Consider the following 72,089-nt stretch of genomic DNA (forward strand, 5'->3'; position numbering starts at 1 on the left):
CTGGATGTGGTATGCCATGTGCACAGATATACAATCCCCTGCACTGATCACACCTGGGCCTACAGGACAGGATGTAACATATTCTATATGTAATATGGGCCATATAGTGTAATGTGTGCTGCAGGCTCAGATGTGATCACTGCAGGATTCTGTGTAGTGATGTTTGTGCTGGAGATCAGTGTGAGTTATTGCAGGGGAGGGATGAGGCCGATGACCCGGCACTGACAGCCCGACCTGATCTGCAGCAGCTCACACTCCTGCAATATCTCACACTGATAGCAGAGTGGCCGCTGACACTATGGAACCGGTCTGGTGTTATCAGCGGCGTCTGCTCCCTCCTCACTGCAGTCTCCTGCCCGGCCGGCACCATGATTAATGACCTCATACTTACCGGGATAAACTGAGACCTCCGGTCCTCCCACAAGCTCCTCTACGGCAGGAAGAAACAGCAGCGCGGTGACGTCATCCTGGCAGACGCAGCCCACACAGCGTGCAGTGGGCGTGTCTGCAGTATAGTGATGGCCGGGATTGAAATACCTTAAAGGTACAGAGCGATCTTGAACCACTGTGGCATTCATAAAATGGCGGACACACAGATGGTGGTGGGGGCCCCCTTAGAGGCTCTTGTGGTGGGGGCCCCTGGGCTGAAGCCCCGTCTGCCCCGCCTATAATCCGGCCCTGCCTGGCGGTCAATACAATAACACAGGTATGCAAAATTTGGGTTTATGAAAATACCCCATGACTGATTTTTATGTTTTCTTATGCCCTGAAATAAAAACACTTTTATTTTTAACCATCAAGTATAAATGTTGCACAAAATGTACGTGAAATTACATACAAGAGAGATGAATAAAAAAAATCTATACAATAGTCTATACAAATAAAAAATTCTATAAAAAATCTATACAGTATCCAGCAGTAGTCCCCCATCATGTTCACATTCCATCTACCTTGGTATCGTTGTTCTGTAGCGCCCCACGGGGCCTGAGATTACTTGTCACCGGACCAGTGGTTTCTTGGGGTTGCTGTGACTGGCCTGACCCGGCTCTGTGGCCTCGTCAGCTACATAAAAAGACAAACAAGTGTGAGGGGGGTTGGAAGGAGGGCAAAGGGTCCCTGGGAAGCATGTCGCCGGTTGCAGTGGCGACTGGGTCTCAGCCTCCTCCGCCTCAGACCCTTCCTGCGACTGTTCCTCTCCCAGGATCGGTGTTGGATGGGAATGGAGGATGCTTTTCAGCGCCACCTGTGGTGTGCGGCCAGGAATTAGCTGCCGCTGCAGAGTCTCTCTCCGGGGAAGATGTTGGGTGCAGCCAGGATGGTATCACTCCCCACAGGCAGAGCGGGATTACCCCAGGAGGTTGGTGAGAACAGGGCGGCAGTTCTCTGCCGAAGGAGTACAGAGAGAACTTTCAGATCACTCCATATTGACCATCCTTGATCCTTGCACTTAAGTTTCTTGAGAGTAAAGTCTAAAGAATCATAGCAATTTAACAGAATGTCCTACAGGCACTGAAGCCTTCTTGCTGCCATTATGCATAGCTTTCAGACTTTTTTTGGATGAATCAATAAAGAGCCTCCACTTGGTCATATTATACTCAATATTACATTTTTCCAGCAGGTCAGGAACATCACTGGAGTACACTAGAGCACCATCCAGAGAAAAGTATGGAAGGAATTCCTTTTGGAATTCTATGGAATTCTATTCTTTTGGTAGCCAATGGAATCAGGGTTTGCGGAAAAAAAAACTGTATCTGATGGAATTTTTTTGATGTTTAATGAGTTCAGTGATCGAAAGTTTATAAAAGTCATCTCTTGTTTTTCCAACAATTTTAGCCTTGCAGACCCATGTAATGAGCGTCTGCAGTCAACAGTGAAGCATGGTGAAGGTTGCCTGTTTGTTGCTGCAATTCAGCCATTAGAATTAGAGATTTGGTCAGGAATAATAGTGTCCCCACTGTTGAGAAATGCAGGCAGATATCCATTATATAATATCATCAGTGAGGCTTTAATTGATTCAAAATTTATTCTGTAGGAAGAACAGCAACTATACAAAATATACAATCAATATCATTCAGAACTGTCTTCTGTGTAAAGAAGAACAAGGAGTCCTACAAGTAATGATATGGCCTCCACAGAGCCCAGATCTACTATATTCGCTAATGTTATTAGTATTGCACCTACTACATATTGGGTAAAGGCCCTGTCACACACAGAGATAAATCTGCGGCAGATCTGTGGTTGCAGTGAAATTGTGGACAATCAGTGCCAGGTTTGTGGCTGTGTACAAATGGAACAATATGTCCATGATTTCACTGCAACCACAGATCTGCCAAAGATTTATCTCTGTGTGTGACGGGGCCTTAAGAGTATTGAAGATGAATACCTCTTGAAGAAGGCAAAAATTAAATAATAATTAAAGCAACAATAAATAGAAAGTCACTATTAGAACCTCTTATGTCCCGTCAATTCCGGGCTCTCAAACTAGACGGGTACATCAGAGGATGCTGGCGCCACTCACAGTGATTGACAGGACTGTGGGCGGTGACTACGCACGTCACAGCCCAGCATCGAGGGGAGGATCCGGAGGATGGCACAGTGTGGAGCGGTGGCGTCCGGCAGATGGTGAGGCACGGGGCGCCTGTGTGCAGTACAAGGGGGGTTCTTCAGCTGAAATCCTCCCCCTGTCACGTAAGTATCTGATCTCACTCTCCACCCGCCCGCTCTGCTGCAATGTCAGGAGAGCGGGCGGTGTCGTCCTGTGTGATCATGTGCTCCTCCCACCAGCACTACAGGACGCAGCAAGACACTGACAAGCTGGTCCCATGCAGCACCGCATGTGTCAGAGCAGAGCATGTCACCGTTCTGCTCTGTCACCTGTCCTGCTGCATGGGACCAACTGTTTCCACTCTGTCACCTGCACAACAAGTCACAGAGTGGAGCAAGTTGGTGACAGAGCACCTCTCCCCCCCCTCTCTTCTTTCCCCACTCTCTTCTCCCACCCTCTTTTCTCCCCCTCCCCTCTTCCCTCTCTTCTCTGCCCCCTCTTATCCCTCTCACCTCGCCCCTCTCTTATCCCTCTCTCTCTCTTTTCCCTCCCTCTCTCTCTCTTTTCCCTCCCTCTCCCTCTTTTCCCTCCCCCTCTCTCTCCCTGTTTTCCCTCCCCCCTCTCTCTCTTTTCCCTTCCCCTCTCTCTCTCTTTTCCCTCTCGCTCTCTCTCTTTTCCCTCTCGCTCTCTTTTTCCCTCTCGCGCTCTCTCTCTTTTCCCTCTCGCTCACGCTCTCTTTTCCCTCTCGCTCTCTCTCTTTTCCCTCTTGCTCTCTCTTTTCCCTCTCGCTCTCTCTCTTTTTCCTCTCGCTCTCTCTCTTTTCCCTCTCGCTCTCTCTCTCTTTTCCCTCTCGCTCTCTCTCTCTTTTCCCTCTCTCTCTCTTTTCCCTCTTGCTCTCTCTTTTCTCTCTCGCGCTCTCTCTTTTCCCTCTCGCTCTCTCTCTCTTTTCCCTCTCGCTCTCTCTCTCTCTTTTCCCTCTCACTCTCTCTCTTTTCCCTCTCTCTTCTCTCACCCCTCTCTCTTCTCCTCCTCCCCTGTTCCCCCCCTCTCCCCCTCTTTTCCCTCGCTCTCTCTTTTTCCTCTCTCTCGCTTTTCCCTCTCGCTCTCTCTCTTTTTTCCCTCTCGCACTCTCTCTCTTTTCCCTCTCACGCTCTCTCTCTTTTCCCTCTCAATCTCTCTCTTTTCCCTCTCGCTCTCTCTCTTTTCCCTCTTGCTCTCTCTCTTTTCCCTCTCGCGCTCTCTCTCTCTTTTCCCTCTCAATCTCTCTCTTTTCCCTCTCTTCTCCCCCTCCCCTGTTCCCCCCCTTCCCACCCCTCTTTTCCCTCACTCTCTCTCTTTTCCATCGCGCTCTCTCTTTTCCCTCGCTCTCTCTCTCTTTTCCCTCGCTCTCTCTCTCTTTTCCCTCGCACTCTCTCTATTTTCCCTCGCTCTCTCTTTTCCCTCACTCTCTCCTGGCATGGTCAGTACAGAAATCTCTCGCTCATGGAGGGGCGAGAGGGAGCAATAAATATGGAGTCCCTACTGTGTCGGTGTATTTATTTCTAATAAAGTATTTTTCTCTGTGTGATGTCTTTTTTTTTTTAACCCTTTATTGGAGATTCTCAATGGCCGGGTCAAACTTGGCCTGACATTAAGGCTATGTGCGCACAATGCGTTTTTCGCTGCGTTTTTGCACGTTTTTCGGGTGCGTTTTTGGCCTCAAAACTGCAGGACTTTGCTTCCCCAGCAAAGTCTATGAGTTTTCGTTTTTGCTGTCCGCACACATCTGTTTTTTTTACCTGCGTTTTTGAGTTAAAAAAAAATGGACATGTCAGTTCTTTCCTGCGTTTTTCTGCGTTTTCCGCCCATGCAATGCATTTGAAAAACGCAGCAAAACGCAGAGATCAAAAAAGCAAAACGCAGCCATAAACGCACCAAATCACGGCAAAAAAGCATGCGTTTTTTCGACGCAGGTGTGTTTTTGTGCGTTTTTAGCGGCCAAAAACGCACAAAAACGCAGCGTCAAAAAAACGCAGTGTGCGCACATAGCCTAAGAATCTCGGGCTTTATACCAGCTGGTAAAACATAGCTGCTATTAACCCCTTATTACCCAGCGTGCCACCTGCCACTAGGGTCACTGGAAGAGTTGGATACAGCGCCAGAAGATGGTGCTTCTATGAAAGCGCCATTTTCTGGGGCGGCTGCGGATTGTAATTCGCAGCAGAGGCACCCAGAAACCTCGGGCTAACCTGTGCTGCGGATTACAATCCCCAGCTGACTAGTTGTACCTGGCTGGACACAAAAATATGGCAAAGCCCACGTCATTTGTTTTTTAATTATTTCATGAAATAAGTGAAATAATTAAAAACTACGGGCTTCCCTATATTTTTGGTTCCCAGCCGGGTACAAATAGGCAGCTGGGGGTTGGGGGCAGCCGTACCTGCCTGCTGTACCTAGCTAGCATACAAAAACATGGCGAAGCCCACGTCATTTTTTTAAAACAGTTTTTAGGCAAAAACCTCAGCCAGTAGCTGCTTGGGTTACCCTTAGCAATAGAAAATGCAGCGGGAGCCCACACTTTTTTTTTACCCCTAACCCTAGGGTTAGGGTTATGTGATTGTTTTTTATTTTTTTTATTTTTAATGAATTTAAAAAAAAAATCGACATGGGCTTTGCCCATCGAGCACCAGAGCATTTTACTGCTCATTCATCCCTACTCCTGACCACACAGCCAGCAGAACAAGTAATCAGATGACTCCAGTGTCGGCCGATTACTTGTTCTGTGTCCTCCTGCATCCATCGCAGCGTGTATGGGCTGTGAGGTCACCTGAGTTCAGTCCAGCACTGGAGTCAGCTGATCTGAACTCAGCTGAACTCCACCCCGCACACGCTGCGATGGATGCAGGGGGACACAGAACAAGTAAGGTCTAAGCCACACGGCGAGAAAAACAGTGCGAGTGGAGTGCGATGAAACATCACATTCCATTCGGACCAATATTAGCCTGTGTGTCAGCACACATGAGCAATTATTTTCTCAGCCCTAATTGGACCGAGAAAACAATCGCAGCATGCTGCAATTGTAATGCAAAACTCTTTCTCTTTTACCCATTGAAGTGTATGGGGTGAGAGAAAAATCGCACTGCACTTGCGGTACATCGGTGTACCGCAAGTGGAGAACGAGAATCGCAATAGCCAACTACGGATGAGAGAGGGAGAGAAATCCCTCCCACCCCTCCTCAGAGCTGGCCTGCCCTTCCTGAGTGCCGGACCGCCCCCTGCAGCTGAGATCTGCTCGCACAGTCGGACCTCAGTCGCAGGGACACATGCATGACACTTGACTCTGCTGTACTGAGCATGAGCCGAGTGTAATGCGAGGGGATCGCAGTAATCCCCGTGTGGCCCCAGCCTAATCAGCTGACACTTGAGTCAGCTGATCTGAACTCAGCTGAACTCCTGTACACACAGCCCGCACATGGTCACATGTGATCGGCAGCAGGCAGTGACTGCTGTTAAGGCTACATTCACATGACCGTTCCGTTTTTGCGGGCCGCAAAAAACGTTCCTTTTTTTTCACAGACAGATGCATCTGTGTGGCATCCGTGTGACATCCGTGTGCCTTCCGTTTTTTTTACGTACCGCAAAAAAACGGAAGAAGCAAGAAAGATAAATAGATGAGTAGATATAGAGATGGATAGATAGATATATAGAGAGAGATAGAGGGATGAATGAATGAATAGAGGGATAGATAGATAGATAGATAGATAGATAAGAAAGACATATATAATGTCCCACCTCCCTGCATATTCTAAGCTGGCACCCTTTTGTGACTTTCATGTGGCACTAAGGTGCTTAGCCTTGTATTTAGCCAAAAAATAAATAAATAATAAAAAAATGACATGTGGTCCCCCTATCTTTTGTAGCCAGCTAGGGTAAAGCAAACGGCTGCAGCCTGCAAACCACAGCTGGCAACTTCACCTTGGCTGGTAATCCAAAACAGAGGGCACCCCATGCTATTATTTTAAATTAAATAAATAATGTAAAACAAAAAACACGGGGTCCCATTCAAATTGGATCACCAGCCAAGGTAAAGTGGACAGCTGTGGTCTGGTATTCTCAGACTAGGGGGGTCCACCATTATTGGACAATCCCCAGCCTTAAAATAGCAGGCTGCAGCCGCCCCAGAAGTGGCGCATCCATTAGATGCGCCAATCCTGGTGCTTCGGCCCAGCTAATCCCATTGCCCTGCTGCGGTGGCAAACGGGGTAATATATGGGGTTGATACCAGATGTGTAATGTCACCTGGCATCAAGCCCTGGGGTTAGTGATGTCAGGCGTGTATCAGATACCCGACATCACCAACCCAGTCAGTAATAAAAAAAATAGACAACAAACACATTTTTATTTGAAAAAACACTCTCCAACACATTCCCTCTTTCACCAATTTATTAAAAAGAAAAACAAATCCAGGTCTGGTGCAATCCAAGGGGGTCCCACGACGATCCATACCATAGTCAATGTCCCAGTCAATGAAGAACAGAATGTTCCCTATTGGCTGGGAGAGCCGTGCAGTGACCTGAGCTAACATCAATAGGTCAACCCAGGTCACTGCAGGGCACGACGAGTGCTGCTGTCAGGAGGTTAGCGAGGTACATTACCTGTGATGATCGCTGAACTCCTGACAGCAGAGCTGTCACTGAGTTCAATGACCGCCGCCTTCACAAACCAAGTATCGCGAGCGGCCCGTGATGTCACCACTAGTCACAGTCTTGGGTCGACAGCGAGAGGTGATGTAATAAGCGGCGGGCATAGAAGGCAGTGACGACCGCTGACGTCAGGAGTGCAGGACTTCATCTACGCAGGTAATGAACTTACTAACCTCCTGACGGTAATGCTTGTCATCCCCGCGGCTGCTGACACTGCAGTGCAGGCAGCTGCTGACACTGCTGTGCGGGCAGCCACGGGGCTGGGGCTGGAGCGGGACACAGACTGCACGGGCACCCAACGGAAGTCACACGGAAGTGCTTCCGTGTTGCTTCCGGGAATTTTGCGGACCCATTGACTTGTATTGAGTCATGGTTCATTATTACGGAACAGAATAGGACATGTTTCATAAAAACGGAGCGGACATACGGCATCCGATGTGTTTTTTTTTGTAGGATCGGATGCACATGGAAGTGCTACCGTGTGCCATCCGATCCTACACAAAAGACATTGAAAAGATGCTCCTGTCCGTGGGTCCGCAAAAAAAACAGGAACTGACCAAGACAAACGGAACGGTCATGTGAATGAGACCACCTGCAGCCATTGCAGCGTGTGCGGGCTGTGAGATCAGGAGTCAGCTGACTCCAGTGCCGGCCGATAAATTCTGTGTCCCGCTGAAGAAGGATCCGGTAAAATAGCGGTTGCATGCGCTGCACATTTAATCCACAGGATCCAATCATATGCGGTTTGCGGTTGTTTGCCTACAGGCAAAAAAACACTGATGTGAAAGTAGCCTGCAAAATGCATGCCACATGGATGATACAGACGACACACAAACTAGGCAAGAGGGAAAAAAAGCAATCTCATCACCCCTTAATTTTTTTTTCCCAATTATTTTTTTCACATGTTGCGCCGGCTAATAATCATAATTTCTGTACACACGCACACGCACACAGGCACACACACACACCCACACACACCACACACAGACTATGAACTATATGAGAACTAGCAGGAGATAGACGCTTTCTTCCCCTGGCTGTGCAGAGCTGCTGCTGTCTCTGTGTGATTGCTCTCAGTGCATCCACAGGAAAAAGGCAGGGAGGAGACTTTGGGTGGAGAGCAGAGTGGGTGTGTTAGACACAGTGGGTGTGTTAGATAAGTTAGGCACAGCCCTAGAGCCACAAAGAATTATGGGAGTTGTAGGAACTGAACCCAGGAAGTCAGAAGAGAGATTAACCCCATCAGAGCTGGAGCCAGCAATGAGGATGTGCTGCTAGTGCACAATAAAAGGTAATATTTCTGAAAAAAACATGACAGATGTGTGGAGAGGCGAATATTAGCAAGATTTATCAGAAAAAAAAACAGTTTTGGTAACTGGACAACTTCTTTAAGCTATATCATTACTATTACAGCGTTGATATGAAATTTAAGATTACAGTGGATTTTATCAAACTTTATAACTTGGAGGGTTAGTCCTATCTCTGGCTCTGCCCCTCATTTTTATAGGTCACGTCCACTGGATGCAGAATTATGAAAACAGCTAAGAGTAGCTGTGCTATGGTGTACGTGTAACCCTATAGAAATTAATGGGCGTTATGGAACATTGCATTAATGTGAGCCATGCTTTTCCATAACTCCCAGTAGTTTGTGATGGAGATATTAAAACATTTGCACTTACCTATGAAAGGCAGAGATGGGAATATTAAACATACACAACACATTCAAAAATATCCCAGCAATTCCTACAATCCAACATTCCTTTTTATTTCACTATAAACATAGTGAGCTATATAACATAAATGTTCTTCCTGTGCCTCAATCACTCAGCCACGTCCCCCTTCTCCTCCTCCTCACTGTCTTGTGTCTGGCTGAAGGACAACTGACTGCAGTAACCTTCCTGCTATGCCTTGTTCTGTGGATGGGTAAATGCTAAAATGATGAGGCTTGAGTTGGTCACCAGCTGAAGATGTAACTGATCAGCAGAAGTTAACCCTTTTATACTCCGCACGAATTCTGCAAAACCTGTTGCAGACAAACAATAAAGGCAACTATATTGTTTGTGGGATTTAAATATTGATTTTTAGGTTTGATGTTCCTCTACACTGTGTATAATGAAGTACATAGCAGTTTCCTTTAATATTCTGCAATGGAATAAAAAGGAACATAGGAATTCTAAGGCTGCTTTCACACATCAGTTTTTTTGCCATCAGGCACAATCCGGCAAAAACCTGAAAAAACGGATCCGGCATCTGTTGCAGCCGGATCCGTTTTTTCCACCATAGATTTCCATTAGCGCCGGGTTGTGCCGGATAGCCTTTCGGCAAAATTTGCTTGTCTGGCAGCCGGATGGAACGCTGAGGGGAACGTTTTTTGTCTCCGGCAAAAAAACGTATTGCGCTGTACGGCGTGTTTTATAATGGAAGCCTATGGACGCTGGATCTGGCATAATGCGGCAAAAACTGGATAAGGCCGCCGGATCCGTTTTTTTTAACTGAGCATGCTCAGTATCACAACAGATCCGTCAAAACACTGAAGGTACTGATGGAAAAAACTGATACAACTGATCTGTTTTTTCGCCGGATCCGTCGCATCAGTTTTTTTGCCGGATCGTACCTGATGCCAAAAAACTGATGTGTGAAAGCAGCTTAAGGCAAGTTTCACACATCCAGCTTTTTGCCAGTTTGCCGGATTCGGCGCACGCTAGTACAGTAACAATGGCAGCGCTGTCACGTCCGGGTCACATGCTCCGGTCACATGACAGCATGTGACCGGCGCTTGACGTACTGCCATTGTACTGTACACACTGTACTGGCGTGCGCCGAATCCGGCAAACCGATGTGTGAAACTAGCCTAACTGAACATAGCCATGAAAAGTCAAGTTTGGAAAATAACCTACAGTAAACTTGTAGAAAGTTTTTTCTGTTATTCTCATTACTTTTTGTCTCCATGAGATGTCATTCAGACATCAGTGATTTTTTTTATTGGTACGCAAAAAATGTTTTTATGTGATTTTCATCAGTGTTTACTTAGTTTTACCATGTTTTACCATGTTTCATCAGTTATTTTCTCTTATGAAAAAGATAAATAAGTACAGTACAGACCAAAAGTTTGGACACACCTTCTCATTCAAAGAGTTTTCTTTATTTTCATGACTCTAAAAATTGTAGATTCACATTGAAGACATCAAAACTATGAATTAAAACATGTGGAATGAAATACTTAAAAAAGTGTGAAACAACTGAAAATATGTCTTATATTCCAGGTTCTTCAAAGTAGCCACCTTTTGCTTTGATTACTGCTTTGCACACTCTTGGCGAGCTTCAAGAGGTAGTCACCAGAAATGGTCTTCCAACAGTCTTGAAGGAGTTCCCAGAGATGCTTAGCACTTGTTGGCTCTTTTGCCTTCACTCTGTGGTCCAGTTCACACCCAAACCATCTCAATTGGGTTCAGGTCTGGTGACTGTGGATGCCAGGTCAGCTGGTGTAGCACCCCATCACTCTTCTTCTTAGTCAAATAGCCCTCATTGTCCTGTTGAAAAATTAATGATGGTACAACTAAACGCAAACCGGATGGAATAGCATGCTGCTGCAAGATGCTGTGGTAGCCATGCTGGTTCTGTATGTCTTCAATTTTGAATAAATCCCCAACAGTGTCACCAGCAAAGCACCCCCACACCATCACCTCCTCATCCATGCTTCACGGTGGTAACCAGCCATGTATAGTTCATCCGTTCACCTTTTCTACAAAGACACGGTGGTTGGATCCAAAGATCTCAAATTTGGACTCATCAGACCAAAGCACAGATTTCCACTGGTCTAATGTCCATTCCTTGTGTTCCTTAGCCCAAACAAGTCTCTTCTGCTTGTTGCCTGTTCTTAGCAGTGGTTTCCTAGCAGCTATTTTACCATGAAGGCCTGCTGCACAAAGTCTCCTCTTAATAGTTATTCTGGAGATGAGAAGGTGTGTCCAAACTTTTGGTCTGTACTGTATATGAATTGCAAAATGTCTACTACCTATTGCAACTTGTGCTGTCATTGATTTTTCATGGACCATAAACTTGTATGGGTAATTTTGATCAGTGAATCAAACACGTGAATAGCTAAATAGACTATAATGGGTAATATGTTCTATTCATGAAAAACAGAGAGTAAAAATAAAATTTACAACAAAAACTGAAAAGGTATTTCAGAAAGGGAATTTAACCCCTTCAAAACCTATGATGTACTGGTACATCATAGGTCATGTACTTCCCTTTTGATGCGGACTCGCGCAGCGAGCCTGCATATTTCCCTGCATGTTTCTGATCAGCTGACATGTGCAACAACGGGCAGATTGGAGATCTGCCCGCTGCTAATAACTAGTTAAATCCCACTGTCAATCTCTGACAGCAAGACTAAGGGGTACTTTGCACACTACGACATTGCAGCTGCGATGTTGGTGGGGTCAAATCGAAAGTGATGCACATCCGGCGTCGTTGTCGATATCGTAGTGTGTAAAGCCTTTTTGATATGATTAACGAGCGCAAAAGCGTCGTAATCGTATCATCGGTGTAGTGTCCGTCATTTTCATAATTGCGCGGCAGCGACGGTACTATGTTGTTTCTCGTTCTTTCGGCAGCACACATCGCTGTGTGAGAAGCCGCAGGAGCGAGGAACATCTCCTACCTGCATCACCGCGATTCACGCTGGCTATGCGGAAGGATGGAGGTGGGCGGGATGTTTACGTCCCACTCATCTCCGCCCCTATAGGCTGCCTGCCGTGTGACGTCGCTGTGACACCGCCCAACCCGCCCCCTTAGGAGGGAGGCGGGTCGCCGTCCAGAGCAACGTCGCACGGCAGGTGAGTGCATTTGAAGCTGCCGTAGCGATAATGTTCGCTATGGCAGCTATCACAAGATATCACTGCTGCGACGGGGGCGGGTACTATCGCGCTCGGCATCGCAAGCATCGGCTTGCAATTTCATAGTGTGCAAAGTACCCCTTAGGCTGGAATCACACTTGCGAGTGTAAAATCGGTCCGATTCTTTTTTTTTTTTTTTTTTACAAAGTTTCAGATTTTTTCTTCCAATTAAATAAAAAAAATAAACCTCTGCATGTTTGGTATCTATCAACACGTAATGACCTTGAGGATCATACTGCCAGGTCAGTTTTACCATATAGTGAACATAGTAAATAAAAAAACAAAAAGCAATTTTGGATTTGCACTTTTTTTTTTTTTTTTTTTTAAATTTAAGCGCACTTGGAATTTTTTTTTCCCTGTTTTCCAATGCACTGTAAGGTAAAATAAGCATAAAACAAAAACAAAACAAAAAAACAACAAGCCCTCGTACTGCTATATTAAAAAGGTTATGACTCTTGGAAGAAGGGGAGTAAAAAACAAAAATGGAAAATCGCCCCAAGTGGTGAAACAGTTAAGCGAATGAAGAACTACATATTTTATAGGTATGACAACATATCTATATTGGATGTATTGTTATTTCAGGGAAAATTCAGCTGCCGTAAAATCTTGCTGTTTTTGGTCAACACTTTGCTGTGATATCATGTAGTGCATGATATACTGTACATACAATGTTGTAATGCCCCCTGCTGGCTCAAATAAGAATACCTTTACTCACGCTTTCACTAAGATGCTAAAAATACGGATAAGGACCAATATTCCCATTTCATAAATGTGGATAGATTTAATGTAAGGAAACTAGATTGTAAATTTCTCATACTTTATTTATTACTGTTCCTTAGTCAGCTGCGTTGAAATTTAGTGCATAAAGAAAAGGTAATAAAGACCTTAAGAAATCTAGATTACCTGTGTTATTAAAATATTAAACATTAGGAGTCTGCAGTGGTTGATATGTTTTAATGGCTATACAAAATCTGAAGAGTAACATACACAACAGGACGTAGAATAGTGAACCAAAGACACTTCTGAAAAAATATACACACTTGGACACAGTTCTGTCACATTTGGTGTTATAATCCTGATGCAGAGACCTGAGTAGTCTCAAAAGATGGTATTATTACCATCTTTTCCATTAGCTATTATAAAGAACCATATAACCATGAAAAACCTCTAAAAAACAATTTTATTAAATCATTAAAATACTCCCAATCTAAAAACTATGGGGTCATACCCAGTAGTTCAACACTAGACAAAAAGTCGTGATTGTGAATAGTGTATAAGGTCCTAAAAATAGGGCAGAAGGCCAAGGGCGTGCGCCCCCCATTCGTGATTTTTAGGGGGTATCGCAATATGGGATGGAGGGACCTAGTATTCCCTAATGTTTATCCCTACCTGGCAATGGAGGTGAATACACCTTAAAGTTTTTGGGTGCCCCCGTTCCTCGGTGGCTAGCCCTAAATGCCCCTGTCACTATTCCTGGCCTATAACCACCACCAGTGCATTGTGTTGGGGTGATTAAGTGGTCATGCGTCAAAAGTCCTATGTCAAGACCTTATATAAATCAAACACAGATATTGTACATCACCAGTATTCCAGTTATATAGTTTCAAACACTATCCGCCCTCAATCATTAATTCAGCTAGTACATCATATTGTTGAGGGAGATATCAAAGGAATTTCTGGGGAGATGAAAAAAGGTCTTGACAGAAGGTATGAAAGGCCCAACTGTCCTAGTACTTATCTTGCCAGGACTGTTATTACTCCCATTGCTCCCAACGCGTTTCTCCCCAATATAGCGGGGTTCATCAGGGGAGATGTGAATTGCAAGTTGTCACTATCCAAATTAGGCCATCAATCTCATGCTTCCATATGTCCTTCCTATAATTAGGTCGTTTTCAGTTACCCTGTGGGGGTCCGGCTGCTGTCCTGATTACCCCGTCACGTGCTGATTGTAATGGTGAAAATCTCCTCCCAGATCAACAATGCATCATAAGGGAGGGTCTGAAAACAGTGAGTGCTTGGAATAGCAGCGTTTCACTGTGGCACTGACTACTTAATAGTAGTGTGTATTAAAAAGAATCAACCACCGAGGACTCTCAATTTTTAATATTTTTCTATCTATTGGCTAAAACCAGGGGCAGACATATTAATGGTGCAACCTATGCAGCCGCACAAGGGCTCAAGTGTTAAGGGGGCCCATTTCTAATAGATGCGACAATCCTGGGTGGCTGCAGGCTGATATTTTTAGGCTGGGGGGCACAATAATCATGGGTTTCCCCAGCCTGAAAATACCAGCCCCCAGCTGTATGGCTCTATATTGGCTGGATATCAAAATTGGGGGGACCGCACACCATTTCTTTAAATTGTTTATTATGGGCGTGCACTAAAATGCTCTTGTGAGTGTTGCTATAGTCAAGCAACTTGCAATGCTCAAGTGCTCATCTCGAGTAATGCGTATAATGAGTCAATGGGAAGCTAAAGCATTTTACGGGCAGATCCCCGACTCCCCCCCCCCTCCCGAAGTTCGTGCGGGGGAATGGAATGGAAACAGCATGGGGAAGACACCTGGACACATCTTTGACTCCCAGGTCGCTGCTGAAAACAATGTTGTCATAGTATTATTCCACTTTTACAGCCTGACAGTAAAACACAATACCAAAGATGAAATGGATTAATCATTCTTTCCTGTATAATGACATGTACATAAGGTGAATTAAAAAAGATTAAAAAAAAAACGCCTCCTCTACCTTTTAGGCTATGTTCATACTTGGCGTTTTTTCAAATATGCAGTTTTTCATTTCAGTCAGGAAAAAAAGCAATTTTGTGCATCAGATTGATGAAATCTTCATAAGAGAAGACAGAATCGTGGCACACTCTGTCATGAAAAAAGTCCTTGCTTTATTATAAATACATAAAAGGCGACCTCCGGAGTGCCAGAATCTGGTCTCAGACCCGCTCACCTTTTACACCTTACATAGTTACATAGGTTGAAAAGAGACCTAGGTCCATCTAGTTCAACCTTCCTCCACCAATTATACATGTTGTAATTAAATTTATAACTTATTACAATTTATTATGTTGTGTGTACTGAGGAAATCATCCAGCCCTTTTTAAAAGCTGTTATAGTATCTGCCATTACTACCTCTTGTGGTAGGGCATTCCACAGTCTGACAGCTCTAACTGTAAAGAACCCCTTCCTATTTAGCTGTCAGAATTTCTTTTCTTCCACTTGCAGTAAATGCACCCTGGTCCTTAGTATTGTCTTTGGAATGAATAGGTTATGTGCCAGTCCTTTATATTGACCACAGATGCGGAGTCGTCCCACAGAAGAGACAACACAGAGTGCAGGAGGAAGGGACACCTGTTTACTACACCCGGGTGTGGCACCCGAATACACCCCCCAATGGCGACCGGTCACTGGCAACTTGGTTTACCACTGGACTTGTGTGTGATTACTGAAGTGTGAGTACACCATTGATCCCCGGTCCAACCCGACACGCCACTTCCAGTAGCCATTACTCCCGTGTACTGACACCGGGCCCCGGGACTACACCTCCCCTACCCGTGGAGGGGATCCCACCTTGCTGCCCTGCTCTATCAGCACCGGGCGCCCCATCACCAGGCAGCGGCAGTGTCACCATCCCTCACCGCAACCCACGGGTGGCGTCCCAGACACATCGAATCCCTTGTAAATATTCCCCCTTCCGACGGTTGTGAGGACGGACAGCCGTGCGAGCCCCGGTCCAGTCACTACTCGAGCCGCAGCAGCAAACCCGGATCAGAGCAGCTCCAGCAGCGGCAGCGGCCCCCGCCCGCAACACTTGAAAGACATGTGCCTGAGTATACTGTTGGTATTTAGGCTGGTAGTTGTCTGGACCCTGCTGAGCATAGTACGGCACAGTTTGCAAATGACCGGTTTGGGTTTTTTTGTCATTTGCACTTTCTGTAAACAGTGTTAGACTGGGGAACACTTAACTCTTGTCCTGGGATCTGGTTGCATGTGGGTGCTCTGGGGAACAGTTAGCCTTCTCCCTCTGGGCAGCCCACTGCCTCTCCTTGTATGTTGTGGTGTTGTGGATCCATCCCCCTCTGCACTGCTCTGCTCTGCTTGCTTGGTATGCCACCTTCCCATGTTGAGTCAGTGATTTCATCATCCACGACCTCATCTTCCATTTCCACACTTCTCCTATTGACTTGTTGACTTAACATGACTTGATGGCAACTGTGTCTCATCATCATCCACCTCTTGAGACAGTAATTGCAATTACCCAGCTTATGCTCCTACTCACCATCGCTGCACAAATATTTGGGCTTCATTCATTGCACATGATCTCCTCATATGTCATATCCCTTTTGAAACGTATATGGTAAGAGGCCAGATGAAACAATAAATGGAAAGGTAAAGAGCGCCTCAAAGTGTCCCAGTGTGGGATCACTTGTTTCCTGGGACTCGTTATGGTGGAAGGTTGAAGGATCACGATGAGGATTATGTGGTCTAGACCCTTGGTTAGTGAGACTGGACCGTGTGGAAGACAGGAGGGTGCTGGGAAACAGACTGGAAGCATTATCTGCCATCTATCCCACAACCTGCTTGCACTGTTTTGGCTTCAAAAGTGGTGTCTCGTGCTCCCCTGCAAAGTGAGACAGGATGTAAGGTCTAGATGATGCATGTCTTTGGTGTGCTCCTGCAGCAGGCCCAGTTTGCACTGGTTCACGACCTCTGCGGGACATCTGTGACGCCCTGGACCCCAGGAGTCACAGGTAATTACATCAGCCACATACACACACACCCCTGCCCCCTGTGAGGTCACACACATGTCACCCGAAAAGGAGACCTGATGCCTCCCCCAGGGCAAGTAGAGCACACCAGGTGGGCAGAGTCAGGCGGAAAGACACGCCCACCGAGGAGACTACTGTCCTGGTGCAGAAAGTTCAAGCAGATTAGTTTGTACAGTGACAGTGAGTGGTAGTGAAGCAGCTGTCAGGGACCCGGGTAGGAGCCTGGGCCCCGTGGAGAACGTCAGGCAGGCAGACGGTGGTGGCCGTCTGCAGGAGTACCGGTACAGCAACCGGTGGAACCGTACGGACCGGGCCTTCCCGTTTTAACAAGAGTGACGTGGCCCCCGGTCCGGCGCTCGTGCCACCGACAACCCGAGCCCGGACCTCGAGCTGCTCGGCCCGAGCAAGCAGAGGAAGCGGCCGGGCCCTTCTCAAGGCGGTACACGTATACTCTTTCTGGCATCACGAACAGGATCCGGACAGTCCACTTACCTGTGGAAAGTGCGCCTTAGAAGTTTTAGTCCGCGGCGTCCTGTCGAAAAAGTTGAAGTCCCGCCATCTTGGCGCGAAAGTTTCCCGCTCGAGTCGTCTTCCCCGAGCAGTGAGGGTGCGAAAAGAGAAGCCCCGCCCCCGGAGGAGTGCTAAGAGAAAACCAAGGGGGAAGCGGGCGAGAAGGCTGCCCGATGTGACCGAGAAGATAAAAAGGCAGGGACTCCAGGACCCTGCATCCGTTCTGTTCCTGGACACAGACTGTGTAGCATGGCGACTCCCGTCCAGAATCCCGAGACCCCGGAACCCGCGCAAGTAACGGCGACGTGGGTGAAGGCCCGGACGGAGGAGATGTGTCGCCGCCTCCAGCACCAGGTGAGCTTCCTGGTAGAGCACTGGGCGGCGGAGATGGGGGAAATAGTGGCTGCTGTGCGGGCCCGTGAGAGAATGACGGTGTTGGCAGGGTGGGGAGGCGACCCACATCCCTATGCCCTTGAGGGGTCGATGATCGCGGCTGAGGGGCTCGGTCTGCTGCTGCCCGCCATACCGCCTCCTCCATTGCCCGCAACAGTGGTTGCTGCTCCTCCGCCCGTATCCCCACCCCCAACATCGGTGGCGGAGTATGTCCCGGGTGCTCATGGGAAGCTACTGGAAGAGGTAGGCCTGGACCTGCAATGGAACCTGGCCGCGCAGAGCCCGTTGCCGGAAGGGACCCGTTACCTGACGGCACCTGAACCAGAGGCGGTGCCGAAGGCCCCGGAAGTGGCCGCGCCCAGAGGTACCCAGGCTCCAGCAACTCGCTCGGCCAGGAAGGCCCCAAAGGCAAAACAAGCCGCTCCAGGGTTGCGTGCCTCGGCTGAGGTTCCGCGGGGAGGCAGCTGCAGGGCAGCAGAGCCGGCCGCGACACAGCGGCGCTCCCCTCCGAGAGTGTCAATAGTGGTCGACACTCGAGAGCGCCGGCTGGGCCAGACCCCCACTGAAGCACACCCCGGGCATGTAAACCCCCGTACTGGGAGCGGCAGCCCAGCCAGTTGAGTCGGGAGATTGCGGCCCGTGAAAGAAAGAGAGAGGAGGTGCTAGCCCGTACCATCGAGGGGAAGGAGCACCTGAGGAGCGCTGGCTACTGGGTACGGGGCCCCACTCACCAGGGCCAGGTCCGGCACTTCAAAAAGAACAAGGGCTGGGGATTCTTGTACGACCCCGGTCTAGAGACGGAGGTGTTCTTCTCCCGGCGGGATGTAAATAGCCATCTCCCGTTCGGGCACCCGGACCGTGACCTCCTGCCCGGCGATTTGGCATACTACACCCGGCACCGAGGGGAGAGGGCTGGTTTGCCCTGGATGTCCGGAGTGGCAGACAGCCGCCTCCTCCATCGTCCTGTCCCGAAGTGGAGGTTGAGGAAGAGGAACCTCCCCCTGAGTAACGTGGAAATCTGAGTAGCTAAAAAGGACCCGTCCCCGTTGGGAATTGTGTGTTGTTGAAACCCCTGTTGCGTGAGTGACTGCTCATGGACAAGGCCGTGGACTTGCCGGCCACCCAAAAACGTTTGGGCTTGTAAATATTGCCCTATCCTGCCCCCTTTATCATGCCTTCCCGTTCCGTTGGCATCCGGAGAGGCAGATTGGAGGAAGGACCCGTAGCAGAGCAGGCTGGGGTCCGGTCACCTCCGGGACCGGTTACCATCCTCCGGGGAGCCCTTTGACAACTGCCGGGTACGCTGCACTGTACCCGTTCTCGCCTGGGTGACCTGCCACATTCCCGTTTCCGGACTGGGGAAAAGGGGTGCTGCCCAGTTCTTAGGGGCAGCATCAGAGCTAGGTTGCTTGGGTGGGGAAGGCGGAAGGACATGGACCCGTTCCCATTTAATAAAGTTTGAAACGTTAAAGTAAAATGCCTCCCGTTAAGGGAAGACCTTCAGTAACCATAGTGTGTATTAATGTTATTATAATTGTAGTGTTTTCCCATTTTTCCTGTTTTACAGTTTGAAAAATAAAAATAAACCGGAGTTGGTCGGGCAGCCCGCGGACGGACTGCATTAAACCCAGGGGGTATGTGACGCCCTGAACCCCAGAGGTCACAGGTAATTACATCAGCCACATACACACACACACCCGCCCCCTGTGAGGTCACACACATGTCACCCGAAAAGGAGACCTGATGCCTCCCCCAGGGCAAGTAGAGCACACCAGGTGGGCAGAGTCAGGCGGAAAGACACGCCCACCGAGGAGACTACTGTCCTGGTGCAGAAAGTTCAAGCAGATTAGTTTGTACAGTGACAGTGACAGTGAGTGGTAGTGGAGCAGCTGTCAGGGACCCGGGTAGGAGCCTGGGCCCCTTGGAGAATGTCAGGCAGGCAGACGGTGGTGGCCGTCTACAGGAGCACCGGTACAGCAACCGGCGGAACCGTACGGACCGGGCCTGGGTTGGAGCCCGCCGGTCCCGAACCGGGGAGTCAAACGTGTACCGGAGCACCAAAAGAAGGGTACTCAGACCCCGTCCTAGCTTAGAAGCCACTGGCAAATTGACTGATTGCTGGCCGGACCTCAGGGGTTCATCCACAACCAAAGTACCGAAAGAAGGCAAAATCCCACTGAGACCGGATGAGTGCCACCGCCAAGGGCCAAACACCTGACGGGCCAGCGCCTGCGGGCAACCGAGGGCTCCTCCGGCAGCTCAACGCTGGGGAGCAGGCTACCACTGCTCAGGCAGGGGGGAGCCGAAACACAACATCTAGAGGTGCACGGGAAGAAAAAGGGGCCACCATCAACCCTGCAGGGGGACATCAGCAGCCGGCCGCGGGAACCGACCAGACCCGAACTTTGGTTTACCAGTGACTCAGTGGGAATTAATTGTGAGTACACCAGTGCCATCCGGGCACGACACACTACACCGCGGCACGGCGCCCTGCACCCCGACGACAGCATCAAATAACCCTTACAGTCCCCTACCGGACCCCGGGACACATCGCCCCTACCCACGGAGGGGCTAACATCTCGGCTGCGTCCGCAACACCGATCCCGGACGAGCCCACCATCACTTCAGCCGCAGTGGTGGTGCGTCTCCCGTCACCACGACCCATGGGTGGCATCACGACCCGTTACATGACCACCAACCCCCCCCCCCCACACCGCCTTCCTGTTTTAACAAGAGCGACGTGGCCCCCGGTCCGGAGGCGCTCGTGCCACCAACAACCCGAGCCCGGACCTCGAGCGGCTCGGCCCGAGCAAGCGGAGGAAGCAGTCGGGCCCCTCTCAGGGGGGTACACATCCACTTCCCCAGCCGCACTCCACGCGTTGCACATTGTAAATTTAGTTAATAACAGTGTTATTATAGACTACTATGTATTTAAATTAGCCCTGAAAAGGACTGTTGGTTGTACATGGCATCAGCAAGGACTGTAATGCAATGAACTCTGCCTGCCTAAATGCCTCTAATACCTGTAGACTATCCTTACTTCAGAATCTATCCGTACGCTACTGACAGACTCAGAGCGGTAATATTACAGACTAGAATCTATTTAAATTAACCCTGAAAGGACTTTTTTGCTTGTGTGGGGCAGCACCAAGGACTGTAAAGCAATGAACTCAGTCTAAGTGCTTCTAACACACTATCCCTTCTCCAGAAACAAATCCTACACTACTTGCAGACTCATAGCAGTATTATTAAAGGCTAGAATGCATCTTGTCATGGATGTTATGGAGAATGCTAGGAACAAGGGCTCCTAGATTCGCCCTCAGCCTAGGGGGGCCCTAGCTATCCCTGATCTTAGAGTTACCTCTGAAGATGAGGATGCCTTCCTGGCCCTGCTCCTGACCAGCCCTGATCTCATACCCCCTCTCTCCCTACCCCAGAGGAGGGCCAGGAAAGGAATGTGATAACAGCAACAGAGATAGACAAATAGGGGAACCAAAACTCTATCTTATAGCACTCTCACACAGAGGTATAAGACAATAAGAGGTAAGGAGGAAAATAAGAGCAGGGAGGAAACAGCAAGACAATTGGAGAACTCCACAACAACTCCAAGCACCACGCAATATAAACACAAGCAGAACTGAAACGCAACAGCACACACACTAACACAGCAGTAATCTATAGTCGATGTGGGATGACAGATTCCACCATCTTAAAAAGGCGGGGAGCAAATGTGATAGGTTTTCAACAACATGTGATCCCAAAGGTAACCAGGACGCTAGCAGAGGTTAACTCTTGCTAGCCTAACTATGAATCAGAACACAGATAGTCAACGCCCAAACCTGCCTGTGTAACTCAGAAACACCAGAGAAACCATTGGGTGGAATGTCAGAATCTGAAGTGGGACCAGTGACTGATGCCGCCATGACAATCATCGTGTTTTGAGCAAAACGTTGTGTGACATATGTAACTTAGCCCTGTAAGGACTTTTGATTGTACATGGCAGCACCATGGATTGTAATGCAATGAATCCTGCCTTAATGCCTATAATACACTATCCCTACTAGAGAAACTAACCCTATGCTAATCGCAGACTAAAGGGGGCTTTACACGCTGCGATATCGCTAGTGATTTATCGTCGGGGTCATGTCGTTAGTGACGCACATCCGGCGTCCTTAGCGACATCGCAGCATGTGACACGTACGAGCGATCCTAAACGATCGCAAAACAGGCAAAAATCGTTGGTTTTGGAGAGGTCATCCTAAAACTAAATATCGTTGCCTGTTTATTAGTGATGTTGTTCCTCGGTCCTGCAGCATCACACATCGCTGTGTGTGACACCGCAGGAGCGACAAACATCTCCTTACCTCCGTCCACCGGCAATGAGGAAGGAAGTAGGTGGGCGGCATGTTACGGCCGCTCATCTCCGCCTCTCCTCTGCTATTGGACGGCTGCCGTGTGACGTCGCTTTGACGCCATATGACCCGTCCCCTTAGAAAGGAGGCGGATCAGCGGCCAGAGCGACGTCACAGGGCAGGTAAGTGTGTGTGACGCTGCCATAGTGATAATGTTCACTACGGCAGCGATCACACAATATCTCACGTACGACGGGGACAGGTGCTATCGCGCTCAACATCGCTAGCCGATGCTAGCGATGTCGCAGCGTGTAAAGCCCGCTTAAGAGCAGTATTATTAGAGAATTGAATGTATGTAATTAGCCCTGAAAAGGACTTTTGTTTGTACGTGGCAACATCAGCAGGTCCTGTAAGGCAATAAGCCCTGCCTAAATGCCTATAATACAATATACCTACTCCAGAGACTAACCCTACACTTATTACAACTGTTGGCTTATTATTGCACCAGCAGGTACTTTAACACTATAGCACACAGTCCCTTCTCCAGCAGAAACTCTACCTACACTATTTTCAGGTAAAGTGCACCAACAATGGCGTCACCAAGTTTTATATAGACCCCATGATACAATGCGGCTGGCCAATCACATAACTGCCAGTAGCCAACACGGCTATGGCATTACCGTGATTGTCAGGCAATCCCTGCATGTTTAGTGGCTGAAAATTAGCCGCAAAACATGAAGGGCGGGGGCTCAAGCATGGAGCCCATACACCAAGATAATCAAGTATCAAGAGTCCCGAGCACCCGGATGTTTAGTTGAGTACCGAACAGTGCCGAGCACGCTCGCTTATCACTAGACATAGTGAATTTTTTTTGTATGTTATCTTGCTTTTTTGCAAGTTGGGGGCGCAGCCCTCCTAATACTGAGACTGAACAACTAATTGCGTCTCACTTCACTGTGTATTTAATCTGGGACACAGCTGACCACTTGCCACCATTCATATTGGAGTTTGACATGACACAAGTCAGGTATTGATAATGTTTTTAACTTCAGTAGGTTAGGGACTGTCTCAGATGGGTACACCTTGACGAGGTGAGACAGCTTTTTACCTTTTTGCAAAAATGTATACACTAAGTACCCTGTTATTAAGCACTTGCAATTTATTTATTTATAGTCAGGGTATTTTTCATGCAATTTTCTCTTTCTTTTTTTCTAGTCTTAAGGCTGCAATTCACATGCTTAATGTTGCATGTTTACTGAACATTGTTTCAGCTCAGGTTTTTTGTGTTTTTTATAGTGAATGAAGAAGTTTGTAGATGACATGTAATTATAATGAATTGGTGGTGGGAGAAGGGGAGAAGACATTACATCATTATGAATTGGGTGCTAAAGGACATTACACTCTAATGAATTGGGGGAGAGGACATTAAATTAGAGTTAGGGAGAACATGACAGAATGAATTGAGAGGTATGCAATTTTAATAAATTGGGTAAAGGACGGGTTATTATAATGAATTGGAGGAGCTGGAAGAGCATGGGGGGTTGAGGACACAGGAGAGTGACTGGTAATGAATTTGAGGAATGATTACAGTGGATAATTAATTTATATGTTTACTAGCTGTATTACCCGGCTTCGCCCGGGTTAATAACTGTTGTTAACAAAATAGAATGTATTAACATTCCCGGGATAGAATGTATAAATAGAATGTATTAATGCCCGGGATAGTAACTGTTTCTCTGTTTCTTTCCCATTCTCTGTCTGTCTCCCCCTCTGTATATATCTCTCTGTCTCTCTCTCTTTGTCTGTCTCAATCTCTTTCCCTGTCTGTCTATGTATTTCTTTCCCTGTCTGTCTATCTATCTCTTTCCCTGTCTGTCTATCTATCTCTCTCTTTCCCTGTCTGTCTCTTTCCCTGTCTGTCTCTTTCCCTCTCTTTCCCTGTATGTCTCTTTCCCTCTCTTTCCCTGTCTGTCTCTTTCCCTCTTTCCCTCTGTCTCTTTCCCTGTGTCTGCCTCATTGTCTGTCTCTTTACCTGTCTTTGTCTGTCTCTTACCCTGTCTGTCTCTTTCCCTTTCTTTCCCTGTCTGTCTGTTTCCCTGTGTCTGTCTCTGTCTCTTAGTCTGTGTCTGTCTCTTTCCCTGTCAGTCTGTCTCTTTGTCTGTGTCTTTCTCTTTGTGTCTGTCTCTTACCCTGTCTACGTCTGTTTCTTACCCTGCCTGTGTCTGCCTCTTTCCCTGTCTGTGTCTGTCTCTTTCCCTGGCTGCATTGTGACATGCCAACATTCCATATAAGGGTGTGGCTGCGCATTCTTCTGAAGTTCTGCCTGCACTGTGGCTCCCAGCACCATTCGCTTTAACGGAGGCAGGTTTTTTGGCAAATAACTGTAAAGCGCGGGGTTCAAATTTCCCCTCAAAACATAGCCTATGACGCTCTCGGGGTCCAGACGTGTGAGTGTGCAAAAGTTTGTGGCTGTAGCTGCGACGGTGCAGATGCCAATCCCGGACATTCACACATACATACATACATACACACACACACACACACACACATATTCAGCTTTATATATTAGATTAAGCAATTGGAAAAGTGACTAATTATAGTTAGTGGTGCACAGTGGTGGAATATCAATTTATATTGTAAGCAGTGGGTTATACAATGGCTAATTATACTGTATATTAATGGTGTGGTACAAGTCTATATTCAGTGCTTCTCTGTGGAGGATTTTTTTATTCGGCAAACCTTATACACATATGTGATCATTTTATTCTCAGGGCATGATGATCAGTGCGGCAAACTCTGCAGTGTCAGCGCCATGGCTTTACGACATTGACTTGAAGGTTTGACATGAATGAGAAGAAACAAAAAATTGGCTGTAATCCGATGAGCCATCAATTACAGGATGCAAATATTTATTTTGTTTCTTATATCTACAGATGTGCACCAGAGCACCAGTGTGTTCATCACCTGACCTATTATATGACCTCCCAAAAACATGAGATGACTCTAAAATGGCCAGGGCCATGGCTTCCCCTAAATCCTTCCCTACATAGCCTCTTCATGAATCAGGCGCATCTGAAAAGTGGTGTGTGTGTGTCTACTTGACAAGAGCCAGTGGAGTAAGATTTCTGAAATAAGGTATATCACAGCTTGTTATGAATTATATGAGCTGAGGCACTGTTGTAGACTAACCTGCAACAATACAAAAGACTTTGTGACTTTTTACTCTAAAAGGTGCAAAAGAGGTAAAAGACAGGGAAAAAAGCAGTTTTGATTTTGTGTAAAATTCATCACCAAATGCCATTTCAAAGAATTTGGTGCAAAAAGTGGCAATGAATACAACTTAACAAAAAATAAGGGCCTGATTCATTATTGCGTATGCGCCTTCTTTTTTCCTAGTTTTTGTTATTTTACCTGTTTTTCACGTGTCTAATTCTTTTAGTTTGAGCTTTTTTAATATCTATTTCATATATACTTGCCTGATTATTTTTTTTTTTTGTTATATTCTCCCTTGTTAGTGGAGTTTGGAGTTTCCAAATGTTTTTAGCCGATTCATCATTTGCGTCTTTTTAAAAAGTCCCAAAATATGATAAAAATGTACTTTGGTGTCCAACCGCCCCAACCCCCAACACCTGTAGTGATTATATATATGTGAAATAATTTTTCTGTAAAAAGTCACAAAACAGGTTATAGACAAAATAAAGACCTTTTTGACCTTATGCAAAAATCATGAACCACATACACCATAATCATGAATTTTGAGCAAAAAACTTCAATGAATAATATAAGACAAAAAAGAAAAGTGACTTAAAAAAACACAAATGATGAATGGGGACCACAAAATCATTAAAAAAGGGTAAATGATGATTAAAAAAAAAAGCCACTTGACTTTGCTGCCTGCAGAAACCTAGCAGAACCCAGATATTTCTTAAACTCTTCAGTAAAATAAGACCCGGCACTGTGATTGGTTGCTACAGGCAGTTTTTATAAATCCTGTTATCGTATGAATATGTACACTATATTATTTCTCATATTATTATCAGTAAACATTTCAGCGTTACCAAATCATTTTTTAGTTTTATATGAAGATAAAGTTGTTTCCCAATGCAAAAAGTAGAAATAATCAGTGATAACAAGCTTTATGTATTTGGCAATTCTTTGCTGGCTCTGTGTAGGGACTTATCTAGTGAGTATGAAGGTGGAGCTAGTTATACTGTGTTATGGCTGTGACCTTTGGGACAAATGATCCCTGAGATAATGCAGTTGCTGCCGACAAGAGCAAAGTCTATGTACCTGCCTGCGTAAAGCAATTCAGCGTGTGACAATGAAAATCTCCCCATGCGGATGATCGACTTCTCCTCTCCTGCACTAAACAACATGTCTACAAGAATCTGTTCTCCACAAGTGATCTGGTGACCTCTACTTTTATACAATGGGGAAACGGCTTATAGTAACTTTTGGCCTTTGGGCTATAGGTGGTCCACTTGGTTTACATCATATCTACTTGGGCCGGGACAGTCATGCCTTGCTTCTGATGCTTACTTTGGGAGGTTTTGGAATGGGTTGGATGTGGGACTTTTGGAAGATTCCAGGACTTGTGTCCCAAGTAAATAAACAAGCCAAAAAAGCAAGCGAGGTGAAAGATGGCCCACCACCCGCAAGCTCTATTCGTTTCATGGCGCAGATCACTACGGGCATTTATTTCGGTCTAGTGGCAGCTATTGGATTATCTTCCCTTACGAGTTATTATGTGATTGCTCTGCCACTTGCTGTTAGTTTGGGAGTACATCTTGTGGCAAGTGTAGGGGAGCAAACCTCAAACTTGAAGAACACACTGGTCGCTGCTTTCTTAACATCACCAATATTTTATGGACGTGCTGTCTCCATGATCCCAATAAGTCTCACTGCAAGCATCACCTCTCAACAACATCGGCAGTATCGACGACAGCAAAAGAAGGATGAAAATCTCAGCTTACGTTTATACCGCCTTGGGCTAGCCTACTTGGCCTTTACTGGCCCACTGGGTTACAGTGCTCTTATTAATACAAGCCGCACTGTTAGCTACGTGGCTGGATGTATTGGGTCACTGCTTGATTGGTTGAGCTTTTTCCCCAGCCTGAGTGCATTGATGGAAAGAATTCTCTTACTGCCATACAGAGTCTGGGGGCTTTTTACAGGAGGAGGTTTCCATGACCATTACTTTAAAGAATGGGAAAAAATCTATGAGTTTGTAGCCAGTTTCCAGAATGAAAAGGTAGAGATGGCCTGTAAGGTAAGAAATGACTATATTCTGCCTCTGTTTTACCATTATTCAATATCATTTATGTTTTTAGTATTATTACCTATAAATGTCATTCTCTTAACACAATATGTTAACTTATTCTAAATATAAATCCAATATAGAGTGTGGCAAAAGGTGTTGGTTGTTATCAATCAGCGGCATACAAAATTCTGTACAAAATTTGGAAAACATAAAGATAAATCAAGGAAAACATCAAAGAAAGAGAGAAAAATCAAAGCAATATTCATAGAAAAAAAAAATGCGCACAAAAAAAGAGGAAGATAAAGATGTGTGGAAACACAGAACTCTAGAAACTATCACTTACAACTACAGAAAAAAAGTGTCCAATATAGAAACATATCCATCGGTCTGCAGTCCGAGATGTATGAAAACCTTCTTTTATTGCAACATTTTTTAAAATTCAGTGGTACAGGCGTCCACAGAAAGACAAAGTTAGTGATCCAAAGCGTTTCGACAGATAACAAGTCGTTAAATCTTGAGTAAGATTTAACGACTTGTTATCTGTCGAAACGAGTTGGATCGCTAACCTTGTGTTTCTCTGGACGCCTGTACCACTGAATTTTAAAAACATTTGCAAGAAGAGCAGGTTTTTATCCATCTCAGACTGCAGACCACTGGATTTGTTTCTATAGTTAGATTTCGTTATACCCGAACCAGGCATATCCTGTGCGGACATCGTGAGACACCCCAAATTCTGAAAGTGGTGAGCTGGCTAATTTGTGTATGTGATTCTATAAAGTAAATAAGTGGTTATAACACGCTTGCGAGAACCTGTCAGCATGATTTTGTAATGTAAAGTACAGATTTGTCCGTAATGGTGCTGTAACATAAATTACATTGAAGAATTCCGCTTTATGCTTCTTCTTTAATCACCGTTTGAATTTTTCTCCTAATTAGATTTCCTGCACAGTACACTGGGTCTTCTCCTCCCTATCTGTGATTCCCTGGCACCTCTACCTGCCACCATCCTTTCAATGATCTGCCTCCTCTGTTTGAAATCAAAGAAGCATACTGTCATTCAAAGGCCAGAGACATGCAGAGGGGTCAGTGAATCACAGAAAGGGGGAAGACCTAATTAGAGGAAAACTTCAAATACTCAATACAGTAAAATCACAACGCATATTTCTTCACAAAAGGTATAAAAATAATCAGTATTACAGCACCATTACAACAATGTCTTTACTTTACTTTTCTTTTTAAGACGATAATGAATCTTGTCAAATAGTAAAGACTTACTGCTTTTTTTAAGGGAGGCATATAAACTAAATTGCATAGATAGTCTAGATCATAAGCCACATGAAACTTTATGTGTAACAGGCAAACCTCCATCTTTCAGAGCTGATATATCAACCCCTCTTAAATGATAATTTTATATATGTACAGTACAGACCAAAAGTTTGGACATATCTTCTCATCTCTAGAACAACTGTTAAGAGGAGACTTTGTGCAGCAGGCCTTCATGGTAAAATAGCTGCTAGGAAGCCACTGCTAAGGACAGGCAACAAGCAGAAGAGACTTGTTTGGGCTAAAGAACACAAGGAATGGACATTAGACCAGTGGAAATCTGTGCTTTGGTCTGATGAGTCCAAATTTGAGATCTTTGGATCCAACCACCGTGTCTTTGTAGAAAAGGTGAACGGATGGAATCTACATGGCTGGTTCCCACTGTGAAGCATGGAGGAGGAGGTGTGATGGTGTGGGGGTGCTTTGCTGGTGACATTGTTGGTGATTTATTCAAAATTGAAGGCATACAGAACCAGCATGCATCTTGCAGCAGCATGCTATTCCATCCGGTTTGCGTTTAGTTGGACCATCATTTACTTTTCAACAGGACAATGACCCCAAACACACCTCCAGGCTGTGTAAGGGCTATTTGACTAAGAAGGAGAGTGATGGGGTGGTATGCCAGATGACCTGGCCTCCACAGTCACCAGACCTGAACCCAATCGAGATGGTTTGGGGTGAGCTGGACTGCAGAGTGAAGGCAAAAGGGTCAACAAGTGCTAAGCATCTCTGGGAACTCCTTCAAGACTGTTGGAAAAACCATATCCGGTGACTACTTCTTGAAGCTCATCAAGAGATTGCCAAGAGTGTGCGAAGTAGTAATGAAAGCAAAAGGTGGCTACTTTGAAGAACCTAGAATATAAGACATATTTTCAGTTGTTTCACACTTTTTTAAGTATTTCATTCCACATGTTTTAATTTATAGTTTTGATGCCTTCAATGTGAATCTACAATGTTCAGAGTCCTGAAAATAAAGAAAACTCTTTGAATGAGAAGGTGTGTATATAGTGTGTATATAAATATATCCCAATGGCACACTAGTGTCAGAGTTGTCATGATACACCTTTATACACCTCTACGGGCTATACAGTCTAGTAATGACATTATAAGTGCAGAGCCCAGGGGGTGGTTAATAAATAGAACCCAACCACCCACTTTCCCAAATAATTAACAGTCAGACAACACAATTCATCAGTTGGAAGGTGACTGGTCACAGCTTTTATTGAAGAACACATATAACCTGTAAAATATAAAGCGCAGATTCATAACATAACATTATAATATATGCATAATGTGTAAAACAAGTCCTTGACAACGTTGGTTCCCACATCAACTAATCAAAGAATTATGTATATGTCTCCACGTATACGCCACTGGGCGCAGATACGTGCCGCATCAGAACCCACCACTAGCTGCTAAAACCTCTGACCAGCTACAGTGGTGTAAAGGCTTTCGCTACCATGGCCAATAAATCATCAAACCTCACTCCCCAGGGTCCGCCCCTTAGAATAAATTATCATTTATTAATTCAACATCTGAAATGCTAAGTGCCAATAGATATGCAATGGAGCCCCCTTCTTGTTCCCAAGGACCCGCCACAGTACATAGCTCTAAACAGCCCTAATCTAAATTAACCCTTTGCTAGCATGAAAACCTAACTTTGCACAAACATATAGCTACTCATAAAGCAGTATATATGTTTACCGAAAATAGAAAGGGAGGGTGGGACACCAAAGGTCCTGACTGTAAAATGGTGTCTCAAACCCCCCAAAACATGTATATCAACCCCTTATCTTTAAACCACACCCACAAAGGTTCTCTCCCACCCCCCATTCCTCTTCACTCTTTTTCTGCTCAAATCAAAGCCCCCCCCCCCTCACTAACATCAGAAGTTAACCCATTCCTGCCCTACCATGTCATGAGTGCACTGCGCTTATCCTGTGCCAGCTCCGGGCTGTCATGACTTTATTCAGGTGTGCCAGAACTTTCATATCGGGAGCAGCCAAAACAGTTCCTATTTATAGTTTTTTTAAAAGAGCAAAAGAACAAATGTCAACCAATATGTAGGATCAAAAGTCAGGATTTACAAACTTAAAGGGAACCTGTCATCAGAAATTTTGCTTGAAACCTAAAAGTTTCCCCCTCTGCAGCTCCTGGGCTGCATTCTACCAAGGTTCCTGTACTTTTTGTGGCCCCTTTTAAACCAAATTAAATACTTTATAAACTTGTACCTTTTGCTATGTAAATTTTGTAAATCGTCCATGGGGGCGGGCTCTCTGGTGACCGTTGCTGTTCCTCCAGCAGATTTACGCCACCCCCCCACCCTCCATTTCATCCATCAGGACGCCGCCCACTGTGCCCGAGGTGCCGCCCACGCCAGGATCGCTGGTGACGTGTCACAAGCACGAGATTATGGGCGGCGCTGTGATGGTATCGCAAGTGCCCGCCCATACTCTCGTGGACGCGCTTTCCCCCACTGCCTCCAGCGTTCTGCGCAAGCACTCGCCGGCCAAATGACCTGACGTCACCTCCTTCCCATCTTACCCTGCAGCAGGGCAAGATGGGAAAGAGGTGACGTCGGGTCATCTGGCCAGCAAGCGCTTGCGCAGAACGCTGGAGGAAGAGGGGAAAGTGTGGTCACGAGGTTATGGGCGGCACTTGCTGATGACACTCACAGCGCCGCCCATAACCTCGTGCCTGCGCAAAACGTCACCAGCGGTCACACGTGCACACAGTGCACAGTCCCGCTACAGTCGCACAGCGCATGCGCGGGACCACGGGCGCCCAGGGGCGGCATCCTGAGATATGAAATTCAGCATTGGGGGCGGCGTAAATCTGCTGGAGGAACAGCAACGGTCAGCAGAGAGCCCACCCCATGGACGATTTACAAAATTTAGCAAAAGGTACAAGTTTATAAAGTATTTAATTTGGTTTAAAAGGGGCCACAAAAAGTACAGGAACCTTGCTAGAATGCAGCCCACGAGCTGCAGAAGGGGAAACTTTTAGGTTTAAAGCAAAATTTCTGATGACAGGTTCCCTTTAAAAGAAGTATGGAATAATTGCACTGTGAGAAGAGTTCTACTGACACAATAAAATTATTAAATAAAAATAGTGGCTAGAATATTTCCTAAGACCCTTAAAATGTCTAGAAGGCTAAATTTTTTGGTCTAGTGCCTACTCTACCAAAATATTCTACTAGCCAATTGTAATAGGGTGAAAGATTAAAGTCCTGGAGGGAACCCAAAAGTCTTAAAGGGAACCTGTCACCAGATTTGGTGACTATAAGCTGCGGCCACTACCAGTGGACTCTTATATACAGCATTCTTACATGCTGTATACAGTGCCTTGCAAAAGTATTCAGCCCCTTTGAATTTTTTCAACCTTTTCCCATATTTCAGGCTTCAAACAAAAAGATAAAAAAATTACATTTTATGGTGAAGAATCAACAACAAGTGGGACACAATTGTGAAGTTGAACGAAATTTATTGCTTATTTTAAACTTTGGGAAAATTGCTGAAAATTGGGACGTGTAATATTATTCAGCCCCTTTAAGTTAATACTACCTTTTGCTGCGAGTACAGCTGCAAGTCGCTTGGGGTTTGTCGCTATCAGTTTTGCACATCGAGAGACTGAAATTCTTGCCCATTCTTCCTTTGCAAATAGCTGGAGCTCAGTGAGGTTGGATGGAGAGCGTTTGTGAACAGCAGTTTTCAGCTCTTTCCACAGATTCTCGATTAGATTCAGGTTTGGACTTTGACTTAGCCATTCTAACACCTGGATACGTTTATTTGTGAACCATTCCATTGTAGATTTTGCTTTATGTTTTGGATCATTGTCTTGTAGACAGACAAATCTCCGTCCCAGTCTCACGTCTTTTGCACACTCCAACAGGTTTTCTTCAAGAATGGTTCAGTATTTGGCTCCATCCATCTTCCCATCAATTTTAGCCATCTTCCCTGTCCCTGCTGAAGAAAAGCAGGCCCAAACCATGATGCTGTCACCACCATGTTTGACAGTAGGGATGGTGTGTTCAGGCTGATGAGCTGTGTTGATTTTACACCAAATGTATCGTTTGGCATTGTGCCCAAACAGTTCGATTTTGGTTTCATCTGACCAGAGGACCTTCTTCCACATGTTTGGTGTGTCTCCCAGGTGGCTTTTGGCAAAATTTAAATAACACTTTGTATGGATATCTTTGAGAAATGACTTTCTCCTTGCCACTCTTCCATAAAGGCCAGATTTGTGCAATGTACGACTGATTGTTGTCCTATGGACAGACTCTCCCACCTCAGCTGTAGATCTCTTCAGTTCATCCAGAGTGATCATGGGCCTCTTGGCTGCATCTCTGATCAGTCTTCTCCTTGTTTGAGATGAAATTTTTGAGGGACTGCCGGGTCTTGATAGATTTGCAGTGGTATGATTCTCCTTTCATTTCAACAGTGCTTCTTAGGATGTTTAAAGTTGTGGAAATCTTTTTGTAACCAAATCTGGCTTTAAACATCTCCACAACAGTATCACGGACCTGCCTGTTGTGTTCCTTGGTCTTCTTGATGCTCTCTGTGCTTTACACAGAACACTGAGACTACCACAGAGCAGGTGCATTTATACGGAGACTTGATTACACACAGGTGGCTTATATTTATCATCATCAGTCATTTAGAACAACATTGGATCATTCAGGGATCCTCAATGAACTTCTGGAGTGAGTTTGCTGCACTGAAAGTAAAGGGGACGAATAATATTGCACACCCCACTTTTCAGTTTATTGTTTTTTACAAAAGTTTAAAATAAGCAATAAATTTCATTCAACTTCACAATTGTGTCCCACTTCTTGTTGATTCTTCACCATAACATTAAAATTTTTATCTTTATGTTTGAAGCCTGAAATGTGGGAAAAGGTTGAAAAATTCAAGGGTGCCAAATACTTTCGCAAGGCACTGTATAAGAGCCCAGGCCACTGTGTAGAACATAAAAATGACTTTATAATACTTACCTTAATGGTCAGTACGGTGCAGACGGCTCAGATGAGTGTCTCCATCCTCGGGCTGCAGCGTCTACTCTTTCGATCATCTTTGTCTTCCTTCTTCTGAAGCTGGGGTACATGACGCGTCCTACGTCATGCACACGCGCCGGCATTGAGGTCCTGCGCTGGCGCACTAGAATACTTTGATCTACCCTGTTCAGGGCAGATCAAAGTGTGAATCAAAGTGCAAATTTGGGGGGGCGTGGCCTGCTTGCTAATGGCACCGGTCACCTAGCTGCTGAGCTCCAGCCACCTCGACTCCTAACCGGCTCACTGCGGCTCACCAGTGGCACCAATCTCTCTGCACACGGCGGGAAAGTGCTGCGGAGGTACCCAGGAACGTGGCATGCCAAGGGGAAAGTCCCAGAAGAAGTCGTCCCCGGCGAAAGTTACAGACTTCTTCTCCAGCACGGGAAGAGGGAAAATGGCAGCAGCATCCTCCTCCACAGCTTCCTCACGCTCCTCCAGGAGGGGATCCACAGCAGGCCCAGACTTGGACACAGACGCTGCAGATATACCGCTTACCAAAGGTACCATGCAGAAACTGCTCAGTGCCCTCCGCTCATCACTGCAGCAGGATTGGAAAGATATGGTGGCTGAGCTGAGGGGAGATACCACTGCCATAGGCAGTCGCACAGCACACATTGAAACTAAAATGCAGGAGCTGACAAAGTCACACAATAGCCTCATTGATGCCAATGCAGCACTGGAGGAACAAGTGCAAAAGCTCCATACCAAGGTCTTGGATTTAGAGGACAGGTCCCGCAGAAACAACATAAGAATCAGAGGAATTCCAGAGGCCATACCAGACAAGGGGCTGCAGAGCTTTCTAGGCTCCTTGCTGCAGGAGCTGCTCCCAGACCTGTCTGCAACTGATTTCCTGGTGGACAATACACAGAGTCCCTAAGCCTAAATCCCTCAGTGCTGATGCCCCCCGGGACACTTTGGCTCGCCTGCACTTTTACAAGACCAAAGAAGCCCTGCTGCAAGCCCTGAGAAGGAGGCCGCCTCTGTCTGAGCAATTCCGGCACCTGTCCATTTTTCCGGATCTGTCTGCAGGAACCCTGGCAAAAAGGAGGGAATTTGCCCCTTATACCAAAATTCTCAGGGATGAAGCTATATCCTATAGATGGGGTTTCCCTGTAAAGATCCTGCTTTTCCGTGCAGGAAACACCCACGTCTGCCATTCCCCACAACAGTTGGCAAAGCTCCTATCCTCATGGAACATGGCAAATCTCCCGGCCAGATCTCCAAGAGCCACAGGATCATCCCAAAGGGATAAAGTGAATGAAGATTGGTCCGTCGCGTGAGTTATGTGATATGTCTGAGTCGCGGCTGAGACTTAGTTGCTACTTTTAAGGTCCGCTGGTTCTGTTCAACCAGGACCCTGAGCCCCCATGGCGGTACATTTCCACCATACCGCAGGCCCCCTTTTTGGGCTTTTTTCTATGTGGACTGATGCTCCCTACATCAGTAATGTTAGTGATGTTAATGTTGTCAGTGTTACCTCTTTCCTGCCTAACCTTCCTTTCTCCCCCCGCAGCTCTAGGCAAGAGACTTTTTTTCATGTACAATGGTATTGAACTGTATGTCTATAAATGTTAGGGGCCTGAACTCGCCGGCCAAGAGATCCATGTTTTGGCGGGAAGTGGTTAAATCCAAATGTGACGTGATTTGTGGTCAAGAGTCTCATCTCCTCCAGGGGGACTCGCACAGGTTAAATAATGCTAAATTTCCTTTCATACTGCTGGCTTGTGGGAAAAAAAAAAAGGCTGGAGTATTCATTTGTGTAAAAAATACTGTTGCGTTCACACTACATTCCCAACATTTAGACCCTGAAGGTAGATACGCCATTATTAATTGCTCCATAAATGGCTCTAAGTATACTATTGCAACCCTTTACGCCCCCAACTCTGGTCAGATCAGCTTTCTGCGGAGGTTTCTTTCCAAGCTTTCATCTGTTACAGAGGGTAAGCAAATAATCTGCGGGGATTTTAACATGTTAATGTCCAGCACTCTGGATTGCTCCAATACTGCTGTAAAGAGGAAGGAAATGAGCACAATAATTTCAGAAAGGCATCTCCATGATATATGGAGATACCAACATGCAAATGAGAGGGACTACACATTCTTCTCACCTCGGTTCACCTCATACAGCAGATTGGACTACTTTCTGGTTGAAAGCTCACTTATTTTGGATTGCTCAGATTCAAAAATTGGACTTATAGCTTGGTCGGACCATGCCCCCATATACCTGACAGTCCAGGAGCAAAGCCGCACGCCCGTTTTTACCCGGTGGCGCATGAATGACTCCCTCCTAGCCTGTAGACAAATCTCTGAGGCGTTGCAGGCCGACCTCGCAGAGTTTTTTAAATTTAATGACAACAAGGAGGTGACAGAGGAAACGCTATGGTCTGCACACAAGGCCTTTATTAGGGGGTCATTCATCAAAATTGCCACTAGGGAGAAAAGGAGGCGTCAGGCAACTTCCAAAGCTCTACTGTCCCACATAGCGCTTTTAGAAGCCCACAATAAATCTGCCCCAAACATGTCAACATCTGACGAACTCAGGAAACTAAGAACACAGCTCCGCCAATTGCTGATGGTAGACTATGAGAAAAATTTAAGATCCCTCAAACAGCGGTACTATATGATGGGTGACAGGGCGGGTGCCTTACTAGCCAGGAGGGTTAAAAAACGAGAAATGCAAAACAAAATTGAATACCTCGTGACGGGTTCTAATGCCACAATACGCAACCCAACGGAAATAGCCAATGCATTCGCTGATTTTTATCAGTCTCTCTACAACCTTAAAAATGACCCCAATGCCCCAAAGCCTACCCAATCGGCAATTAATTCCTTCTTAAACAATATTAATCTTCCTCGGTTATCTACAGTACATCTAGAGCAACTAAATTCCCCTTTCTCCCTGGAAGAGGTTCGCCAGGCGGTGATCACAGCCAAAAGAAATTCAGCTCCAGGCCCAGACGGCCTCACTAACTCCTATTATAGGCAATTCACTGAAACCCTGTCTCCTTTCCTCCTGAGACTTTTCTCCTCTTGGCGAGCCACAGCAGATATTTCACCAAATAATCTAGAGGCCATTATAACTACCCTGCCAAAGCCAGGAAAACCCCCTACATCACCAGGAAACTTCAGGCAAATATCCCTCCTAAACTGCGACTTAAAATTGTACGCCAAAATAATCTCAGCTAGAATACATAAAGTCCTTCCATCACTGATTTCCCCGGATCAAGTGGGGTTTGTGGCGGGGAGGCAGGCGAAAGATGGGACGAGACGTATGCTGGACCTGATTGCGGTGGCTGAGGGGAGGAAAATCCCCAGTGTATTCCTGTCCTTGGACGCAGAGAAGGCGTTTGACAGGGTGCACTGGGGATATCTGAAATCTGTACTGGCCAAGTTTGGATTTGAAGGCCCCATACTTACCGCCATAATGGCACTATACTCTAACCCTAACGCCAAAGTTCTGGCATCCGGATTTATATCTCGGAGTTTTGAATTATCCAATGGGACACGCCAGGGGTGTCCGCTCTCCCCTATCATCTATGCCCTTGCTATAGAGCCTCTGGCACAGACTATCCGTGAATGCCCTCGGATCTCGGGGATTCGAGTGGGGAGTACAAACCATGTGATTAGTCTATATGCGGATGATGTGATTTTATCCTGCACTAATGTAGAGGTGTCCCTAAAACACGTAATGGAGATCCTGTCCTCCTTCGCTCAAGTCTCGTATTACAAGCTTAATATTACCAAGTCCTTAATTTTTCCGCTCTTCCTGCCCGCCTCAACTAGAGCCACTCTTTCTCATCTTTACCCTTTCAAATGGGAAGACGAGGGTATCCCCTACCTGGGTATTATACTGGCTCCGCTACACTCCGTGATCCGGAAAAATCTGCTGACCCTGCACACCTCACTGGATAGAGAACTTACTCGCCTTTCTCTTCTCCCGCTCTCTTGGGTGGCGAGAATGCAGACCTTTAAAATGATCTGCCTCCCAAAAATTATCTACTTACTTCGGTGCCTGCCCCTAACAATTCCGCAACGGTATCTCACCAAAATTCATTCGCTAATGAGTAAATTTATATGGGCTGGGAAAAAACCTAGAATAGCCCTGAGATGCATGCATGCCCCGTTAAGTGGTGGAGGAATGGGTATTCCTAATATTCTAACATACCACAGAGCCGCTATCCTGGAACCGGCTCGTGATTGGTGGAGGAATGATTCAGACTTAAGATGGTTACAGATTGAGTACACCTGGGCACAGGTCCACTCCCCTAAACAATTCATAGACTCCCTGCTCCTAACCCCTTCGCCCCCCGGCGATCTTCTACCCACCACAGCAGCTCTAAAGAAAGCTTGGTCCTTGTGGAGCAAGCCAGTGTCACATGCTTTAGGTCCCAGCATTCCCCTTAGATCGCTAGAAGCCTTCATTTCGAACTTGAATCTTGCCGCCTGGACACGTGGAGGTCCAATCACCCTAGCAGATCTCTATAGAGAAGGCGTCCTACTCCCGTACTCAGAAATGTGTGATAAATTTAACCTTCCCCGACACAGTCTATTCCAGTTTTTTCAAATACGTCACTTTCTTCAGTCCGCTCCTCATCTCCCGGCTCCCACGACAGCTGACCACGCCTCAATTAAAAAATTCTTTCAAAATAGCAAAATCAAAGGCCTTTCATATATCCATAATATGCTAAACTCCCCACAACCGGACAAACAATTGCCGTATATGCTCAAATGGGAAAAAGATCTAGCTTCTCCGCTTCCGCCGCAAGAATGGTTCGCGGCCTCAAAATGGATCCACAAGTTCTCTTCTTGTCTCAATCATATAGAGCAATTAAAAAAGGTTCATCTGAGGTGGTACAACTCCCCTACTAAACTGGCTTCTTTTTCCCCACATGTGTCACCACTGTGCTGGAGGGGCTGCAACCACAGGGGCACCTTATGTCATATGTGGTGGTTTTGCCCTAAGTTATCTAACTTCTGGCAGGAGGTGTTCAATCTAATCCATAAGGTTACTAGTCTCCGCCTTTCTCCAAACCCAACCTTAGCGGTGCTACACATTGGCTTAGATGGGATCCCGGATCTTTTAAAAAACATCATTTCTCACATTCTCATAGCTGGCAGGTACTGTGTGGCATACAAGTGGAGGTCAGTGAGCCCCCCTACAAAAAGAGATCTAATTGAGAGGATCAACCACACTGGCTATACGAAACCAACTTGGCCCCCAACCTAGAGAAGAGAACGGTGAGACTTAAACAATGGCACCCGTGGGCCACTTCCCTTTATGCAACGGCCCTCCCCCAGATACCGACACCTACACCATAAATAAATTGATTATGCCTAAGAATGTCTTGTAGAGCTGCTTCCCCCACCCCCTCTCTTTCCCCCCTCCCTCCCTGCTCCTATGTTCAGGTTGTTGTTGTAAGGGGTATTTAATGTCCCAGATTGATATTCTGATAATGGCTCGAGGCTATTCCACCTCTTGCTACTCAATGCTCCTGATCTTGATGTTGTTGTATGAGAAGTTTGTATTTTTCTGAAAACTCAATAAAAACCTTTATGATAAAAAAAAAAAGTGCAAATTTGGGAGGAAAATGAGGGGTGCATCTTAGAATCCGAATGTAGGGGGTGGTGGAGAATGATGACAGGAGGCAGGGGCATTTCGGCACTGTGAGGCGGAGAGAACATCCAGGAATGTAGCTTACTGGGGGGTAAGAATGGTGGAGCATGGTGACAGGAGGCAGGAGCGATGCTGCAGGCTGTGTGCTACTCTGTGGTGCTGCGGGCTGGGGGCTGTGGGTGGTGAGACAGGGGTCATCCTGTAAAGACGTCACTGGTGTGATCTTCAAATAATGGCGCCCAGGAGTCGGCACTTGCACAGATGGAGCATTCGGCTCAAGATATCATCTGCATACATGCAACCTCCAGCCATTTGATGTCACAGCAGCGGACTTACGGAAAATGGCGCCTGGAGGGGGCGTGTGTACAGATGAGATCTCTGCTTGTCACTGAGCCGATAACTCAGTCAGCGCACGCGATGATCCTGGGGCCATGTCTTTGGATCCCACAGTGCCGACGTCTTCAGGATGTCCCCTGCCTCACTGCCCAGCCCACAGCAAACAGCAGCGCCCAGCTTGCAGCACAGAGCAGCGCACAGCCAGCAGCACAGAGCAGCGCACAGCCCGCAGCACACAGCATCGCTCCTGCCTCCTGTCACAATTCTCCACCATTCTTACCCCTGGTGAGCTACATTCTTGGATGTTTTCTCTGCCTCACAGCGCCACCGAGCATCTGGGACACCCGCCACACCGCCAGCAGCATCCACCACCACACAGCGCTCCACCACCGCCCCTACCTCCTGTGACACCCGCTCCAACACTGCTGAAGCCCCCCCGGTAAGACACCACCGGATTAGAAGATGGATCCCATTTTTACCTTTCTTTTTTCCTCTAAATTTGGGGTGCGTTTTATAATCTGGTGCGTATTATAAACCGAAAAATACTGTACTTGTAAAATTGAGCCACTTAGTGCACAAATTGGCATACGTTACTGTAATGGGACATAAATCTTTTTAACCAGACAACTGTACTTCATCTAAAGTAAAAAGCCTACAAAGGTCAGGTAGGATCTAAATAGCCTTAGAACTATTTCAGACATCAGGGTTTTTTTTTGTATATGAGAAAAACCGATGAAATGATGATGGCAAAAACTGACACTGACCAAACTTTGATGAAAATTGGATCAAAAACAATCAGTCATTTTTTGCATATCATTGAAATATGAACGAAGCCTTAGGGGTACTTTACACGCTTCGACATCGCTAGCATTTGCTGGCGATGTCGAGCGCGATAGCACCCGCCCCCGTCGTACGGCCGATATGTGGTGATCGCTGCAGTAGCGAACATTATCGCTACGGCAGCGTCGCACGCACATACCTGCTCTGCGACATCGCTGTGACCGGCGAATTGCCTCCTTTCTAAGGGGGCGGTTCGTTCAGCGTCACAGCGACATCACAGCAGCGTTAGTGAACCGCCGCCCAAAAGAAAAGGAGGGGAGGAGATGAGCGGCCGGAACATCTCGCCCACCTCCTTCCTTCCTCTTTTTCAGGTGGATGCAGGTAAGGAGACGCGGTGTCACACATAGCGATGTGTGCTGCCGCAGGAACGACGAACAACATCGTACCGGTGGCAGCAGCGATAATAAGGAAATGAACGACGTGTCAACGATCACCGTTTTGGAACGATTTTGCAATCGTTGATCGTCGCTCATTTGTATTACACACTGCGATGTCGCTACCGGCGCCGGATGTGCGTCACTAACGACGTGACCCCGACGATATATCGGCAGCGATGTCGCAGCGTGTAAAGTACCCCTTAAGGCCTCGTCACACACAAAGATAAAACTTTGGCAGATCTGTGGTTGCAGTGAAAGCATGATATTGTTCCATTTGTACACAGCCACAAACCTGGCACTGATTGTCCACAATTTCACTGCAACCACAGATCTGCCGCAGATTTATCTCTATGTGTGACAGGCCCTTTAGACTGATAGGTAAATGCTCAGCTTGGCACTACTCCAGTCAGTCTAAAGGGTGCTTTACATGCTGCGACATCGCTAGTGATAGCTAGCGATGTTGTGCGCGATAGCACCCGCCCACGTCGCTGTTTCGTCATGGGGTGATCGCTGCCGTAGCGAACAATATCGCTACTGCAGCGTCACATGCACATACCTGCTTAGTGATGTCGCTGGAGACACCGAACAATCTCTCCTTTAAGGGGGCGGTTCGTTCGGCGTCACAGCGGCGTCACTAAGCGGCCGCCCAATAGCAGAGGAGGGGCGGAGATGAGCGGCCAGAACATGCCGCCAACCTCCTTCCTTCCTCATTGCCGGTGGACGCAGGTAAGGAGATAGCGATGTGTGATGCCGCAGGAACGATAAAACAACCAGCGGCATGCACCACCAACGATATTATGAAAAGGAGCGACGTGTCAACAATCAACGCTTTTTGACGTTTTTCCGATCGTCATTCCTTTTAGTCACACACAACGATATTGCTAACGGCGCCGGATGTGCGTCACGAACACCGTGACCCCGACGATAAATTGTTAGCGATATCGTTGGGTGTAAAGTACCCTTAAGGATTCATTCAGACGTCAGTAATTTTATCTTGTACGCATCAAATGGTCCAAGTATGATCAGTGGTTTTCATTCAATTTTCAACACTGTTTGATCAGAGTGTCACTTTTTTTACTCTCAGAGTTTCACTTATGAACAAATAAGTAAATGACCAAGCTTCTCCTATACATTGCAATATCAATGACGGACAGCACATGGATTGTATACTGATGTTATTCGAATGCCGTCAGTTATTTTTCACAGACCCATAGACATGAATAGGTCATTTTGACACCGATCAAAAATGGACATGTCTCCTTGATTTTGAACAAAGTCAGTATTCACACAGCAGTTTCTGCTATTTCATGTATTCCCCTTACATAGTCACTGGTGTGCATACCTTATCTCCCCATAGTGATGTTTTTTTAGGTTTTTGCACCCAGTTCGGACTTAGAATGGTGTTCCAAACGTTATTCCTATTTGTTAGTATTTTTTCGTTTGTGAACCCTCCCCAACCACACCTATTGCCAATCCATATCATACGCATAAATAACCTGGGTCTCAGCTTCCCATACACGGTAGGTTTTTTAACTGCATGAGAGGACACACACAAGCTAGGGACCCCAACGTAGAGAAATACTTTGGCGTAGTGTTGGGGCTCTATTGCATTGATCAATTCAGTAGCTAAATTTCTCTTGATTCATATGTTCATGGCAGTAATGCAGATTCCATTTTTCACATTTTCACTCTTGCATATAGCTATTGGATTTTTCAAGTCAGTATTCACACAGCAGTTTCTGCTATTTCATGTATTCCCCTTACATAGTCACTGGTGTGCATACCTTATCTCCCCATAGTGATGTTTTTTTAGGTTTTTGCACCCAGTTTGGACTTAGAATGGTGTTCCAAACGTTATTCCTATTTGTTAGTATTTTTTCGTTTGTGAACCCTCCCCAACCACACCTATTGCCAATCCATATCATACGCATAAATAGCCTGGGTCTCAGCTTCCCATACACGGTAAGTTTTTTAACTGCATGAGAGGACACACACAAGCTAGGGACCCCAACGTAGAGAAATACTTTGGCGTAGTGTTGGGGCTCTATTGCATTGATCAATTCAGTAGCTAAATTTCTCTTGATTCATATGTTCATGGCAGTAATGCAGATTCCATTTTTCACATTTTCACTCTTGCATATAGCTATTGGATTTTTCAAGTCAGTATTCACACAGCAGTTTCTGCTATTTCATGTATTCCCCTTACATAGTCACTGGTGTGCATACCTTATTTCACCGGGAAGGAACAACCACGGGAAGGGCAGTCTCCAGTCAAGGAGACCACCTATGCCAAACATGGTATCCATCCACAGACAGCTGTTTCAGGGTATTTGCCCCTCATCAGTGTGGAGTAGGAAACTGGCTAGTGGGAGCATTGCCTAGTAGAAGTCTACATAAGCAAAGATGGTTGACCTTAGAGAGATCAACATCCAACACCGCGGAGACACCATCACGTGATTCTCAACGCAGTGATTCTAGAGCAATGCCCCCTGGGAAATATTCAAAACAAGAAAGCCTGCGGAGACACCATCACATGTTTCTCAACGCTGGCAGGAAACTAGCCAGGTCTTTCACCGGGAAGGAACAACCACGGGAAGGGCAGTCTCCAGTCAAGGAGACCACCTATGCCAAAACATGGTATCCATCCACAGACAGCTGTTTCGGGGTGAAAGGCCTGGCTAGTTTACTGCCAGCATTGATAAACATGTGTATTGGTTAATGATATGGGTGGAGCTTGACGCACAATATTGTTTATAATTAGAGAAGTACATTTCTTTAAGAATTCAGGCTGACTTAGAACCTGAAGAGGGTTTTTATTTTATCTTGATGAGGAAAAAAAAATTATCTTTACTTAAAATAATTAAAATTTTATTTGAAGCATTTCACAAAGCCAGAATATTCAACAAACATTGCTTTGGGTCATATCTATGAAATACAAAATCTGAAAGAACAATGAAAAGTGTAAATCCATAATTTGTACATATCCTTTTAAGCTTTCTTTTGTGCTTTCTTTGTAGATTCTGGGAGTGAACTCTGATGCCACCATAGAAGAAATAAGTCGCCATTATCGAGACCTTGTAAAGGTTTGGCACCCTGATCACAATCAGCACCGTCCTATAGAGGCTGAAAAGCATTTTATTGAAATACAGGCAGCTTATGAGACTCTTGCTCATCTTTGGAAAATGAAGCGTCAAAAACAATAAGAACTGTTCAACAAGTCCGGAGAAAGAAAAAAAATACACTCTAGTTGTAGTTGGATTAAAGAGAGTTAGTGTCTTATCAGCATCTTAATTGTTTGCACTACATACTGTACATATCATGTTCTAAATAACTTACAATTTATAAATCAATGTGATAACTTTATAATAACCAAACCATATTCAAAATTAAATTTATATGAATTTAGTCTGACTTCTATAATGTCCACTAATCAAGAGTAGGAAAGACCGTAGGTCCTTCTGGCAATTCTCCTGCAAAGCTGCAGTCTGCAAGAAATCGGAGCACAGCACCATTAAATGCTATACTAACGTCTAGATACTGTGGCCAAAAGCTCGTACAGAATTGGCTTTAGGAACAGTGAGATTTTTCTGTATTGGGGAAAAAAGGGTATGTTGTTAAAGGGAACCTGTCACCAGTTTTTTGCCCTATAAGCTGCAGCCATCACCACCGGGTTCTTGTATACAGCAGTCTAACATGCTGTATATAAGAGCCCAGGCCACTGTGAGAACATAAAAAACACTTTACAATACTTATCTAACGGTCGCTCGGTTGGCCAGATGGGCGCCTCCATTCTCCGGAGCTGGCGCTGCCTCTTTTGGCCATCTTTGTCCTCCTCCTTCTCTAGCCGCGGTGCATGACGCGTCCAACGTCATACACACTCGCCGGCATTCAGTTCCTGAGCAGGCGCACTTTGATCTGCCCTGAGAAGGGCACATCAGAGTATTGTAGTGTGCCTGCGCAGGACCAGCGAGTGTGTATGACGTAGAACGCGTCATGCACACAGGAGTCAGAAGGAGAACGAAGATGGCCGAAAGGGGAGGCGCCTGCACCGGAGAACGGAGGCGCCCATCTGGCCAACCGAGCGACCGTTAGGTAAGTATTATAAAGTGTTTTTTATGTTCTCACTGCGGCCTGGGCTCTAATATACAGCATGTTAGAATGCTGTATATAAGATATCGGTGGTGGTGGCCGCAGCTTATAGTCCAAAAAAGTGGTGACAGGTTCCCTTTAAGACATGGTTGTTATGCTTTTCTCTTGCCATTTCCCCAGACATTTTTCCTTTAGAATAGTTATTTGTATAATGGAAATGTATTACATCAATTCCAATATAATCCGAAACACTACGACTATATGAAATTTAAACTACATTAGAGCCAAGAGTGGACATAGAAAACATGGAGCCCCATAGCAGATTTACTAATTGGGCCCTCCAACTCCTTTCCACAAAAAAAAAAATTCAGCATAGTAGGCAGAGTGACTGCACATAGTCATAGTCACAGAAGAGCGTATCTCCCAACTGTTAAAGAAATTGAGAAGGACATGTATTACAGGACTTACAAGGTAATTTTGCTCTTATTGAAGCTCCTTAGTGTTCTCAATTACTACTGCATCTTTCATGGTCTGCATAAAGTAGAATGTCAACAAAATGCCCCCAAACACATGATACCCTAATGCGATTCCTCCTCATAAAAAATTATGATGCCCCCAAAATGCCCCCAATACAGAGTCTCCACAGTTCCTCTACACACATTATGAAGCTCACAGTGACCAAACCACAGTATTTTGGCTCAGTCTCACAATATAGTAGGATGCTCCCCACAGTCCCACAAAACAGTATGATGGTCCTCATGTAGAGTGGCGTGGGTAAGTAGTCATGTGATTAACTCCGGACACCCCAGCGCGATACATGAAATAACTGGTTCTGGCTGTGTGTGGACTTGTGCCTTGCAGGCTGGGAACCCATGTAGGTCGCATACTGCTGCTGATGTCGGCTGGCAAGGACCGGATGACATATCACTTACAAGGGACCAACAGTTCATTTTAAACAACAGCAACTTTACTGAATGTTTTTTTATCTGTTATAACTTCACGCTCCAGAAAGCAGGTACATATCTTTCAGCAAGTTACAGTTTTGCAAGACATGTTCAGACATGGTCAAAGTTCACACTGGGTTGCTTTTTTATTACTGGTTCTGGGAGTTCCAACGCAACAAAGCCCAGAGCTACAGTAGAGTTTGTTTCTAAAGTCCCACCTCCATTCTCCTTAAGTGTCCCATCATTACCGGAGTAAGTCTTTGCAGTCCAGAAGGTCTAGGGGGAACCAGCTCAGTTAGTCCAGGGCATCACATGAACATAGTCGACTATCAGGTCGTCACAGGGTATTGTGCAATCTGCCCTTCTGCACAGTATCCAAATCCTCCTTGGTTATGGATCCTTGGCCTTCGGTGTTGCTAAGAGCAGAGCCAATCAAAACCCTAGGAACACTCTGCACCACACCCACCAGACACACCATTGGGGGGCCTGAAGGGAATAGGGCCACCCATTTGGGGGGTTGGTAGGGGAGAGTCAGAGGTGTTAGGACCAGGAGAGTGAGCGGTGACTCTCGAGAGGAGAGGTCGCAAAAGTGGAGTGTTGGAGGGGAAGGAGAGAGGAGGTCAGGAGCAGGGTTCCCTGTAAATACTAGGTGGCAGACGTTGGTATGGGCCTGGTAGGAGCTGGAACCCCGGTCGCAGGGGATCGAGTCAAGGGGCACGGATCTGCCAAGGAGGGCAGCCGGCGGCCTTGAGACATCTCCGAGCAAGGGCCAGGGCACGACGGGGTATGTTGACCCTAGGCCGGGAAGTAGCTTCACACATCCTGGTAATTTACCCGACGAGGGTGAAGTCTTCAAGATTCATCCTCCACCCACTCCAAAATCGGGGTACTAGCACAACGAGGGGATAATACTTTCCCAATACATAGTCCAGAAAATCCCAAGCATGAACCCTGAGAGCAAGCTCACTCCGTTAGCCATAAGGGTGAGCGGGATCCGACTAGTTCCACACTACAGGGTCCAAATAGTGAAGAAAGTGCCACGGAAAAGGTCACAGGCTAACAAGCAACACCAAGGGGCACGGATCCACGCGTGCTCCCTCCCTGCTGCAGCGGTGCTTGGAATTCTGGTTTACAAGTTGTCGGTGTCAGTATTCTTGGACTGAGTGAGTACACAGAAAACCCTTTCCTCCCCAACGGCACTCCCTTAACTACCATCACCGGGCCCCCAGGGCAAACTCCCCTACCCACGGAGGGATTAAACACCTTGCTGCCATACCACCGCCACCGGGCGCTCCCAACAGCAGTGGTGGTACTCCAGTTTACCTCGCACCGTGGGTGGCGGCACGAACTGCTAACCCCCCTGTACATATCCCCCCTTTTAAATTCAAGTATCAGCGCGACTCACCTTCTCCGGGTCCGGAGACCCCTCGAGCCACCGCAGTCCCGGATCAGAGCATCTCGGCCGCAGACACGGGGGCGGTACATTCACACACCAGTTTAGATTAACCTGTTGGATCTCTCTTTTTCCCAATCTTCACACTCTATGTTTCTGGTAGTGTAACATATTTCACACCTGGGTAGTAAGAGCAGGAGCCACTATTAGGCCCAGATGTAGGAGTCGAGCGGTGGTGTGGCTTTTCTGCGGTGTTGTGTAGTTTGGGGTGTCTGTACACAATTTGAAGGGAAAAAGGGGTTGTAACATTGAGTCATATTAGTTGGCCTCCTTGGACTCTAATGTAATCAAGCCTGCAGTAGGATTCATTGTCCTGCATCAGGTGGGGTCGGCGTCTATTGTTCCCCCTGCAGGGGACATCCCTGATATACAATTCTGCAGACTACTCTCCTCCTTATGGGCGCACGCTGCGTTCTGGCTTGACAAATAAATTGCAGCGTTTTGAGAACTGTAAACACTGCATTTGACAAAAATAATGCATCCAAAACGAAATGCGTTTTGGATGCATTTTGCATGTGTTTTATATGCATTTTACATGCGTTTTGGATGCATTTTTGACAGTGCAGTCCCATGGCAATTGAGCTCTGCTACATGCCAGCTGACAGCAAACAGAGCCACGCGATGAGAATGAACTCGGGTGAACTTCACCCGACTTCATTGTCATCCCGCAGCTCTGTCTCTGTGTGCTGTCATGAACTCAGATGAACATCTGAGGTCAGCCAGGACACAGGGGTCCGCAGCAGTGACGTCAGAGCGTCACCCGAGTTCACTGTCATCGTGTGGCTCTCTGAGTTGTGGCCCGATTTGAAATCACAAGTGGAGGACTCACCTGTGAAAGCAAATCACCTGAGTAACTGAAGTGAGCCGTGCGATCAGTGGTGCCGTCACTCAGAGTACCCGCGGCCACAGCTGAAGTCCTCCACTTGAGACAGTTGGAGGATCCAGCTGTGGCCGTGGGCAACCTGAGTGACGTCACCACTGATCGCACGGCTCACTTCAGTTGATACCATGGCGCTACCAGAGAGCGGTCCTACTCTACGGCCGCTCCTGTCAGCTTCCAATGTAGCAGAGCTGAAAGCATCGTGGAACCTCGTGTGGATTAAGTCGGACCTGGAGGGGTATTTGGGGATTAATAAAGTGGTGAAAGGGTGTTTTTTTGTCTTTTATTTCAAATAAAGGATTTTTTAGTGTTTGTGTTTATTTACTTTCACTACAGTTTACTGATGGGGGGTGTCTCATAGACGCCTACTATCAGTAAGCTAGGACTTAGTGGCAGCTATGGGCTGTCATTAACTCCTTATTACCCAGATTTTCACCGCAGCAGGGCAATTGGGAGGAGTCGGGTAGAGTCCCAGGACTGTCACATCTAATGGATGCAGCATTTCCGGGCGGCTGCTGGCTGATATTTTTAGGCTGGGGGGCTCCACATAACGTGGGGCTCCCCATACTTAGAATACCAGCCCTCAGCCGTGTGGCTTTACCTTGCCTGGTATCAAAATTGGGGAGAACCGCACGCCATTTTTTTTTAAATTATTTATTTATTTATTTATTTTACTGCACAATATATACCCGCCCACCTGCGGCTGTGATTGGTTGCAGTCAGACAGCTGTCACTCAACATGGGGGCTTGTCTGCCTACAACCAATCATAGGCGCCGGTGAGCGGGGGAAGCAGTAAATATGAGATGGAATAATGAGCAGCTGGCATTTTCAAAAGCAGAAAAAGCCGCCGGAGCAGTGTGACAGCCCTGCAGCGCTGCGCTGGTGATCGGTGAGTATGAGAGAGGGGGTGAGAGGGAGAGACCAACCAACAGAGAGAGAGAGACCGACCGACAGAGAGAGAGAGAGACCGAAAGACCTACGTTTTGTTTGTCAAAAGAGTATGCAGAACGCAACAAAAATGCAGTGCAAGCGCACAGCTAAAGATTTTGGTTTTGTTTTGACACACCTCATTGACAACCAAAACGCACAAAAGAAGGGACATGTTGCTTTTTTTAAACACATCGATTTTGTCAAATATTTGGCATCTAAAACGTTACCTAAAGAAAAGCAAGGTGCAAATGGAATTTGCAGACATCTCATAGACTTTGCTGGGGAACCACAACGCATGCATTTTGTCATTTCAGACACTGCAGTATTAAACGCAGCCAAAACGCAGGAAAAAACGCAACGTGCGCACATGGCCAAAGAGTTACATGAAACAAATGTTTGATGGGGTGGGATGTGATCACCTCTCCTCATCCAGGGGGATGATCCCAAAAGAGGTAGAAAAGCGAGGAGACACGTTTGGTCAGTAGTTGGGTTCTGTGACATGGAGGGGAGAAGATCTGTTGTTGCAGCCAGGTCCTGGTGCTTATGGATGGACTATAGAGTTTAGAGCTGGATACACTTGCTACGGTATAAAAATTGTTGCATCGTTAACCTGCCTAGATGATTAATACAACCCCCAACCTTAGATCTGCACATGAAATAATGAGAAATGACACAGGGAAAAAGTATTGAACATGCTTTTTTAAATTTAATTAATACTTTGTACAAAAGATTTGTTGAGGATGACAGCTTCATGACAACTCCTGTATGGAGAACCTGGTAGCTTGCATTGCTCAGGTGTGATTTTGGCCTATTTTTCCACACAAGCAATCTTCAAATCCTGAAAGTTTGGCAACAATATTCTTGTGAAGGTCTTCAGGCAACTCAATGGTTTTGCCCATCATGAGATGTTTCTTGTGTGGCACCTTGGTACATTTTTATGACAGCTGCTCATTGGATTGCTAGAGAGGCAAATCAGAACCCCCACTTGACTGCAAAAGACCTTCAGGCAGATTTAGCAGACTCTGGAGTTGTGCTACATTGTTCTACTGTTCAGAGAAACCTGCACATATATGGCCTTCATGGAAGAGTCATCAGAAGAAAACCTCTCCTGCGTCCTCAACATAAAATTCAGCATCAAAAGTAGGCAAAAGAAAATCTAAACAAGCCTGATGCATTTTGGAAACAAAAATTGAGAGTCCTCAGTGGTTGATAGTTTTAAATGGCTAACTGAAAAGATGGTAATAAATAACAAGCTTTCTTCAATAACAAGCAGGTCTCTTCATCAGGCATGGTATAATTGGAGTATCACATCCTGATTATAAAACACATTTTTTATTGGTACAAGATGATATACAATCACAATGAAAATACACTAGAATAAAAAAAAAGTATATCAAGGAAAAATTCCAAATATCCAAACATTTGGATTTTTCCATGATATACCTCTTTTTATTCCAATGTATTTTCATTGTGATTTTATGTCATCTTGTGTCAATAAAAATTGTAGTTAATAATAAGGAAGTTGTAGTCGAATTTTGTGGCTCACACATAGATATCCTATTGATTGGCTGTTCCCGTACCATTGCACAGTGTAGCTAGCAATGAAAAATAGTAAGAGAACAGGGCATATCCCAGGTCCTTAAAACTAAATTTTCTTTATTAGATACCCATAATGTAGTGTATAAAACTCAGGGGTGGAGACATCATTAGGGCAACTTGCGGTCCAAGAATTAAGAGGGCCCATTTTCACCTCCAAAGCAGGTGGAATTGTACATTATGATGAGCTAGTGGGCTATAAGCAGCCCATATATTGTTTTAACACTGAGGCCTTTGGTGTCTGTGTCCACCATTGATAGAACTAATCATCCACATGATGCACTCATGTCTTCCTATTTTTTATTGCTACAAGTTTAAGGTCCACAAAAAGTTTGGCACCATTTTTTTCTTCAAACCCAAGACGTCCCAAAGATTATTTCTTGATAACGCACATACATGGGAAGCCCATTCATCTTTCCACATGTGTTTTTCAAATAACTTGTAAACCATCAATCAAAGTTGTGTGAAGATTTAGACAGAACTTATCACTGAGAGAGCTAGCAAAGCTGCAGTAGATAAAACTTTTATCCAAACAACCAGAAACCCACTAAGTGATACAGGAGTGGAATCGGGGTCTGACAGATTGACAGATCCCCTTTAAGAGTCCCGGCACAGTGACTAGGAATGTCATGAGGACTTAGGGGTACTTTTCACACTACGACATCGCAAGTGCGATGTCGGTGGAGTCAAATCGAAAGTGACGCACATCCGGTGTCGCTGTCGACATCGTAGTGTGTAAATCCTTTTTGATACGATTAACGAGGGCAAAAGCGTCGAAATCGTATCATCGGTGTAGCGTCGGTCATTTCCATAATTTCGGAAGGACCGATGTTACGATGTTGTTCCTCGTTCCTGCGGCAGCACACATCGCTGTGTGTGAAGCCGCAGGAGCGAGGAACATCACCTTACCTGCGTCCCGGCTGCAATGAGGAAGGAAGAAGGTGGGCGGGATGTTTACGTCCCGCTCATCTCCGCCCCTCCTTTGCTATTGGCCGCCTGCCGTGTGACGTCGCTGTGACGCCGCTGTGGCGCCGCACGACCCGCACCCTTAGGAAGGAGGCGGTTCGCAGGCCAGAGCGACGTCGCAGGGCAGGTAAGTGCATGTGAAGCTGCCGTAGCGATAATGTTCGCTACGGCAGCTATCACAAGAGATCGCAGCTGCGACGGGGGCGGGGACTATCGCGCTCGGCATCGCAGCAATCGGCTTGCGATGTCGTAGTGTGCAAAGTACCCCTTAGGGTTTATACCAGGGGTCCCCAGACAGATGGAGGGCCGGACTATAAAAAAAACTTTGAACAAATCCCTATGCACACTGCACATATCTATACTGATCCCCTATGCTTCCACTTATCCATACTGCCACTCTATGCTCCCACTTATCCACAATGATCCTCCTCTGCTCCCACTTCCTGTTCTCCCTATGCTCCCACCTATCTATACTCTTCCCCCTATGCTCGCACTTATCCATATTGTACCCCCATGCTCCCACTTATCCACACTGCCCCCTATGGTCCCATTTATCCATACTGCCCCCCTATGCTCTCATTTATCCATACTGCCCCCCTATGCTCCCACATATCCATACTGCCCCCCTATTCTCCCACTTATCTATACTGTTCCTCCTATGCTCCCACCTATCCATACTGCCCCTATGCTCCTACTTATCCATACTGTATCCCCTATGTGCCCACTTATCCATACTGTTCTTACCTCTCCATATTGTTCCCTACTTCTTCATACTGTTCCTTCTCTTCTTAACACTGTGACCCCCATTTTCCATGTGGTCCACTCACCCCACGCTGCTCTTTCACACACTGTCCATCAGTGTGCACTCACCGTCTCTGCAGTCTGACGCCAAGTCGATTGGAGCAATCGCAGCACAGCGGTAAGCAGTGATGGCCGTTAAACGTCACCGCTCTGCGCCGCGCGCTGATAGCAGTTCCAGGAAACATAGCAGTAATGTTTAATGGCCGCCGGCCTATCAGAGGCGGCTCGCAAACATGCGCGACCTTTGATAGGCCAGTGGCCATTAAATTTCACTGCTACGCGCTGCATGCTGACGTCAGTGCTCGGTGCCTAGCAGTGACATTTGATGGCCCATAGGCCGTTCAAACAACCACGGTTATCAGTGGCGAGCCCCCCTATATGAAGCACAAGAGGCGGACCTGGAGCCCAAGCTGTCTAGCCAGGCCAGTGAGACCCTGTTTGTAATGGGCCTCCTACCCCTTTGGGCCCCTGTGCAGCCGCATCGGTTGCACCGGTTATATGTCAGCCAGTGCCAGGAGCACAGGATGCAGATGCATCCTGTCCTCCTCTCACTGACCACCAATGAAAGAGGTGCCCCTTCCGGACGTGCGGCGGGGGTCAGATAAATGGCTTCAGGGGGCCGCATGCGGCCCGCGGGTCGTAGTTTGGGGCCCCTGGTTTATACAGTCGAAGACAAAACTTTAGAGGCTGACAAAATGTTCGATTTTGTGCTTCAGTGTTTTTAAATCTTTAAGGCCCCTTTCACACGTCAGTGATTCTGGTACGTTTGTGCTTTTTTTTAAACGTACCAGAATCACTGACATACGCAGACCCATTATAATGAATGGGTCTGCTCACACGTCAGTGATTTTTCACTGCACGTGTCTCCGTGCAGCGTACCCGCGTGTGCGTGATTGCTGCACGGAGACATGTCCAATTTTTTCTGGCATCACTGATGTTCCACGGACCACGCAGTGGTGTGGTCCGTGAAACACGTGCCAGAAAAAAACGTGCTTTTAAAATAATAAACATTTTAACTCACCCGGCGTCCAGCGATGTCCTCTGCAGCCCGTTCTCCCTGCTCCTTCTGTGCCGGCTGATTACTGTCGCGCATATTCATTATGCGCGACACAGCCGACCCGGAAGCAGCTCCTGCAGGGGTCACCGCCGGCCGGACGCTGCGTCGCGGGAGGATTCAGCACCACGGACAGCGGGAGCGGGCGCAGGTGAGTGAATCTCTAAGTGCAATCACGGGCCACGGAGAACGGAGCCCGGATTGCACTTAGACAACCCACGTGTGCCGTGATTTTCGGCACACGCAGGGACATGTGCGTGTTTTACACGCCAGTGAAAAACGTCTGTGTTTTTCACTGACGTGTGAAACGGGCCTAAGTCAAATATTTCTATCATTAAACCATTATTGACAAATACAATAACCCTAGAACGCGCAATCATAGAAATCTAGCATAGAAAACAAGTGACCTAGCAGGCCTGCGATGCCCCAGGTATGAATTCTAGGGTTAAGTAAAGACAAATTTACTGTAATTTACAGTTTTGACCCTAATTTGGGGTCCAAAATTTCAAAGTTTTCACCAAAGTACTTGTAATTTTTTCTTGGAAAAAAAAACAGTATATAGGAAGCACAGGTACTGTAAGAATGATTGTCTGGAGAAGAAAAGGCCATTCAAGTGTGGGATTGTTTTTCATCCTAGATAGTCGGCTTACTCGCAATTTTGCCATAAATAAAGTATTGTATCTAAACATCCTCCAAGACCAATGTTATGGTTAATATTGTATATCTTCTTCCAATGATCCAAGAGCAAATTGGTGATGAATAATGCTTTTACCTTCCATGATGGAGCACCATGTCTCAAGAACGTGTAATTAATTCTTAAAAAAGTGGGTGGAAAAACAAAAACCGGGCCTCATTAAAATTCTTACTAATCCCTGTCCTTCCTACTCCAATGTAGCTAGCCCTATGACATTTTTACCACTTGCTATTCTGTTTAGCAAATCCCAGCCTGCAGAGGTGACTAGTTCACCACCGCTGCATCTAGTGATTGGCTGCAGTGGTCACATGTCTGAATGGACGAATAAGGATGTGAAGAGACTGGCTCCATTCCCTGCTCCAGACAGATGTCATCACTGCAGCCATTTATTGGTCACATGCCTGTCTGAAGCAATTAATATTATTTTATTATTTTTCAGCATTTTTAAAAATCTGAGGCTAGAAAACTCCTTTAAGTGCAACACATGTGTGGGCAACATACAAGTCTGAGAGTTGCTTTATCAGGCAGTTTAAAGGCCCCGTTACACGCAGCGACGTATCTAACGATATATCGCCGGGGTCACGGATTCCGTGACGCACATCCGGCATCGTTAGCGACGTCGTTGCGTGTAACAGCAAGGAATGACCGTTAACGATGGAAAATACCTTATCGTCCATCGTTGACACGTCGTTCTTTTTCAAAAAATCGTTGATTGTTGAGGACGCAGGTTGTTCGTCGTTCCCGAGGCAGCACACATCGCTACGTGTGACACCTCGGGAACAACGAATTACAGCTTACCTGTGGTCGCCGGCAATGCGGAAGGAAGGAGGTGGGCGGGATGTTACATCCCGCTTATCTCCGCCCCTCCGCTTCTATTGGGTGGCTGCTTAGTGACGCCGCTGTGACGCCACACGAACCGTCCCCTTACAAAGGAGACGGTTCGCCGGCAACAGCGACATCGCTTAGCAGGTAAGTTCGTGTGATGGGTCCGAGCAATGTTTTGCAATTTGCCCGTGACACACAACCGACGGGGGCGGGTGCTTTCACCAGAGATATCGCTAGCAATATCGCTGCGTGTAAAGCCCCCTTTAGCCTTTGAAGCTCTTGATACCAGTTTGGGTCCAAATTAATTCTAATGATGTAGCGTGAATTAATGTGAATCGATTTGTATATAAATAATTAGGTTGTTGCACATATACAGACATTACATTTCTGCGGCAATTTTTCTCCATTGGCTTTGTAATAGAGGCAGCATTAAAATGTAGCTTATATTTTTTGCATACCTAAATCTCAGAAAATGCTTTAGCCATTACCTATTGCACAGGAGACGGTAACTCAATACGTTCCCAATTCGTACAGTGAGCAATTTCTGGACAAATTAGATTCTTCAGTTTCCACAGCGGCTGCAACCTAAGAGCTAATACACTTGTGAAGGAACCTTTGATGTTCTTTTTCAAGGGAACACTTGTCACATTACAACAATCAATTCAGGCGTCAATGTCTTAATGCAGTTGTGGATATCTCATCTCTTTCCGAGCTCCTACATATCAGCAGTGTAACAGATAAAAAGGAGCAGGATGTTATCTCCAGTTTCTCAAGAAGTCATCCCCGTGTAGAAACAAACCTCTCGTTCCCTTCCGCCTGACATGGTCTCCTGAGAGTTCTCGCTAAAGACTGGGAAGATTCAGAACCATTTTTCGCATTGATTGTATTTTTATTGATTAAAATCAGGAATATACAACTCAGTGCACGGAGAAATACTGTAATTTATAATTATTTTATGTCTTTACCTGCTTAGATGATTAACGCATATTTTTTTCAGATATGGTTATCTTAAAAGGAATCTTTTGGCACAATACACTCCAGCCCCCTCTAGCTTTTATATGGCCATGTTCCTCTGTGAAAGATACTTTATTTATGACATCCATTGCTCCTTGACTTTTTTAATTCCTATACAATAGTAATATGCTGAAGTGCTTTGGGCGGGATTGGAGCACCTCACGAGCCTCTGCTCCTCTGACTTTATAGTGTGAATAGGGATTGGCGATCCTGATCTGTAAAGATTGGGGATCGTACCGATCACATAGTGATCATGTGCATGATCCTGATCACGAGCTTTCCTGGAAAGCTTGTGTTATAGTTCGGGTCCAGGGGGTGTAAAAAGAAGCACATTATTAAAAAATATTATGATCATACTTACAGGTCCTGCGACGGGTCTTGCAGACTGCCGCTTCTGCCTCCGTGATCGATCATTGCTGTGCCGCCCGGTAATCAACACTTGACTTACAGGACCTTCAATGATGTCTTACCCATGTGACCAGTCTGGTGTGAATGTTGTACAGACATTGGCTTGCAGACTGATCACATGACTGTGATCAAAGGTCCTCCTAACTTCCGGGGGTATTCACTGCACTGCTCGTCACTAGGCAGTCATCGGCTGTTTACGGCCGTGTTCGTGGTAACGTCAGGGTTCACCTGAGTCCATGGCTTATGGACTCCACTGACCTTTGACTGTCACAGTGCAAGTGTTGCATCACGGCGCACAATATACCCACAGGAGCGGTCAGCTGCATGTGTTTCCGTGCAGCTGAAGCGCTACTGTCCTGAGATCAGTCCGTGTGGGGTGATGCCCATGTGAGATGCAAGTGCAATCATCCCCTCACTGTCAACTTGCTTCTTGCTCTGTATAGAGAGCTGTAGCAGAGCTGATTTGGCTCTCTCTGCTTTTCACTGTGTATAGACGCTGTCTGTACAGAGTGATGAAGCTGACAATGCTCTACGTGTGGATTATGTCGGACTAAGGATTATTTTTATAATAAAGATGGACTCCCTAAATTTTTTTTTGGTTTTATTTCTAATAAAAAAAAATTCTCTGTGTTTTTTTATTTTACTGTTAGAAATTCATGGTGGCCATATCTAATTTGGCGTGACACCATGAATTTCGAGCTTAGTACCATCTGAGAATACAAAGCTGGTATTAACCCCTTTATTTCCCAGCATGCCACCGGCATCAGGGCCGCTGGAAGAGTTGGGTAAAGCGCCTGGAAATGGCGCTAAGAAACAATGCACCATTTCCAGGGGCAGCTGCGGGCTGCAGAGAATCCTGGCGCTTAAAATATGGCGGGAACCCACGCATTTTTTTTATTATTATTTTTTTAAATAATTAAAAAAAAAAAAAAGAATTAATGGGCTTCCCTGTATTTTGATTGCCAGTCAGGTACACCTAGGCAGATGGGGGTGGGGGTGGCAGCCCGTAGTCGTCCGCTTTATCTGCACTGAGAATCAAAAATACCACGGAGCGCTATGTCATTTTTTAAAATTATTTATCTTTATACAACTATATATTGTATACATTTTTTGCAGAGATAAGGGCAGACATCCAGCAAAGGCTTTGGTTGACACAGGTGCCGTAGTAAATATATATATGCATATATATATATATATATATATATATATATATATATATATATAGTACACAATATATAGTTGGATGAAAATAAATAATTTTAAAAAATGACGCAGCGCTTCGCGGTATTTTTGATTCTCAGCGCACATAAAGCAGATGACTATGGGCAGCCACCCCCATCTGCCTGGCGTTACCTTGGCTGGCAATCAAAATACAGGGAAGTAGACAACCACACACTGAGAGGGATAGGGCATCCGCCAGGGCCTGGAAGATCCCACGGGTCAGCGTCTGACGGGCATGGCTCTCAACCAAAGGACCGGGAGAAGACTCCCATGTTACACACTGGGAAGTCCATCACAGAAAACACAAAGTGCAGAGGAAGAGGCATTGATCCACCCGTCTGCGGAGGCCGGCCAACATCACCTTGTTTTACCAAAAGAACTGTGTGTTTATTGACTCCACACATCACTGCAGCCGCATCCAGCACCACGACAATCGAACTGTAAGTGTGCTGATCCCTGCAACCCTGCACAACACTGGGCCCCGGGGCATCCATCCCTACCCACAGAGGGGTTAACATCCAGCTGCCATCACATCTTCCCCGGGCACCCCATAACAGCAGCGGTGCTGCTACACCTCACCACACACCGTGGGTGGCGTCACAGACAGTTCATAGCAAATCCCGTACAATTACGTCCCCTTTTTATCCGAAGTGTCAGCGCGACCCTCGGGTCCGGTAGAGTCCATCGAGCCATACCGCAGATCCGGATCCGAGCAGCACCGGCTGTCATTTCCTTCACTGACAATGAAAAATCCAGGGAATCCCTTTTTAAAGTTTTTTGCCAAAAATAAAAAAAAAATGACGTGGGCTTTGCCATATTTTTGTATGCTAGCCAGATACAGCAGGCAGGTATGGGCTGCCCCCAACCCCCAGCTGCCTATTTGTACCTGGCTGCGAACCAAAAATATAGGGAAGCTCTTTTTTAATTATTTCATGAATTTCATTAAATAATTTTAAAAAAAAACAACGTGGGCATCACCCAATTTTTGTGTCCAGCCAGGTACAACTAGGCAGCTGGGGATTGGAATCCACAGCACAGGGTGGCCCAAGTTTTCTGCCCCCCTCCCCCGCTGCAAATTGTAGTCTGAAGCTGCCCCAGAAAATGGTGCTTTCATAGAAGCGCCATCTTCTGGCGCTGTATCCAACTCTTTCAGCAGCCCTGGTTCCCATAGTAATTTAACGAGTGGGTTAATATAGCAACGGTGATCTCCGATCACCTGATTCCTAGTGCCGAAATTCACCGGCTGTGGCATTGCAGTATGTGGCAGCCAATTTCTGCATGTGGGTTGACTCTGTAAAGAGCACCAACATGCAGGGAGGGAGAGCTTAACATGTGCCCGAGCCATCTTGCTGGTACACGGCGGTCGCCGAGTATACAGAGATGCTCGGGTGAGCACCGAGTACCGGCGAGCATGCTGACACTACAGAACCTTGCATAGTCATGTGACCCAGTCTGTAGCCAATGAGATAATACAACATTCCCACGTGACTGATCACATGGCTATGACATCACAGAAGGTCCTATAGTCAGCGATGCATACCAGGAGGCACAGTGATAATAGGACATGAAAGCAGAAGTGGCGGGAGACAGAGTGCAGGATGCGTCGCGGGACCTGTAAGTATAATGACAATGTTTATTATTAACTATATTCTTTATTTTACAGTCCCCCGCCCCATCCCATAACTGTAAAGTCCAAGATCGGTGATCAAACGCAAGTTCGTGTTATCTCAATCCCGATATCAATCTTTACAAAATGATCAGGCAAGTCTCCCTGGTCCCGAACATCGGGGAGATCGCCCATCACTAATTGGGAAGCCAATAAGCTGTGGGAGGAGCACATGTTTTCGGTAGGATCATTGTCCGGGGCTAGATTCTTAAGGGTGCTTTACACGAGACGATCTATCGTATGATAGATCGTCGGGGTCACGGTTTTTGTGACGCACATCTGGCATCGCTTGCGACGTCGGGCTGTGTGACACCTCCGAGCGATGCAGTATCGCTCACAAATCGTGAGTCATGTACTCGTCGCTCGGTTTCATAATCTCGTTTAATTAAAATGGTGCCGGTTGCTCATCGTTCCCGGGGTAGCACACGCCGCTCCGTGTGACACCACAGGAACGTTGAACAGCAGCTTACCTCCGTCCCGCGGCACCCGCCGGCTATGTGGAAGGAAGGAGGTGGGCGGAATGTTTACGTCCCGCTCATCTCCGACCCTCTATTGGCCGGTGGATGTGTGACGTCGCTGTGACGCCGAACGTCCGGAAGTGGACGTTCGTCGCCCACAGCGAGGTCACACAGCAGGTAAGTACATGTGACGGCGGTCAAACGAGTTTGTGCGCCACGGGCAATGATTTGCCCGTGACGCAAAAACAGCAGGGGTGGGTACGATCGATTGTGAAATCGCACAATCGATCATCCCGTGTAAAGCAGGCTTTAGATCTTTAGTAAAATCTAGAGATAAAAAGGGCACGACTGTTCCCACGGCAAGAATTCAAACCTGTTCAAAGTCTTTAGTATGAGACAGATAGAAGGTTCAGGAGAATGTGTTTGACTTTACGTTGTTAGTATCAGGTCTCAATGTTATCACAAAATGAAATCTACAAAACAAATATGTTCTAGCTTATCTAGAGTTATGGTCCGTTTACATAGACCGACCAGTGGCACTATACAATTGCCGATCGGCAAACTTTTACTGATCGGCGGTTGTTTATATGTCTGTTTATACAGGCACACCACAGTAAATGATGCATGGTGAGCCATCTATACAAGATCATTCAGGGCGAAAAGGCTGCCATGATTCATGGCAATTTGAAGATGCATCACCAAGATCCATGATATTTTGTGCTGCGATAAAGATCATTTCACCCAATGAACGAGAACATTGCTGGTGATCGGCAGCCTGTTTATACTCCACAATAGTCACAAACAAGCGTTTTTAACAACGCTCGTTTATGGTTATCTTGCGGTGTAAATGCATACTTCTCTTGGCTGATTCTGAATGTGTCAGATTTTTCTGACCCATGACGTCGTTTTATTTAACACATTCTAGGAATTTGCGCCATTCTTTTAAGTTCCACTTGATTGCCAACAATCATCCCTGATATCGTAGTTTGTCTCAGAAAATGCCATTTAAAAAAAAAGGTTGGCCCACAGATAGAGGTGAGTTAAGCCCACTTTACACGCTTCAATATATCTCACAATCCGTCGTTGGGGTCAAGTTGTAAGTGACGCACATCCGGCATCGTTTGTGAGGTATCTGTGTGTGACAGCTACGTGCGATCAGGATTGAACGCAAAACCGTTGATCGCAAACACATCGTATCTTTGTCTAGAATTGAGCGTTTTGTTGCACGAACCTAGTCAATTGTAACGTGTGACATCCCTCATACGATTTTGGTGTCTGAGTCTATGTGCGCAGGTGTGCGCTCTGCACCGCAGCTTAAAAAAGGTCCGCTTCAGAGCGCAGCTGAAAAGCTGCGTTCTGAAGCGCCTCACAATGTCTGTCATTCACTAATCTCTGACAGTCGGTCACTATCTCTGTCCCTCACTCTCTGTCCATGTCAGTCTATCCCCCTCTCCCATATACTCACCGATCCCCGATCCCCGGCGCTGCACGGCATTCACACTGCTCCGGCGGCTTTTACTGTTTTGAAAAAGCCGGCCGCCCATTAAACAATCTCGTATTCCCTGCTTTCCCCGCCCACCGGCGCCTATGATTGGTTACAGTGAGACACGCCCCCACGCTGAGTGACAGGTGTCACACTGCACCCAATCACAGCAGCCGGTGGGCGTGTCTATACTGTGTAGTGAAATAAATAATTAAATAATTAAAAAAAACGGCGTGCGGTCCCCCCCAATTTTAAAACCAGCCAGATAAAGCCATACGGCTGAAGGCTGGTATTCTCAGGATGGGGAGCTCCACGTTATGGGGAGCCCCCCAGCCTAACAATATCAGCCAGCAGCCGCCCAGAATTGCCGCATACATTAGATGCGACAGTTCTGGGACTGTACCCGGCTCTTCCCGATTTGCCCTGGTGCGTTGGCAAATCGGGGTAATAAGGAGTTATTGGCAGCCCATAGCTGCCAATAAGTCCTAGATTAATCATGTCAGGCGTCTCCCCGAGATACCTTCCATGATTAATCTGTAAATTACAGTAAATAAACACACACACCCGAAAAAATCATTTATTAGAAATAAAAAACACAAACATATACCCTGGTTAACCACTTTAATCAGCCCCAAAAAGCCCTCCATGTCCGGCGTAATCCAGGATGCTCCAGCGTCGCTTCCAGCGCTGCTGCATGGAGGTGACCGGAGCTGCAGCAGACACAGCCGCTCCGGTCACCTCCACGCAGCTAATGAAGACAGCCGTGCGATCAGCTGAGCTGTCAGTGAGGTTACCCGCTGTCACTGGATCCAGCGGTGGCCGCGGGTAACCTCAGTGACAGCTCAGCTGATCGCGCTACTCACCTCAGTTGCTGCGTGGAGGTGAGAGGAGCGGCGGTGAGTAGCGCGATCAGCTGAGCTGTCACTGAGGTTACCCACGGCCATCGCTGGATCCAGTGACAGCGGGTAACCTCAGTGACAGCTCAGCCGATCGCGCGGCTGTCTTCAGTTGCTGTGTGGAGGTGACCGGAGCGGCGGTGTCTTCTGCAGCTCCTGTCACCTTCATGCAGCAGAGCTGGATGCAACGCTGGACCATCCTGGATTACGCCGGACATGGAGGGCTTTTTGGGGCTGATTAAAGTGGTTAACCAGGGTATATGTTTGTGTTTTTTATTTCTAATAAAGGATTTTTTCGGGTGTGTGTGTTTATTTACTGTAATCTTACAGATTAATCATGGAAGGAATCTCGGGGAGACGCCTGACATGATTAATCTAGGACTTATTGGCAGCTATGGACTGCCAATAACTCCTTATTACCCCGATTTGCCAACGCACCAGGGCAAATCGGGAAGAGCCGGGTACAGTCCCAGAACTGTCGCATATAATGTATGCGGCAATTCTGGGCGGCTGTTGGCTGATATTGTAAGGCTGGGGGGCTCCCCATAACGTGGAGCTCCCCATCCTGAGAGTACCAGCCTTCAGTCGTATTGGCTTTTTCTGGCTGGTTTTAAAATTGGGGGGGACTGCACGCCGTTTTTTTAAATTATTTAATTATTTATTTCACTACACAGTATAGACCCGCCCACCGGCTGCTGTGATTGGGTGCAGTGTGACACCTGTCACTCAGCATGGGGGCGTGTCTCACTGTAACCAATCATAGGCGCCGGTGGGCGGGGAAAGCAGGGAATACGAGATTGTTTAATGGAAGGCCGGCTTTTTCAAAACAGTAGAAGCCGCCGGAGCAGTGTGAATGCCGTGCAGAGCCGGGGATCGGGGATTGGTGAGTATGAGAGAGGACTGCTAACTTCAGTCACTTAGGAGATTAGCGGTCACCGGTGAGTCCTTCACAGGTGACCGCTAATCAGGACGCGACACAGACAGAGCCGCAGCATGACAATGAAGTCGGGTGAAGTTTGCTCTGTCTGTGTCTGCTGTCATCTGCCATTCAGCTCTGCTACATGGCTGTCTGTGTCTGCTGTTAGCGGCCATGTAGCAGAGCTGAATGGCAGATGACATAGTAAAAGCGCATCCCTACACATTACACACGCTTGGCAAGTCAATAAATAAAAAAAAAAAAGGTGCCCAATGCATACGTCACAGAACACATGATCTAAAGGATCGCACACAAAATTGATCAATTTAACATAGACTACTAACGCTCGTGTGACAGCAAATGAACGACCTATGTGTGATCTCATAAGATCCCGTATGCAACCTGGGCGTGTCACATCGCAAATGCGATTGTACAACTAATTGCAACGTGTAAAGCTGGCTTAAGAGACGTGAACCTTGTGATTACACGATTCCAACTGCAACTTCTCAGGCATCAACATCCACTAGAAAATGATGTTTAGGATTTGGATAGACCAACACAGGATCAGATGGGAAGTATTTCTTTATCTCAGTGAATAGCTGTAGTCAGGGCCGGACTGGGACTAAAATTCAGCCCTGACATTTGGGGGTGCACAGGCCCACTTGTCGCATGGTGAATGTGTAATATCTTTGTGCACTTGTAGATTGTGTAACACGACCATATAACATGTAGTAACGGCTGCATCCAGTATTACAGCTCAAGGCTATTTATTGCTCTTAGTAGCAGGACCTGGTGAAGCCGCTATTTTCCCTACAGAGCTGGGTCTCGCAGATAATGAAGAGGATGCTGCTCTCCACATAATGCTGCGGTCACATAGCTGATGGGCAGGGATACAAAATCAGATCCCCCAGAACTAATATTGATGACCTATTCTACAGATAGGTGATCAGGGAAAATGTTGTTTTCACTGGTGATAATTTTGGACACATACCACTTAGGGAATATGCAATGAATTGTTTGGGGGCAGATCCCACCATGGAAACTACTATGAAAAATACTGCCCATGAATGACCATATGCATCTACTCGCTGTGTGTACCGCCCCCACGTCAGCAGCCGGGCTGCTTGGATCCGGATCTGCAGTGTGGCTCGAGGGGTCTTGCGGACACTTCGAAATAAAAGGGAGGATGTTGGTATGTGGGGATATTGTATACAGTCCGTGACGCCACCCACAGTGTGTGGTAAAATGGGGTACCACCGCTGCTATTGGGAAGCATCCGGGGCATTGGGATGGCAGCTAGCTGTTGTTAACCCTCCATGGGTAGGGATGGATGCCCCGGGGCACAGTGTCTCTGTGCTGAGGATGGTGATTGCAGGGGCCGGCGGGCCCGGAAGGACAGGGGGATGTTGGCGTACTCACTATTGAAGAAATCACACAAGTCCGTGGTAAACCAAGGTGCCGGTGGCCGGAGCTCCGCGGCCGGGTGTATTCTGGTCCCTCACCCGGGGTGATGGTCAGTGTCACTTTCCTCTGCACTACTTTTGTTTCTTGTGGACTTCCCGGTATGGAACACGGGAGCCCGCTCCCTTTACTTTTGTTGGGAGCCGTGCCCGCTGACGCTGGCGCTTGGGACCTACCGGGCCCTGGCGGATGCCCTATCCCCCTCGGTGGGCTGTTGTCTGCTTTTGGGACTTTGGTTGGGACAGGACCTATAATCCTGTCCTCAATTGGTTAATTAGCGAGGCCATTTGTTCAGGTCCTGGCTTCAGGGTCCAAGTACCCCCTCTGTGCAAGGTTTCCGGGTCGGTTCTCAGGTGTCAGTACCGGCGGGCTCCAACCCTGTCCCGTTCCACCTCAGATCTCCGGCAGCCATCTTCCCGTCTCCTGTCAGACACTGACCACCGTCTGCCACCTAGCCGGAATGCTGGGGCTCCAACCCCGACGCCTTTGCTCTCTGACTTCACTTGCACTTGACCTCCTCCTCTCAATTCCAACTACCAACTCCTTTCAACTCAACTCTTCACTCAACTCGACTCAACTCAACTAACTCTTTTCCCACCCCCGGGTTTGCTAGACCTCTAGGTGGGCGTTCTCCATCCGCCTGGTCCCGCCCACTAGTGTGCCTGTCCTACCCTGGGGGGGTGACTAGGGTTTTATTGGCTTGGTGTAACCCTGTGAGGGAAGGTGTTATGCGGGGGCCTATTCTATGTGTGACCACCTGGGGGAGCCAGGGCGTCACACTGTGCACAGGTTCAGGCTTTTGAGTATCTTTTACCCACTTCAGGTTTATAAAACCACCAAGTGATTAAAAGAAGTGACCGCTCCATTCTTCTGGTGTTTTCCACTCAGAAAATGCTCTGTATTTTACAATACAATCAATGGGAAGGCTCGGAAGATGCCGGAATCTACAACTACCAGCTTGTCTTTAACAATGGTAACGAGATGCTGGGAGTTGTTGTTATCATACTGCGGACCAAACAGCAACCACAATACTGATAAGAAGCAAGCAATATCACAAAAAATCATTTACATCCAGGTACATTTATAGATGACATCTTCTGAGTCGTTCCCAACCTTTTTGCCTCCACGCAGTACAGACGCCATGATGACGTTTCGTGCCCACTGCTCGTCTCTGAAGACCTCCCTCTTTATTCTTCAGCAGCACTTCCCCACACAGCACCTTTAAAAATAAAAGTATCATTATACTGCTCCATAAATATAAATATCTCCCATGCTGTGCCCCTGAAAAATAATTGCTGCAATTCCTTCACAAAATATCCCCCCCACACTGCCCTTATCCAAAATACATCCCACACTGCCTATCTCCTTAATATACCCCCACGCCGACTCTTTCCATAATGTCCCCATACACAGCTTCTCTCCATAATGTCCCCTCCACACTGCTCTCTTTGTAATATACCCCCACACTGCCTCTCTCCATAATGTCCCCCCATATTGCCCCTTTATTATTGTTATTATTATTTATTTATATATTCCCCCCCAAACTGCTCATCCCCCACACACACACACAATAAAATGCACCCTCCATTACCCTTCCCCCCACACACACCATACATTGCACCCCCATTACCCTTACACACACAGACACACACACACACACAATACAATGCACCCTCCATTACCCCTCCCCAAACACACACACACAATACACCCTCCATTACCCCTCCCCCAACACACACACACAATACAATGCACCCCCATTACCCCTACACACACACACACACACACTCACACACACAATACAATGCACCCTCCATTAACCCTCCCCACGCACACACACACACACAATACAATGCACCCCCATTAGCCCCCACACACACACACACACACAATACAATGCACCCCCCCATTACCCCCTACACACACACACACACACACAATACAATGCACCCTCCATTACCCCCTCCCCAGACATAATACAATGCACCCCCCATCACCACCTACACACACAAATTACACTACCCCATCACTACACACTCCTGCCTCCCCCTCTCCCTCGGAATACAGTACTCCCCCTCTGCCTGTCACAAAGCTGTGTTCCTTCACAAATGTTCCCCGTTATGTGTCCTCAGCCCCTCCCCACTCATCCCCATTAATATTTTCAGCTCCTCCATGGAGCGCTTACCGCTGCCTGATGCGTCCAGCGCGGCGCCCGCAGCACTGTGATGACATCAACAAGGTGCTGATGTCATCACGTTGCTGCACGTCGGGGGCGGGGCCCAGTCCCGGAGCACTGTTCAAATGTATTTGCGTCTGAAAGACGTAAATACATTTGAATAGGAAGGAGGAAGCTGTGGTCACTGGCACAGCCACCGCTGCGCTCATCAGCAGTGTGTGCATGTCGAGCACACTATCACACAGCAGGGCCGACACAGCATGCTGTCTCATGGTCCTGCTGCAACTAGTGTGCCCGGCATGCACACTGCTGAGCAGAGCGGCGGTGACAGCAGAGAGCGGCTCACTACAGGCACCGACCCACTACAGGGACCGGCCCATCTGGCATTTGCCAGACTTGCCCTATGGTCAGTCCAGGCCTGGCTGTAGTTGTAGTGCAGGGTTCTATGTGTGCGGACCAGGAAAATGGAGTAAAAGGCAAAAAACATCAGGAAAGTGGAAAGTTAAATCAGTCTCAAACAGTAATCTTGCAAGCAGTAATAGTAAGGGCACAGTCCCACAGCTGTAATGCTCAGACTGGCCGGTGGCTCTCCTGACCTAAGCGTGACAGCTGCATAGAAATACCTATAGTCATACTCAAGTCAGGAGAGCCAGTCCGAGCATTGTGATGCGATCGTCAGCTGTGTAATACGGCCGTGTGACTACTCCCTAAAAGTTTTAGTGGAACAAACCAGGGTTAGTATTATCATATCCCTGGCATCTCTCAGCAGACTACTGTACTAACATGTCCTTGAGTTAGCCAGTGTCCAGTACAGTAATAAAGGTCTGGTCATTTCACTCAGAGCCCATGGCCAATCGCTATTATTTGTAACAGTCTGCATAGTTTTGATATTGAATACGTTTTTATAAAATACTGGGCTCTTTGGCTGATAGCCCGAGCTCAACGCTGCTTCTGATTGGTGCTTCAGATAATACTGAGATTTCCAGCTCCGCATGAGGCAGACAGAATTGCTTCATTCAGTGTTTGAGAACAGTCTTGTTCATACGGCTATTCTAGTCAAGTGACATACTGGTAGAGTAGACATGAAAAATTGACAATTCCGAATGAAGAGGGCTTATCCAGCTCTGAGGATAATTTTTCTCTTTTGCTTAAATGCATGCATTATGGGGGGAAAAATACATTTTACAATCTGGTCAAATTGTTGCGTGACTTGGTTTTTACAGGTCTTTTTTCCCATCACATTCAACTTTGATGTGGCCAGTGGCAAAAAATCAGCTGGGAGCAGCTCAGAAAAAAACAATCCCTATATATTCTGGTTTAGCTTTTATTCTAAGTCATGTGGCAGGGTTCTTTAGGGGGTCAATATTGACTTTTAGGATCGCTACTTCCAAAGAGGTCATTTGAATATTTAATTTCCCAGAAGAGCATCGCTTTGCCTATAAGTCTCCTTACATTGACATGTCACTCTCCAAAAGGAGAGACGCTACCCCTTAAGCTGGTGTCACACACAGCGACAACGACAACGACGTCGCTGCTACGTCACCATTTTCTGTGACGTTGCAGCGACGTCCCGTCGCTGTCGCTGTGTGTGACATTCAGCAACGACCTGGCCCCTGCTGTGAGGTCGCCGGTCGTTGCTGAATGTCCAGCTTCATTTTTTGGTCGTCACTCTCCCGCTGTGACACACACATCGCTGTGTGTGACAGCGAGAGAGCGACGAAATGAAGCGAGCAGGAGCCGGCACTGGCAGCTGCGGTAAGCTGTAACCAGCGTAAACATCGGGTAACCAAGGGAAGACCTTTCCCTGGTTACCCGATGTTTACGCTGGTTACCAGCCTCCGCTCTTGCTGCCAGCGCCGGCTCCTGCACTGTGACATGTGGCTGCAGTATGCATCGGGTAATTAACCCGATGTATACTGTAGCAAGGAGAGCAAGGAGCCAGCGCTAAGCAGTGCGCACGGCTCCCTGCTCTCTGAACTGTGACATGTAGCTGCAGCACACATCGGGTTAATTAACCCGATGTGTGCTGCAGGAGAGCAAGGAGCCAGCGCTAAGCGGAGCTCCCTGCTCTCTGCACATGTAGCACAGCGACGTTATGATCGCTGCTGCGTCGCTGTGTTTGACAGCTAAGCAGCGATCATAACAGCGACTTACAAGGTCGCTGTTACGTCACCGAAAATGGTGACGTAACAGCGACGTCGTTGTCGCTGTCGCTTAGTGTGACACCAGCTTTAGTCACCAAAAAAGATAGTTAAAAACTTTCCGTCAGGCTGTTGTATCAGGCTGATTCTCAGTTAACTCATTATGCAGCGAGGAATAGACAGGTGCAACACAGATATCATTTTATACTCTACATCAACAAGCATAGCGTCCTTACGTTGTGTTCTTTGCAGCTCAAAGCTATGGAGTCTGATGACTTCTTGGTTTCTGTCAGGACGGCACTCCTCATTGAGTGACAGTACTGGTGAACCCTACTGTAGCATTAGTAGAACTATAGACCTCTGCATAAGTTCTGCTGTAACCGGTGGCATATCCAGTGATTCAGCAAAGGAACGTGGTGGTAAAAATATCAGAGTGGGCCCCTAAACAGTTAACCATGTTTACAACTATGATGGCACACCCCTATCATCGGTATAGAGGAACCTCAGCAGATGACCAAGGTGATACCAAAAATAATATTTATACTGTGACGCTGGCTATCGTCACTTCTCATGGCAAGTCGTGAGAGGAATCAAGAAGTCCAGTGTCAAATACCGAGAGTATACATCAAAGGCAGAGGGTCTAGACAAAAGAGTAATGAGGTCACAGTCCGTGCTCAGATCAAAACAGTGAGGATAGAGACAAAGGGGATAAGCAAAATGAATAGTCAAGATCCAAAGTCAAGCAGCAAGAGATTAGAACAGTAAAACATGAAGCACACACTTCACCGAGCAAAGCTATAGCTGGGTTCACACTAAGCGACAGCGACAACGACGTCGCTGTTACGTCACCATTTTCGGTGACGTAACAGCGACCTTGTAAGTCGCTGTTATGATCGCTGCTTAGCTGTCAAACACAGCAGACACAGCAGCGATCATAACGTCGCTACATGTGCAGAGAGCAGGGAGCCGCGCTTAGCGCTGGCTCCTTGCTCTCCTAGGTACAGTACACATCGGGTTAATTAACCCGATGTGTGCTGCAGCTACATGTCACAGTGCAGAGAGCAGGGAGCCGCGCACACTGCTTAGCGCTGGCTCCTTGCTCTCCTTGCTACAGTATACATCGGGTTAATTACCTGATGTGTACTGCAGCCACATGTGCAGAGAGCAGGAGCCGGCACTGGCAGCAAGAGCGGAGGCTGGTAACGAAGGTAAATATCGGGTAACCAGGGAAAGGTCTTCCCTTGGTTACCCGATGTTTACGCTGGTTACAGCTTACCGCAGCTGCCAGACGCCGGCTCCTGCTCCCTGATCGCTTCATTTCGTCGCTCTCTCGCTGTCACACACAGCGATGTGTGTGTCACAGCGGGAGAGTGACGACCAAAAAATGAAGCTGGACATTCAGCAACGACCGGCGACCTCACAGCAGGGGCCAGGTCATTGCTGGATGTCACACACAGCGACAGCGACGGGACGTCGCTGCAACGTCACAGAAAATGGTGACGTAGCAGCGACGTCGTTGTCGTTGTCGCTGTGTGTGACACCAGCTTATGACTGACAATGGTCTGACCATTTCCAACCAACTAAATAGCCAGACAATGGATATATCACATCCTTGAAATCGACTGATACCATGAAGAGTGGTGAAATATTGTCTCTGATGTTGGATTTTCAGTGAAGATGCGATAATCAATTCATCTATCAAGAATTTATATCAAGGATTATTTTCTAGTTGTTGGACTCCTTGTTTAATCTTTGCCATTTTTTCTCTGCTTCCTTGATTGCTGAAAAGGAAAACCTTTGGATTAACAGTTCAGATGATGGTCATATATCGACGTGAAGTCTCTGTTCTGTGGGGAATGACCTCTTAGGCATTCCATTATGTGCATTGTATTTAAATCAACAGTTCAGTTGACGGATTGCATTTAATGTGGTGTCTCTGTCCTGTTGGGAGTGACCTATGAGGCATTCCATTGTGTGCATAGTTTAGAAAAGGTACCTCTGTACTTCTCCTAGGCAATAATCAGTTCCTGTTGGCGATAATGGTGTTCGAATAGCAGGCATTGAGGCAAATCAATAGGGGTTTCCAGAGGTAACCTGAGTCATCAGGTGAAAATATTGTTTCAGGTGTCGTAAACTGGGTAATCTGCTGGAGCTGGACATTGAGACGACAATTATTTCTTGTCTATGGTCAGCTCCTTAACGGGATTGGCAAGTGGCTATACATACGGTTGAATAAGAGAAATATTGTGATTATCAGCATTATTTAACTACAAATAACAAATATGTCTTCTTCCATATGTGAACTTTTGTTTTTGGTTCCCTTGTTTATCTGAAATACTGAGTCTATGGTTATCGAGGGAGGAGTTACCATCTTGGGTGAATCGGGATTTTGGTAGAAGGAAGTGTTATGTGTGTATTAATACTTATCTATTTGCCCTGATATGTGGTTGAACCCAGCGGAGATACCGATTATATGTGTCTGTGGATGTTTTTAGCTTAATGTAATAAAGTTTATCCTTTTAAATATTGGGTTTTTTTTCTTCTTAAAAATAAGCATTTGCCGATTGGTACATTTTTTTCCTGAGAACTTAGTTCCACAGAGAAGCTATTCTCTGCTCATTTAACACCTTCGCCTCGAGGCCTGTTTTCACCTTCCTGACCAAAACAAATTTTTACATTTCTGACGAGTGTCACTTCATGTGGCAATAACTCTGCAACGCTTCAATGGATTCCAGTGATTGTGAGATTTTTTTTTCCGTGACACATTGTACTTAATGTTTGTGTTAGATTTTGGTATATATGATTTGTGTTTAATTATGAAAATTTGACAATTACTTACAGCAAATAGAGGGCAGCAGTTATACCCTGCCCAGGCCAAGAAACTAACGCACTAACAGAATGCAGCAAGACCCCCAATAAGGTGGAGGCATCACAGGTGCAAAAGAAGCAAATCACACACACACTTCCAAACGATGGAGGGGGCAATTGCTGGATGATAAAAATGCACACAGATGGTTTGTATAGGACGCTGTTCACACATGTAGGTGCACAGTA

The 72,089-nt window shown here is 46.6% G+C and overlaps 1 protein-coding gene across 1 annotated transcript; it reads left to right on the top strand.

The window, feature by feature from the left end:
* The first annotated feature begins 26,447 nt into the window (after positions 1-26,447).
* DNAJC22 (DnaJ heat shock protein family (Hsp40) member C22) lies at positions 26,448-44,344 on the top strand. The gene is made up of 2 exons (XM_075334414.1): positions 26,448-27,428; positions 43,980-44,344. Exons 1-2 carry the CDS (start codon positions 26,589-26,591, stop codon positions 44,163-44,165), a joined length of 1,026 nt encoding a protein of 341 aa, XP_075190529.1. The 5' UTR covers positions 26,448-26,588; the 3' UTR covers positions 44,166-44,344.
* Positions 44,345-72,089: the final 27,745 nt, after the last annotated feature.

The sequence above is a fragment of the Anomaloglossus baeobatrachus genome, chromosome 2 (assembly GCF_048569485.1).
Source record: "Anomaloglossus baeobatrachus isolate aAnoBae1 chromosome 2, aAnoBae1.hap1, whole genome shotgun sequence".
Taxonomy (NCBI): domain Eukaryota; kingdom Metazoa; phylum Chordata; class Amphibia; order Anura; family Aromobatidae; genus Anomaloglossus; species Anomaloglossus baeobatrachus.

Bases quoted from the DNA above. Each gene is read 5' to 3' on its own strand.
- DNAJC22 (XM_075334414.1), top strand. From the start codon at position 26,589: ATGGGGAAACGGCTTATAGTAACTTTTGGCCTTTGGGCTATAGGTGGT. The intron at 27,429-43,979 runs GTAAGAAATGAC...CTTTCTTTGTAG, and splicing joins AGGTAGAGATGGCCTGTAAG to ATTCTGGGAGTGAACTCTGA.